Below are 71,281 nucleotides of genomic sequence, written 5' to 3' on the forward strand. Positions count from 1 at the left end.
ACAATATAGTGATAATTCAGCACTGTGAAACACATCTAAACAACAAAAATCAAGAGTGATTTGTAAAAGAAATTGACTACCAAAATTTGAATAAAGAATCGAAAAAATCCTCTAGGATTGTAAGCAATAATCAACAATGGAATTGAATTCTTGATAGTTTGCACACCTTTGTCTTGCATATTCGCTGGGCATTGGCTAAGTACGGAAATTTGGGGGGGAAAAAACTAAAGTGGAGAGAGAGAACTTACAAGCAGAATATATAAGATTTGGATTAGCTATTGAAAGTGGACGGGTGATTTGGATAGAAGACTCTTAACTCTGCATTTACGTTACAAAGAAACTATTTTGCTTCCAAATTTCAATTTTGGATGGAAGGATGTGAATTGCCGCAACTGAAGATAATAACTCATGTTGTATGGATAACAATTGAGAAGATTTAGTACTTAGTAGTAGATGAATAGTTATCTGTTTTTTTTTTTTTAGAAGGAGATGAATAGTTATCTTAATAGAGTGCATCAACATGTTTGTCCATGATTTATATTTAATTTTTTGATGAACATAATTTGTATTTAATTACTTTATAAAAAAGTAGAGAGAAATTATAAAGAAAAAAAGAATTTAAGAAAACTCTTAACTTTGCATTTACATTACAAAGAAACTATTTTGCTTCCAAAATCCAATTTTTGGATGGAAGGATGTGAATAGTCGTAACTGAAGATAATAACTCATGTTGTATGGGTAACAATTGAGAAGATTTCGTACTTAGTAGAAGATGAATAGTCATCTGTTTTTTTTTTTTTTTTAAGAAGGAGATGAATAGTTATCTTAAAAGAGTGCATCAAGTGGGTTCCAATTAGCTCAACTGGTAAAACTTCTGATGGTTATATAAGAGATCTGGAGTTCAATCTCTGCCTTCACCTGTCTTGGTGTGAGTTCGCAAAAATAATTTTTGTCAAATACACACAAAGTATGAGGTGGAGGATGAGGTAGCTCAATAGGAACGTAACAACACTAAATGTCACGCTTGATAACTCATCTTTTAGTAAATTGACCAGACTATTTCATTTATTACCCTGATAACTTGTCTTTTAAATCTATTGAAGTCATGTTTTCAAAATGAGAAAATTTAGAGACATAAATGAAACAAATAAAAATTTACCAATTTAACTATTATGAAAAGTATTATTAATTTTTTTGTGTAAAAAAACATGACTTTTTGAACTATTAAAATAAAGTAAAGTAAATTTTAATTAACTCACTTGGTAAAATCTTTTAATAATTAAATAAAAAATTTAGTGTTGAATTCCCACTAAACTAAAAAGCAATTAGTATCTAATAAGTCCCGAGGATAATTATCATAAGACCAAAATATGAGGGAAAGAGAGTTGGGACCCAGGAGAATCGTTGGAAGTAGCCCCGTAGGCCGTAGTTCAATCTTATCTAGGATAACGTTATCAACTACTAAAATCTCAGACTCTAACTGTGTCTCCGTCTCCGACTTCGAGACCCCCAAAAACAATGGCCTTTTCAGCTTCACTCTCCTCTCCACTTGGCTTCCACACCCACCACCCAAACCCACCAGCATTCTCTCCAAAAGCCCCTCCAAAGCTCACTACAACTACTACAATTAGACCCATCACCACCACCACCACCACCACATTCGCCATCCCTCCTCTTTCCTCCGCCACCTCCCCCACCTTCGACGGCACAACTCTCGCCGTCATCGGAGGCAGCTCAGTCGCGGCCCTGGCAGCCGTACTCTCCCTCACAGACCCCGAGAGACGGCGGCGCATCCAGGCAGAGGAGGTAGGCGGAGACGACAAGGAGGTGGTGAGGGAGTACTTCAACAACTCTGGGTTCCAGAGGTGGAAGAAGATTTACGGTGAGACTGACGATGTGAACAGGGTTCAGAAAGACATTAGGCTTGGCCATTCCAAAACAGTCGAGAATGCCATTACTATGTTGACTGATGACGGCTCGCTTCGTGGGGTTACTGTTTGTGACGCTGGTTGTGGAACTGGGTCTCTTTCTATTCCGCTCGCTAAGGAGGGGGCCATTGTCACTGCCACCGATATTTCTGCTGCTATGGTTGCTGAAGCTCAGAAACAGGTCAGTCAGTCAGTCAGTCAGTCACTACTGTCTGTTTAACTGTCATAACGGTTTTCCAATTTCCGTGTTCAGATTAGATAATACTGTAAATTTAAGGATAATGCTAATGCTATTACAAATTTTGCTAAAAGGGCATATGTATTAGTGACACATCAGTTTTGTAGTATGTATCCTACATGTGACTTAGTGACTGCATTGACCAATAACCCACATTGTTCAATTTAATTATCCTCGGGAAAGATAGCATCTTTTTTTTAAAAAGTTTTGTATTGGTTAATGCAACCACACAGGTGAATTTAAGGAACTGTAGTTAAGTTTTTCCCTTTGTGAACATATTTACCTGGTGCAGATTGCAAAACTAGTATGACAAGTATGTGACTTTTTAGTTTTTACTGCCAATGGACTTGGATTTCTGGTTCCCAGTGCTAGTATGCCTTAATTTAAGCCTCTTTTTGTTTTCTCTTTCCCCCTCCATTTCTTACCACGTCTAATCTGGTGAGCTATACTAATAGGATTACATACTACTCAACTTTAGTGCCCTGAGAAAGTGAATCATAATGAATTCATTATCATGTCAACTTTCTATTCTTATAGGAGCTCTACAATTTGTTCAACCCATGCAGCACTTGCAAACCTTATTTGTTTGTGTTTCAAATTTCATGCAGGCAGAGGAACAGCTTCTAGCAGGCAAGGATGACCTCTCGCCAGCACCAGTGATGCCGAAATTTGAAGTGAAGGATTTGGAGAGCTTAGATGGGAAATATCACACAGTAGTTTGCCTAGATGTTTTAATTCATTACCCACAGAGTAAGGCAGATGCAATGATTGCACACCTTGCTTCCTTGGCAGAGAATCGATTAATTCTGAGCTTTGCACCAAAAACATTTTATTATGATATATTGAAGAGAATAGGAGAGTTGTTCCCAGGGCCTTCAAAGGCAACAAGGGCATATCTCCATTCAGAGGCAGATGTGGAGAGGGCATTGCAAAAGGTAGGGTGGAAGATAAATAAGAGAGGCCTCACCACTACGCAATTTTACTTTGCAAAGCTTGTTGAGGCTGTTCCCGCATAATGATGAAGAGAGGTTAGAAATAAGTTTTGCCTTAATCTTGTTGTTCTGTTTATAAGAAGGTTAGGAAATTCCTCCAAGTTGAATGTAAAGCGTGATTTTTTCCATGTATGTTGTTCTCTGCATGTACTAATGGATTCCAAATTGTATAGCAGATGTCAATGTATAAAACATTTTATGCATTTTGACAAATTTTTGTGTTCATTGTCATTTTTTTTCCCTTTTCTGTTAAGTAATGGTAAGTAAGAGAGGAGAGGTGTCTTCCAGTTAGCTCAACTGATAAAGTTTCCTATCGTCAAATAAAAGATCTAGGGTTTGAACCCTGCTTTCGCGAAAAACTAATTAGCGTCTTAGCCTGATGATAAAGAGCAATCATCATGGAGTGGACGCTATAGGTTGAATTTCTATCCTATCTATAAAAATAAAAATAAAAAGTAGGAGTAGAGGAGAGTGAGGCCCATAGGCAAATTCCCAATTTGTGCTGTTTGTATTAACCTTCTATGAAGTTGCCCAGTAGTCCAAATACCATCAAAGCACCCAGTATATAAAGATATAAGCTTGATGCCTAATTATATGTTTGCAATACTGGTGCTTGTTTTTGTACTGGTCCATAATCCTGTTCATTTATTGCTAGGTTTTGTAGCCTTGTAGGTTAGTACCTCTCCTCCTTTAAAAGGGCAAGAAGATATCTTGGTAAACTAGATGAAATTTACCAACAGAATGATAACTAATCTTTTAATATTTTCAGAGATGTAACTCAATCCCCTTTGGTGCAATCTGGGGATAGAAGCCTGTGGAATGGTTTGAGTCAAGAAACATTGATACCAATTTGTCATGGCTCACAAGTCACTCAAGTATATTAAAATAAAATGAGTAGCTTCTTGTTGATTACTGCAATGTATTAAAAACTAAAAGCACATTAAATCTGACAACTCTAAATGCTAAGTCCTTATTCTTGACTACATTTCACAGAAATTGTAAAGGGTGTCTTATTTTCTAATGATTGCAGTTTATAACTTGTCCGCAATTCTTACAAGAGCATCAGTGACCTTGCTAAGAGCAGCAACCAAGCTGTCAGTATGCTCCTTCCTCTGGTCCCTGTCCAGTTGACAGCTTATGTTCTGAGCTTCAAGATGCGCATTTAACTTGTTGCTATTCATCTTTAAAACTTTGACTAATTGATTCCCCAAATTGGATGCATCTTCCTGTCCATCCAATGACAACCGCCTTCTCTTCCGTTCCTCTTGAGAGATAGATTCTCTCCACATACTGGCTGACCCTGGTTGTTTGCCTTTAACAGTGCCTGCAGAATAGAAACAAAACAACGTGTAACCTCTTTATGTTTTCCAGTTCTTCAGTTTGGGAGTGAAAAACAAATTATTCCATCACTAAGTTTTAGCTTTTGGACATAGAATCCGTAAGATCATGTTCCATGTGTGAAAGAAAATCTAAGGTGCATTCAAAGTGGAGAATGCATTTCATTCTTAGTCAATGAACTCTTTGTAGTAGTAGTTATAGCAATTTATTGAAGTGCCATTATACGATAACAAAAATTCAAATCTTTAAGGTGAAACGTCATCTTTATCAAAAAAGATGCTCTCCAATTGGAAATCATAGACTGATGCAGGAGCATAATGGTAACTTATGTGGCAGTCATATAGGCTACATGTGTCATTTTTTTATCAGTCTAGTTGTCTTTTATTTATCTTTATTATTCAGTCAAAATTAATCATGAGTCTTGTTGGTAGTTGTTCCAACCTAATAAATCTGATTATAGGGTGATGATGTGAAGTCAGTCTAGGGAGTTGTCATCTGTATTGGAAGTTGTCATCTTTATTATTTCGTATCTAATGTATTCACCTATAATTATCAATAAGAAATCAGAAGAAGGCAGAAAGTTTCTATTCAGAAAATTATTTGCAAGTGTCCTTGCTTTGGAGTTGAGTAATTCCTCCTAACAATCAAGTGTGTGACTTGGTTGCTTTGAGTGACATCCACGATTAGTAGAATTGAGTGACATCCACTACCTCCGGTTTAGTGGCATCCCTAAACTATTCATCCTATCATTAGGTTAAATCGTTGATTTAGCCTATCTAGCGGGTCTTGGCCAGCATCATAGACTTGGGAAACAAAGTGGCAAAAATCATGAAAATTGGATATTGATCTCACGAACCAATTGTTTAAGATTGTCTCATAATAGGTGTCCTTGTTGATAATCCAATATGCTTGACCAGGTGCAATACTGATTGGTTGAGTTTACAATGTGGAATTAAAACGTGCAAAAACAACAAAACAAACAAAATGGTTCCATTTTGGTGATCTAAATGTAATTCATTATTCTGTGTGAGTGATATGAAAAGCATTGGCAACCAGCTAGTCTGAGGAAAAAAGCAGGTCTATCGAGTGCCAACCAACTTGTCACATGTTTTGTATGGCAATTCAATAGATTGAACCATATGCAACTAATAAAAAGAGCATGATTGTATGAACATATTGGTTTTACCTTGATGAGAGAACCTCTGGCAGAAATACTGTTTCTCTGCTTATCAAAAGCAAAAACAGCATGGTAATACTATTAGGAACGTTTATGATTATTTCACAAGTGACTTAGATTTAAAAATTTAAACAGAGTGTTGACATGTTACTATATAAAATCGATTGATGTTAATCTACTTCGTAGTAGCTGGTTTAAATCAAAATAAAACACAGACAGTGATGTGAAATTAACCCATGTTAACAAACACATTGTCCTGCACTAAAAGTTTAAAACATGATGCAAAACCATAACCCCACAAATAAATATTACAAAAACCTATGACTTTCATATGTCAGGCAGAAATCATTCTGTATCTAAGCCAGAAGCTATGCTGGGTTAAAAAGTTTAATAAGAGTGGACACTTCAACATAACATTTGGTACCTGAAACAGTTTCATACTCAGGGCTACAGCCTGATTCTTCTTGCTCTGAATGTTCAAAATCTGAAAACAAACCATCTTCTGCTGTAGCATGTCGATGACTATCAAAAACTGCTACAGGCGTCTCCTCTTCATCCCCGTCCTCTTCTTCAACCTCTGCCTTCACTCCATCAGAGTCATTTTCATTTGCTCGTACTGCAACCAGTGGCAGTGGAAATGTGGCAGCAGAAAACGCCATTCCATCCAATGCATTGTAGATTTCCTTATCAAAGAAACTTGCCAGTTTCTTTTCTCTCCGTATATCATTCCTCATCATCCAAAATGATTCAGCCTCTTCCTTTATCTGTGACTCCCATCTTTTAATTTTCTTGTAATCAGTAAGAAGATTACCCCATCTTTTCCTGCACTGGACTGGTCCTCTCTTCACGCCACGCTGTTTACAATATGATGAGACTGAATCCCACTTGGGTTCTACTTGGCATGAACCAAAGGTTGACGTAGATCTACGACCCCCTCGAACCCCATCCTCAATAACCTTCTTGCCTTGTATTAGGATGAGTGTTTCATCTCTGGTCCATCGAGGATGCCTTGTTATCTTATTCCCATCGTCTGTGCTGTCAATAAGAGCTTCTTGTTTGACAAGTCCAACATGTGGACAATCAGCATTTTCATTTAAGCTGTTTGACTCTGGTGCCATCAAGAACAAATATGTTTAGGTAGCATATGATAACTTGAGAGTCGGATTAACCTGAAGGCTTTTTAGATGGAGGTTTGGTTAGATGTGAGGGTTATTTGTTTCATTTGTTTGGAAATGAGAGAAAAAGTTGGATTTATTGTGAGTGTTTTTGGTTCTAGTTGGGCATGGAATAGAACTTATTCTCTAATGTTCTTTCCAAAGGTCAGTGGGATCTCAAATCCTATGCCATCTAATGTAATTTCCCATGAAAAAATCCAAGTTCTCCCTGGAAGATTTTAAGGTGTCCCAATATGGGAGTCATTTCCAGCCTTTTTAAGTACCATATTTGCCAAATCTGTAACGTTCTTTTGGAAGGTCAATGGTTCTAATATTCAGTGCCATATATTAAGTTTCTACCATAATTGGGAAACCACCCTCCTTAAAAGTTATTGAGCTTCCAAACATTGGCATCAGTGCATCACTCTTTTCTTGTTTAGGCAGAAAATCTGGCAGACATGCTCACCCCTTCTTAGGCAGTGTGACTCAGGTAACTTTCCCTCAACCATATCTAAAGTTACCTGATTCTGTCTTAAAGGTGGGTTGAGATATGGTTGAGAGTAAGTTTTTAAGTATCAAAAGATTCAAAACTAACATAAAGTTTATCTCAAAAATAAAATTATCAGAAAGTATCTCATGAATTGGATATATGTATCATTTTTTTTATAACATATGGTAACTATACGGCTATGAAGTCCACACACTATTAGAGAAATGATGCATATATCTAATGAATTAAATAATTTATATCTTCTAAGATTGAGACCTCATCCTAATTTCAAAAATAATACTTAACCTTCTTTTTAAAAAAATATTGATATTTTTAACATAATTTTATTGATTTTTCTTATCATATAAGAATAACCTAGTTTCCTTTTTTTTCAAAATAAAAGTATATAACCTCTTTTTTTTCGTTTAAAAAAAAGGCATATAACCTAGTTAGAAAATATTATTTGAAACTATTTTGAATGATATTTAGGTTGAAAAATATGTTTTTTTGACTTAATTTGTAGTAGCACGTAAATGGTCATATATGTTTTTAAAAAAAATCAAAGATCAGGGCATTATTTATGAATATAGGAGATAGTTTCTAATAATTCACCAAATCTCAAGAGATATTAGAGTAATACACTAAAAGATATAATCAATCTTATAAGATATAATAAATTAATTACCATATTTATATGCAAATATCAAGGGACAATAGCTGTTAAATCTATAATTTAATTTTTCAAATACAATAGCTGTCAAATATGATTTATATATATATATATATATATATATATATATATTCTAGACCATACTCATGTATGGTGTGTGTGTGTGTGTATATATATACTGGTTGAGAAAATCAAGTGTTTATCTTTGATTACATGGTAACTGGCTAAATTTAATATAGTAGGTTGTCGAATGGCTTCTGTATTTTTATTGTAACTATGTATTTACTATTTACCATTTACCATTTTTTGTTTAGCCCAAAAAGATATATACAAAACAAAAAACCTATGTATTAGAATCTTTTATAACAACAACGCTTTTTGTTGACTCATTCCTTTTTTTGTTGGCTCATTCCTTGTAAACAAATGGTGCCCGAAAATTGTAAATTTGTAATACATAGTTTTTTTTTTTTTATAAACTACTGTAATACATAGTTAGAAACTTGGAATATGTTAGCTTACCATGTCATGAATTATATTTTTTTCCTCTTAGTTCGTTAATAAAGCTTCTGTTCACCAAAAAAGAATTATATCAGAAGACTTTGATGTAGCAAGGTTTAGATGATGGGTTACTACTTGATAGATTGGATTCATTATTGTTATCCGATTAGATGTTTAACATTAACGGATACTGTTTTTTTTATATGGTCACATTTTGATAACTGATAAGGGTATCCTAAAAAAATGCAAACGGTAGCATGCCAAGGAATACTAACAAGTTCTCCAACTTTAATATTAAAAGAGTAATGTTACCGTCACAAACTATTTTATAACATTTTTACAAACGGTTAATGTGTCCAACTTTTTATTGATTTTCATCTAAGAGACTAGAACTTTCATTAACATCACTTTTTCATTTACCAATAACTATTGGCAACTCCAGGATTTTTTTTAAGGGGGTCAATGAGAAAATAAATCTTAGATAAAAAATAAATCGTGTGATCTACGATGTTTCTTTATTACAAATTGGTACATAGTATTAGCAAGAAAATAAAATATAAACTATTAATTCATTTGACATATAGTTCATAATACAATGAACATACTAATTATTAATGCTAAGATGAAATCTTAGAAATCATCCATTGTTTTCAAATACAATAAACATATTAATTATTATCGCTAAGTAAACTTTAATTATTATTGCTCAAAATTATTTTTCAATTAATTTTTTTTTTTTGGGTAAAGTTATTAGTTTAGTTTGTTTTAACTCTTTACAATTTTTGTATTTAACCATTCATCTCAACTTTGGGCATATTATTGAAGATGCCATCAACTTGACTTCACTCCTCTGTTACTGCTCCTTTTCACATGTACAACGGAAAGGCAATACCGTGGCTGACAAGTTAGCTAAATTAGCTAAGTTCTGTTTTGTACCCAAAATTCGGAAGGAGGGCAACCCTAATGATGTCAACTCTCTTGTATTACTTGATAGCAGCTTTGCTTTGGCTTGAATAAAATGGTTGACTGGTTTCTCAAAAAAAAAAACTTTGACAACTATTGTTCTTTGTAATTGTGTTAAGTGTGTTTGGCTTTTGATTATAAATCAATTTATTACTTCATCTTTTTTCCTACTATTTGCAAGTCTCATGTGAGTTCCTTACTTATTTTATATTTTTAGTAAAAAATTAGATAAATTATTCCCAAATAGATACTACGAAAATTTTTGTTGTGTTAACATTTGTTTTTGTCTTCTCTCAATCACTCTTGGCCTGTCCCACACGCCCGGTCCTCACTCAACAAATAACAAATTATCTTTTTTTAAAAAAAACAAAAAACAAATTAAAAGCACCTCAGATTCAACAACTAATTGTTATTTTCAATGTTTTAGATTAAATTGGCTTGTTATTGGGCTTTTTTTTTTGTCTAAAAAATGCCAAGCTATTGGTAAGGGGGTTATATTTAAGGTTATTTTAGTTGTGCTTAGGAAAAAAAAAAAATAGGATCAAAGTGTTCAAATTTTTATTGTAGAGGGTCAAAACAAATAAAAATATTATATTATATATATATATATTTATATATATTTGGCCAAGTCAAAAGGTTCTTTGAACCTCTGGGCTATGGCTAGTGCCCATGCCAATAACCACTCACCACATCAACAGTTTGTAAAAATTTTTGTAAAAAAATTTGTACCTCTACTGTTATTCATATCAAAATCAATAACAGGCTTTAACTAAATGTCTAATCACAGAAAAGGTTCACAAAAAGTAATTTTATATAATAAGTATTAATAAATTAAATCATTTCTTTTTAAAAAAATGAACATAATACAATCTAAATGTGTTTAATTTTGAATTATTTAAACAAATATAATTATTTTTTGATAAACTTGACAGTGCAATGAGAGATAGAGGATTTGAATCGTGGACTTCTCCATTAAAAATATTAGAAAATATCAGTTAAATTACAAAATTCTTAACAATTGAATAGAATTCTTAGACATTAAATGATTTATATAAACTATAAAGAAACTATTGGCATACTATCAAGCCCGGGGCTTTAGTTGGATTTAGAGAGAGAAAAAAATTGATTTCAGAAAATAAAAAGCTAATATGATACCACATCAAAAAGATTTAAGAAAATCTAATATTAATTAACACAATTACTAAAACCTCTTATATGAGGTGCATAGGATTGAATTATGCCTATGCCAAATAAAAATTTATTAGTCTTTTGACCCAATAATAAAGATAAGATAAGAGTAGTCAAATCCATCTCTAAAATAAATAAATAAAAATTGATGTTTCTCACTTAATTGGGCCTCTCAAAAAACACAAAAAGAAGCGGGCTTTGGGCCGTGATGGAAAAGAGAACGGTGCGGTGCGTTTTAAAGCTGAAAGCGCGCGCATTTTCTGAGTAAAGCCCTAAGCCCCAAAAACAGCAAAAATGGAGAAGGCAATGGACGTGGAAATGGAAAGAGAAGGAGGAGGAGAAGAAGAAGAAGAAGAAACAGAGTCAGTAAGCGATGTGTTGAGAGATCGATTTCGCCTCTCCACCATTTCTATTGCTGAAGCCGAAGGTACCTTCTTTCATATTTTCTTTTCTTTTTTTTCTGTTTGGAAACTGAAATTAAAAAAAAATGTTTCGTTTTGTTGTTTTTCAGCGAAAAGAAATGGAATGGAAATATCCGAACCCATTGTCGCTTGCATTTCCGATTTGGCCTTCAAATATGCAGGTTCATTTATAATCCATTTTATTCTCGCTCTTATGTAATTATTGCTATTTACTGTTTACAATAAAGAAATTTTGGATTTTGGGTGTTTTGGGTGTGGTATGAATCTATTGGAAGATTAATTGATTGACTTGTGAAAGGTAAAAACTTAGGTACAGTTACTTAGATACGCTTAAGTTTTCCTAATTAAATTCAATCACGTGATCTTGCAAGTTGTGTTCTAGAAAGTATGGACACTTCATTTAGGGTGTCGTACCAGCCATACTTGTGTTACTGTGTCATACCCATTTCTATATCCGTACCCGTGGCTGTGTCCGGGCATTCTAGGTTGTAACTATACGCAAACAAGTGTGTTGCCAACAAGCCACATGGTTTTGCTTCATTGGCCAATTAGTTATTATGGTTGTATTTAATTAGGAACTGTAGCTAAGTTCTGTACATTGCAAAATTGTAGATCAACTCAGAACCAGTCCTCTTTGGAATGCTAGGTAGTTGCTTGTTGGGCTATGATTTTTCCTTCGTAAGCGTGTATGGGGTCGAAATGCTAGTTTCATTTGGTTTGCTGATGATTACAATTGTGTCATTAAGCATCTGTGTACTTGATATTTGTTGGAGTTATATGGAATGGATTAGGCAATTTTATGTGGTTATTGAATTTTGTCCTACAGCTGTATCAATCTTAAGTACTGAGTCAAGGGTGCTAGCTTACAAAGTGACATTAGCAGAATTTGTTACAAAAAGATATAGTGAAATGGACCTCAGAATTTGCTTTTTCAACTCTTGAGGTAGTGAGCAAAAGTCAATTTTTTCGACTAGTAATTAATAAGTTTCTTTTTTCTGCATAGCAGAGCAGCTGGCAAAGGACCTTGAGCTATTTGCACAGCATGCCAGTCGCAAAATTGTAAAGATGGAAGATGTCGTACTTTCTGGTGAGTTTTCCAAGTATTGTTGATCAGTTTCTTTTATAGGTTAACGACTATCTATATAACCTCTCTATTTACCTGTACTTGGTTATAAATGCCTTTGTAATTTGCCACAAATGATCCCCTCCCCCTTCTCTTTTTATTAATATGTTACATACCTTCATATGGAGAATGTGTCTCATGCTCATGCATTCTACCACTCACAATGTGTAGGTCCCACATTATTGTTGGGTCCAGACACTGCGAGAGGGAGGATGCATGTATCAGTTGTGTCATGTGGACCTTAAGGTACTGTTTGAGCTAAAGGCCAAAAGGTTTTTTGCTTTTTGTATTAACCAAGCTCTTTTTTCTTTATTGGTGGGGTGCGGAAGGGAAAGAAGGGGAAAGAGAGAGGGAAACAGAGAGATCACGTTTTTGTTTCCTTTGAATGTGCTATTAATTTCTCTATTTGGTTTCAGCACACAGAAACGAACATCTAGCTGCCTCTTTGAGGTCCTTATGCGATGATCTGAAAGCTAAAGAACCCCAATCCGAGAGGAAGCGGAAGAAGACGCCAAGAAAGGAGAACAAAGCAACTACAAGTGTAGTGCATATTCCTGATAACTAAAGCACTCCTCAATATTGGATCCGAGCCTTTACCTAGATGTTGCAAACACCTCCCTTTTGTAAGAATGACCAAGTTTCTGCATCATGTAATTTGCTGATCACTGATCAGTTTCTGATTAAATGCATATGATATGATACCTTAGCTTGAAGTTGAAAGGCAATTAGTTTAAAACTAATAATACTATGACCATTCCGTGTAGAATGCAGCTTGATATATTAATCAGACTATCCATTGCAGTAGGCACACATGGTGTGGTTGGTGAAAGTTGCACTGGACCTACACCAATATTAAAAAAACTGATGGGAAATCTAATAGGCTTTTCGGTAACTGGTACATCAAATGACTACGTTTTTTTTGTTCAGGTTCTGTAGTTGATAGAAGACAGTTCTAAAAATTGATGATGTGGGGTAACCACCTAGGAGTAGGACCAATGGAAAGTGATGGGCCAGTACAATAATAGTTCTACTATCTTTTTGGACCCATATGAATCTGGCCCAATGTTGTATTTTATTTGACTGTTTCCAAACACTTTTATGAGGTTTTTTTTTTTTTCACTTGCCCAGTTACGACCTTGGTTGCCCGATTAAATGGCTCACACCTACATGGTGAGCTTTTTGTCTTCCTACATAATAATGATATAAAATTCTTGACACTTATTGATGTATAAATTAATATGATTAAAAATAGATATGTTAATCATATGAATGAGATGGCTGGACCCCAAATATTGACTTGGTTCCAGACACTGGATGTATAACCAAACCAGTTGTACTCTTTTATTAGAGAGAGAGAGAGAGAGAGAGAGAGACGGAGACAGAGAGACCAGTTGTAAAGTAGTGGTTTCACATTTGCTATTAAATCGTCACTTTTCCATAAATGTCTCATTATTTTGGAGAGCTTTTCACCATCATTAAAGTTGCAACTGTATATGATTATGGGGTATGTGAGAGAGAGATAGAACACAGTTTTTAACTTGGGGACGGAAGGTGTGGGAGAAAATTGGCAACAGCTGCAACTGAGTTTGACAATTTTAGCCATTCATTTATTGATTTTTTATTCACTGTATTAAAAACCATTAGCTGGTATTTTTTAATTCACATGGTATCGCGAAAGGATATTCTTAATTGTATAAATCATAAAGAAATGAGTGCCAGTGGATAGGGTTGAATGTAGTACATTGTTTGGGTAATGAAATTGGTCTGAAATATTTGAAAAAGGATTTGATTAAATTCTATTGGTTGTTAGAACATGGTTCAGGCTGGCTACTAATAAAATACTAGTGTATATCTTCTCCTTGCTGGTTACTACTAATAAAAATGAAAAAAGTCCGGCGTCACGAATTATGACACAATTTGTGTTACAACTCGCCTATATAGCAACTTCTTCTACTACAAATTGTTATATAAGCGAGTTATGACATAAGTTGTGTATAATAAAAAGATGATAGTGAGTTCATACAGGAACACTCTTCTACAACACAAACAGTGCCACAACTTGTGGCACTACAAATGCTCATAAAAATGGTTATTAAAATAAAAACAAAAAAGAGGGCTCAGGTGCAAAGTATAATATATAGATTATAGAGCAACAGGTAATGTTGCTTAATAAAAACTCACGGTTACATGTTAACCACAACCTGAGGCGAAAATGGTTAAGTTAAACTTAAGACTGACATGAATGGGTCCCATTCCCATCTGATTAAAACTTAAAAGTCTGTGAGGCATTGACATCAGCTTAATAGCCTTCTTATCTTACTGACCAACCCCAATGTCTTGATCGGATCATCACAATTACGTCCAAACTCAATTATTATTATTAAGGGTTGTAAATATTGGTGATGTTGGGGTTTTTTTTTTTTGAATGAAAAAATAGTCTTTTTGGCGTAAACCCATCAACTCTAAGTTACATTACAACAATAAATAATACTATATATACTATTGAGACTTTATTGAAACTATCGCTCAAACTGTTCATCAAATAATGCAATTCAAAAACTCTTAGCATCAAATAACTCACCACCGCACTGGTGATATTTTGGTTTTGCTGTTGCTTTTTCAGCCCATTAATTATAATAATAATAAAGTTTGTTGTAAATATTATGGGAAAGGGCGGGAAGAGTTTCAATTTTGTGTTGGGGTTGGGTCCGTATGTGTAGGTGTAAATGTTTGGGTTAAAACTTAAAACTTACAAAAGTTAAAAAAGTGAAGATAGAGAGAGAATATGTTGAAAATTTGAAACACATTGAGAGTGACATCATATGATACGTAAGCTGGTTGTCGTTGGTTGGATTTGGTGAGGGGATGATGAAACTCAGTTTGTAAAACTAAACCATTGACAGTGTCTGTGTGTCATATGCCAGAAAGTTAAACTTAAAGGGCAGACCCAGTCAGTCTCTTGTCTTGTCCTTACTCCTTACTTAGGTTCGGATCAGTACCACCCACTACACAGTACACACTATGACACTACAGAGTTCAGTTTCCGTAGCCTCTTCAAGTTCCTAAAAATATTACTACAGTGGGTGATTATGTTTGCATCTCTCTTTTATTTATTAGATTTTTTTATTTAATATAAAAATTTTATTCTAAACAAATCCAAAAAAAAAAATTTTTATTCTAAACTAATTTAAGTAGGTATATGTGTAAAGCTTTTTTGTAAGAGATTTCTAGTAATGTTATTTAAGTATTATAGAAATACATGTAAGTGAAAAAATATTGTAAAAATACGTGTTGTGGTATTTAAACAACAATACTTAACGGGCTTTAAATTTTTTTTCTGAAAACTTGAATTTTAATCCTTACCTTCCGCTTCACAAGAATTTGTACCTATGAAATAACGATCATAATATCATTAGATTTTAATACAGTTAGTTTTTCTTTTTCTTTTTCCTTTGAAGGGTGCCACAAGCTTGTGTTTATTATTATCATTTTTTTCAGAATTAATTTATTACGGTATAGTGGAATAAAGATTCTTTTGTCAAATAAATTTAAAAAATGATATTTTTTTTGTTTAAAAGATAAAGAATAAATAGAAGATATAAAGTTTCAACTATCAAGCTTCAGTATCTTTAATTATTTTATAGGTGGGAATTTATATTTTACCCATCAACATGATAATAAGATAAATTTTTTGTCTTTTTCTATTTTTATATACTATTTATTTTTATTACATGATATTCTTATATAAGAGCATTAAATAAGATTTTATCAACTATTCAAAGTACCAGTTTTTGAGATTGAGATTGTATCAAAGAAAGTTTGTCTTTTTTCTTCTTTTTTTTTGGAGAAGAACTTTTTAAAGACAATAAGGGTAGAGATTTAATAAAATAAAAAAAATTACACCTATCATGATAAGTTATTAGTGGTAAATAAAAAAAAAATGATATAGTGATTGTATCATATGAAAACTAATAAAAATTTGTCAACTCAAATATTGTGAAAATTATTCTAAAAATAAATAAATAAATTGTGTGGCATTAATTTAAAAAAAAAAAATCAAATGCCTGATACATGATAGAAATATTTTTAAAATAAATCAAATGCGCAAAATATGATAAAAAATAACTTTTAACAAAAAAATACTCAAGTTATTAATGTTTCTGTGCTCCTTTTTTGTAGAATTAATTGTCATTAATTTATTGGATTTAAAATTTTAAGTGGGTAAAAGCATGACAGTATCTAAAGGAGTAATTTAATAAAAATTGTATATAAGCTGTACAAGTTGAATAAATAGTATAATTCTAATCTTCCATATATCCAAACAAACATGAATAATTTTACTTTTAACCACTCATAAACAAATGAGATTTGAATCCATTCCTATCATGTAATGATATAAAATTTTACTAATTAAATTAATTAAAATTAAAGTGATAGGTTGAAATATAAATAATCTTGTAACAAAATATAAGACAATAAAACACAATTAAGCCATCTAGAACCCACAAAATAGTAAAAGCTCAATAACATACATTTGAAAAAGAAAATAGTAATACATTTACCAGCTGTGTGGATGTGTTTTTTTTTTTTAATGTATCGCCAAGACAGAGAGTTGATTCTCTTTTTGAGTTTTTACCTCTTCAACGAAACTTTTATTCAGTTTCTTAGCCTCAAAAATATTTCTCACAAAGTATGATTATGATACTTGAATTCTTGTCCTGTATTGTGTATATCACGGGTCCCACCGACGACAGGGAATTGATCAACAGTCACATGGTCTTGTACACGACTCTACAGTATTGGTTGTGGATTTTGGGGTTGGCCACGTTTGGGATAAGAGAAAGAGATGTTTTCAGTCTGAGGAGTCGCCTGTCCAGGTTGGTGACATAACTGCTTCATAGGTATTGAGCCTGATCAACCAGCAACTTCTTCAGTATCAGATCCATTCCTTGCCTTATGGGACTTCGGGTTGATGTCTACCCGTAACAAATTAATTGTTCTAACTAAAAATTAAGTTCCAAAAGTTTAAAAGTTTGATCTCGGTTTGAGCTTAACTTGACAAACTATTCAAGTGAAGCCAAACAAAATATTAAGCTCATGAACTTAAGCCCATTTAGTTTAAATGAGTGGTTGTATCTCCAATTATGGATAAAATTTAACTATAAAATTGGTTGTAACTTAAAATTACAATCTTATTCAATATTTTTTTATTGAAGGTGAATTTTGACAAATCCGTTATTGGATTACATTTTCTTTTTATACCCTTTATGTTTGCAAAATTTCTAAAAAATTAAAAATCAATAGCTATGTCATCAATAAATTATTTAAATTACAAGTTTTTGTAATTTAAAATTATGTATAAGATATAAACTTATATATCATATAGTAAATAGTATCTAATTGGTACACAATTTAACATGTGTATTTAGAGAGTAAAAACATGAAATTTAACGGTTAGATTTTTAAAATATGTGTTAATGTTAAGCTTTTTAAAGGAAGTTGTAACCTTAGGATACAACCAATTACATAACTAAATTTTATCCCCAAAATATTTAAGGATTAGTATAATATGAGTTTATTTGTCAAACTTATTACTAAGTGTATATTTGGGAACAACTTATCTAATTTATTGCTGAAAATGTTTTACTGAAAGTGTGCTGAAATATACTTATATCTTGAGAAAATTTGAAAAAGTAAGAAAAAACGAAAAATAGAGAGGTTTTAAAAGCTAGACTTTATAAGTTGATGTTAAATAGACATTAAGGGTATGTTTAGATACCGTTTATTACTAAAGATTAAAAATATTGTAACAAAATAATTTTTAAATGTATAAATAATGTCGTAGAACCCAATTCTAAAGTTGTTTTTTGAGGAAAAAAAAGTAATTTATGAGTCCCGTAAACAGTGCATCGGACCCAAACATAAACGCGAACGGTAATCGTAGATGACGCAAACGCTATCCAACCAAAGGCTAAGTTTATAAATAAGTCTATCACCCAGCTTATTTATTATATATTAATGAGCCTACTTTTTAAGCCTTGATTGTTTATTAGTCTATTCATGATGAATAGTGTTTTTTTCTTGGGCTCAGGTCTAAAACTAAGGTTGAAGATTGACTTGCTTATAAACAAATAAATATAATAAAAAAAACTTTTTATTAGTAAGTTAATTGTTATCTCACACCTATAAATAACTAAATATAGTATTTATTAATAATTTCACATGTAATATTTATATTTAAAACATAAAATTAGACGATATGTACATTAAAGAGTGTGTGAGAATTATTATCATGTGCATGTATGTATCGGTTTATACATGTATTGCAAGTAATAGTAAGATACAAATATTTTTCACAACTTTACTAGTGTGATAATTACTCATGTTAATTTAAATAATATCACATTCACCTCAATCTATTATTTGTCATATCATTTTATTACACAGCAATCAAAATGTGAAAAAGGTAGTGAAACATTTTTGTGTCCTAGCTTTATTGCTAAATTCTCATTATATAGGTCTTTATCATATATACAAAATCCAGTTTGTTAGGTTGAATGGTATTCTCTGGAGGCCCTCTGCATCCTGCAGTCCTACTCAATTCTGGTCATGAGTATGAAAGCATGAAACTGATGTCATTGCAGACACCAGTGCTCAGTCATGAGTCATAACTCATATGTGATAGGTTTACTTTATTTATTTTTCTATAGGTTTTAGTTTCTACTTTCTAGCTTTCTTTGTATTTTCATTATCCTTTCACCAAATCATCAGTGCCCAGACACTCAAATAATTAAAAAAACAAAAATAAAATCTCCTATAATTTGTATATAAATCTTGCAGTAAACGAATAAAGTAATGAATAAGTTAAATGATCCACTTTCTAGAAATTAAATTCATTATTTATTACTGTACATCAGACTCAACCGTAAAAATGACCGAACACTATTTTTTTTCTAAAATTTGTAGTAAAAAGACACTGTTTCGAAACTAAATAGGAAAATACCACTTTTATAGTACTTGAGTTTAGTAAATTCGAAAATCATTTGGAACTCGAGTTTAAGACACTCGAGTTCCTAGAAGTTTTGCCACCGTGGCACTGCTGAGGTGAAAATTGGGCGATTAAAAAAAATAATGTGGTACTCGAGCTTGGTATACTCGAGTACCATGCTACACAATACTCGAGTATAACATGCTCGAGTACCTTTTATAAATAAAATTATGTTTATTTTATTTCTACGATACTCGAGCTCACCAAGCTCGAGTACCTTGTAACTTTTTTTTTTTTTGGATTATCAACAAATAAACATAAACATAAAATGCTGTTTATTTTATTTCTACAGTACTCGAGCTCACTAAGCTCGAGTACCTTGTAACTTTTTCTTTTTTTTTTTGATTATCGACAAATAAAAATAAACATAAAAATAAGTAGCTTTTTTATGTTTCTATTTATTTAAATAGAAGTATTGTAAAATATAAAGATTTTAATTTCAAAATATGAATTAATTTCGACATTAATTAAAATTGTTCATTGTTTTCTCATAAACATTGTTCACTATTTTCTGCAAAAACTATTTTTACGATTTTGCATAAAATTATTTTCTGTTCAGCATTATTTAAAAAAATTTCACTCGCTCTTCCACCTTCCCCTTTAGATGCTTCCTAGCTTTTTGGATTGCATGAAAACGGTCTAATCGCATTTGCATTTGATTGTTCTCTTGTTCAAGACAAGCAAGTATGTTGGAAGGTTCATTTCTAGGTAACTCGGCTAAGCGTGCCTTAGGAACTTGTAACCCATACCATCTACAATACACCTCCAACTCACACCTTTTCTCGTGTAGGGTTGACCATGGTGGTTTTGCTATGGTGAGCTCTATTGTAGTGGTATTTGTACTTAGCTTTGTAGGTTTTCCGACCATGATGTGCCCGACCATGGTGCTACAGTAGCGGGCTGGTGACGTGTCTTCAAAAAACTACTCATGCCACAGTTGGCGCTACATCATGTTTATTGTATATTTAAATCTGCTTACTGTATTCATAAAATCTATTTTCTGCATTAATTAAAACTGTTAACTGATTTCTCATAAAAATTGTTCACTGTTTTCTACATAAACTATTTTTATTATTCAGCATAAAATTATTTTCTGTTCAGTATTATTTGAAAAATTGTTCACTGTTTTTTCTGCATTAATTATTCACTATTCATTAGGTGTTTTATGATCCGGATGCTCTAATACCAATGACTATCCAGGAGGAGCACAGCAATAATATGGAAGCATAAACAATGATAAAATAGATAATAAAGAGAGTAAATAGTAAAATAGATATATTCAAAATAAGGTTAAAATGGAGTATGAAATATGAAAATAGAAACTAGTAAAATCTTAGTTGAATAAAAACTTCAGTCTTTGATAAACTTGAAAACAAACTGCTGTCTTTGATACAAACATGAAAATAAAACTGTCTAAAGAGAAAGGTTACAAGATTACAAGAGGGGGAGAGAGTACAAAAGTATTTCTGAGGGAGACGGAATGCTATTACAAAAGGCTTACTAAAACTTGGAACTTAAAAGTTTAGAATCTTAGAAACTTGTCTTCTGTCTTCGTAGTCCGTCTCTTTTATAGGTAAAATGAACCATGGTAAAGTAACCTGAGTAGGTAAATTTAACTCAAGTTAATCTGACAGTGGTATGGAAATTAGTACTGATGAGTAATAGTCTGTCTGCATCTGTTTGGGAATCTTTTAGATCTCGGGAATCTATCAGATTTCTTTTTGCGCATGCTAGTAAACAGTAGTAACTTTTGAACATATGTCTGTATCTGTCTGGATTGTCTTGATTTGTTTGGAAGCTATTCACGCGTGCTGGTGAATAGTGATCTGTCGCCAGTGAAACAGTGATTTGTCGCCAGTGAATAGTGATTTGCACCCTACATTTTGTTTATTGTTTTTTTTTAGTTGCAACTTACGCATATGCAAGTAAAAATAATATGCAAGTATTATAAAAGATTTAATTGCTTGAGTTAAAATCATCTCCTTCATTAATAAATAAGGAGTTATAAGAAAAAAATTAGAAAGGTTTTTATTGATAATCTTAATTACAGATATTATATATAAGGACAAATATACAAAATTACAGAGAGAAAATTTTATTAATGTAGAAACAGATTTTATCAATGCAGTAAAATGGATTTGATTATTGTGAAATTCAAACATGAAAAAGCATTCAGATTTGGCTTTTAAATTTAGAAAACACGATTTCACTTGGTGTTTTATGAGAAAATAGTGATTTTTTTTTTAAATAGTGAATAGAAAATAATTTACGCAGAAAAGAGAGAACAATTTTTTAAATAATGCTAAACATAAAATAATTTTATGGTAATGCTAAAAACAGTTTATGCAGAAAACAATGAACAACTTTTATGAGAAAACAGTGCATAGTTTTAATTAATGCAAAAAACTGATTTTATGAATGCAATAAGCAGATTCGAATATACAGTAAACATGATGTGTGGAGGGCAAATTTTATTAATGTAGAAACATATTTTATCAATGCTGAAAAATAGATTCGATTAATGTGAAATTCAAACATGAAAAATCATTCAAATTTGACGTTTAAATTTAGAAAACACGATTTCACTAGGTGTTTTATGAAAAAACAGTGAAATTTTTTTTAAATAGTGAACATAAAATAATTTACGTAGAAAAGAGAGTGAATTTTTTTTTAAATAATGCTGAACATAAAATAATTTTATGCAGAATGCTAGAAATAGTTTATGCAGAAAATAGTGAACAATTTTTATGAGAAAACAGTGAACAATTTTACTTAATGTAGAAATTAAATTCATATTTTGAAATTAAAATCTCTATATTTTACAATGCTTCTATTTAAATAAATAAAAACATAAAAAAGCTACTTATTTTTATATTTATGTTTATTTGTCGATAATACTCGAGCATAGTGAGCTGGAGTACGGTAGAAATAAAATAAACAACATTTTATGTTTATGTTTATTTGTTGATATTCAAAAAATAAAAAATAAAAAGTTACAAGGTACTCGAGCTTGGTGAGCTCGAGTACTGTAGAAATAAGATAAACAACATTTTTATGTTTGTGTTTATTTGTTGATAATCCAAAAAAAAAAAAGTTACAAGGTACTCGAGCTTGGTGAGCTCGAGTGCCGTAGAAATAAAATAAACAGAATTTTATTTATAAAAGGTACTTGAGCATGTTATATTCGAGTATTGTGTTGCATGGTACTCGAGTATACCAAGCTCGAGTACCACATTATTTTTTTTAATCGCCCAATTTCCACCTCAGCAGTGCCACGGTGGCAAAACTTCTAGAAACTCGAGTGTCTTAAACTCGAGTTTCAAATGGTATTCGAGTTTGCCAAACTCGAGTACCATAAAAGTGATATTTTCTTATTTAGTTCTGAAACAGTATTTTTTTGCTACAAATTTAAAAAAAAAATGGTATTTGACCATTTTCGCCCAGACTCAACTCAATAACAATTTTGCCAAGGTGTGAGGTCTGCTAGAAAATAAAAGCAACGAAATTAATAGAAGCCCTTTTTTTTTTTTTGGAGAAACAAGTCCTTTATTTCTCCATCATCAAACTTCTGCATCAGTACTGCAGTGGTCCAAGAATCATTTTTTCTCTTTCTTTAATTATGCTTCATCTTCTACTTCTTCTTCTTCACAAGTGAATAGCTAGCTAGCTAGCTTTGACCATGAACATTTATATATGAAGACCATACTTGGAATCATAAAGCTCACACTACAAGCTGACACGTGGCCAAACTTTTTTGGTGTCCAACCAGTAAACGGCTAAATGCCCATTCGCCTGTCACTGTCATCGCCATGCATGCAATAGCTGTGGGTATTAAAATATATCTAAGTAACGGCCCTAGCTAGCTAGATCACCCATTTCACGTGAAATCCCTTTTTATTTTTCAATTGACTAACTTGAGCTATTAAGCACACAATAGTATACTATTTTTTTTTAAAAAAATTATCAAAAATTAAAAATATTTAACATATTTTTTTATTTTTCATAAAATGTAAAAAAATTAATATGTGCTCTTAAGTTACACACTAATCAGATCCTTTTATTTTTGTGAGAGTGAAAGTAACCTTGAAACGTATCTAATATTTTTCTGTCAAATTTTTGGCTAATTGCGGGAAATTTGTTAGAAGCTGCATGCAATGCAAACACAATCTCCATTCATATCTTATATGTAACCGATAAATTACAAAAAATCCTTTCATTTCTTTGCTTCCAAGTGTACGTAAAGTCTTGCCCATGCCACACCCTTATATATATTTATGTACTATTCATGTGGTGCCGCTTTCAACTTTGAACTTATAACATCTGTGCTGCCGACAAACTTTTATTCATACGGAAAAAGAAAAGTTCCTTTAATTCATGAACAATCATTTACTTAAAGGGTCTTTAAATAAATGAGTTTTTTGCTTTTTTATTTACTTGTTTTATTTGTTGAAAAATTTCATCCAGATGTTTCGGTCCAGTGCACTGCATGAAGAACTACTAAAGCAATATATATGTGACTTTAACGCCTATAGTTTGTCGCCTACAATATAATAGAGAAATGGAAACAAGCCAAAAAAACATTAAATGTGACTTTAAAATATCAGAAATAAACAAATAAACTATTGAGAAAAAAAAAGTATTTAAGTGCACATTAAATTGCATTTTGTCGCCTACGATATAATAGAGAAATGGAAATAAGCCAAAAAATAAATAAATGTGACTTTAAAAAATCATAATTAAACAAATAAACTATCGTGGAAAAAAACTAATTAAGTGCACATTAAATTGCATTAATGGGCTTCAAGGATATTCTTAAAATTTTAATTTAGAAGTAAATTTTGTCTCACTTATTATTATTGTAAGGACGTGAATTGGTTCAGAGCCCAATGGGTTTGGGTAATGACACAATAGACCCACAACAATGAATTTGTTAGAGAATGGGTTTAATGTTGAACGTTCAGTGAGTCTAGTAAGAATCACTACGGGTTAGTTTAACTTAGGAATGAACGTAAAAAACAAGTTAAAAAGAAAAACACTCTTCAGTTAAGTCCAAGAATGGTATGTTCTTGTATATATTTCTTAGACTTATACAAATACTCAAGTTCTTGGTTACAAAGAGGTTTTCTTTGTTCTTCTTCTTCTTCTTCTGATCTCTCTTATGTAATGGACTCCTTTCTTTTTTATACTCCTCCCCTCCTCTCATCCTAGCCGTCCACCTGTTGATCAAGTAATTCATCTTCTTGATACTTGTCCTATCGAAACCTTCTTGAAGTTCTTGGTGGGTAGTTGTAAGGCTAGCTAGAAGTCATTGTTCAAGAATCATCTCCACATTAATGTGGCCAGTTGTTTGGGTGCAGATCATTCAATGCAGTGGTAGCAGTTTTATCCCCAGATATTTCTCAATTCCCTGTTGACTCTCCTCTCTCCAAAGCTTATCCTCCTTCCAAGCATAGTTGTCTCATTCCTAGTACTTGTTGGGTGATCGGACTTTAGGTTTTCACTTTGTTTACTGAGGAGGTTTGTCTCCTCAGACAATATCTTCTGCTTGTCTTGACCAGCTCTTGTCCTTGGCTTAACAACCTACCTGCCTTTACTAATACTTGTTTGTCCTCAGGCTCATTGACGTCCTCAAGTGCGGCCCACGGTCTAATACCCTTATCCAAGCTGTTGATCCCCACAATTATTATTATTATTTGCTTTGCTCTCGGGGGGAATTGTGCGTTATTTAGAAGAGAAATTTGGTTATGATTATTGAATTTTTTATATTCATGGAAAATTTTATTTAGACTCGCTCATGTTGCAATTTGTTTGACAAAAATTACTAAAAGAACCATGTAGAACATAATTTGCCTAAGCATATGCCAATTAGCAAAGCTTCATATTTTCAAAATTGACAATAATGCGAATTTTAAATTTTTAATAGTAAAATTTTGGTCCAGTGAGCCGAAAGAAGAATTGATAAGATTACTCTTTTATCTCGAGTTACGTGTGTTGTTCTCTCATTTTGATATGGTCATTCATATATATGATTAGATTAGATTTGATTTGTCGTGTGCACCATTGTCACATGGATTATTAAGCATATGCTCAACGTGTGGGACCAATCCAGCTACCTCTAGATTATGCAGCTTCTAAATAAATTGAAATCACCACGTGGCTCCCATAGACTCATGACAGAGATATATATTCCTTATTTTTATGTTACTACAATTTATTAAATTATCCTCTCCTTAGTGGGGCTTAAAAATATTCGTTAAGATTAATAATGAAATAAAAATTGGATAAATATGGGATTCTTTTAGCAAAAACAAAGGTGAGGTTTGAATAATTAAACCCTAAATACTTCTCACTTACCAATTCATATTATACTTTGGGTTAATTTCATTAATGTACTATCATTTTCATCTTAGTTTCATTTGTTTTGTTAAAAAATATTTTTTTGAAAAACAATTTCTCGTATTTTCGAGTGTTTTTTTCATTGTAAAACATTGGTAAAATGTGAAAATGTTTTCTGTTGATCGAAAAACATAGTAATAAAACTTGTAGAATGTGTTTATGACTTTTTTTGTAAAATATTTTCCAAACCCATGCGTGAGTCCTCCCTGCCTTGAGCCGCTTCTCTCTTTCTTGCACACCCCTACCCCTCACTTCTAAGACAAGTCTTTGGTTCGGTGGCACGAAAAGAGTGATAGGCAACATTGGGGTTCGTGGGACAAAAGCAAGCGGCAATTGATAGTAGTTTTGGGGCTTTGCTAATATGTAATGGGGGTGTTATAATTTCTTTTTCTTTTTATGGATTTTTTTTTTTTTTTTTTTTTTGTAATGGGTTGTGGCTTTTTTTCCCTAGTTTTTTGTTGTTGTTATGGGTGTTTTGGTTTTCATTGTAATGAGTTTTGATCTTTAGGGTTTTATTTATTTATTTTTAATAATGGGTGTTGGTTGTGGATATATAGGTTCTATAATGAAGGAAATTTTAACATTTTACATCACGTGAAACATAATATATATATATATATATATATATATATATATATATATATATATATATATATATATATATATGATTTATGGAGCATTTTCAAAGAATGCAACAAAAATACTATAAGAAAAAATCTTTTCAATTGAAAACATTTTACAATGAAATAAACCAAGCCTTAAATATGGCACTATATAAGATAAGATAAGTGTGTGAAGGGAGGGGGTGGGGGGACTAATCTACCAAAATAGCAATTTTTTATTCACATAAGGATGAAAAACATAATTGAAGTATGGATGCAAGTATTCACAAAATACAAAAAATAAATGTGATATTGAAGTGTTCTAAATTTCTAATAATATTAATGATTAAAATCCTATTTTGACTTTTTTTTACTAGTATATGTTGGAAAGATACAATCATATCACTACAAATAATATTTAATATACACCTGCAGTGAGGAATCTAGGATTGGACTCAGAGAAAAAAAAAATCATATAAACAAGCTGTGGAATATTTTGAGAGTTTAAGAGCAATACTCAAAAATCATTGTCTTCTATGGCTAATGTGTCGTTTTGGTGGATGTCTCCACACTTGGGTTACACTTAACACAATATGACAACCCATGTTGGATGGGAGCCAGCTTCGGTGGCAATCTTGGATTTTGCCGCGAGAGGTCATCATGAGGGACAAACCCTTTGCAGTTATGTATACATAGACATCATGAGCTAGATGTAGTCATGTAGATATGCTACGAAGTGCAAGAAAGCTTGAAAAGGACCTTGGACTTCATAACATAATTATGTTTGAAGGTTGTGCTCACTGTTCAATGGCATGCTAATGAGCCTCATAACCTGGAACCTTTGGGGCCACATTGTAGAGCTCCTTAGGGTCCTGTTGAACAATTTTAGAGAGTGGCGGCAAGTTTGCTAGGGTGGATACCTTGTACTAATAAGTATTCGTTTGGAAATTGATTATATTTGGTAGTTTGTATACATAATGTGAGGCAGAAAGTTTAAAGTTTGTTTCCAAAAAGTTGAATGTTAAATTATTTTAAATAGAGCTTAAATAAAAAGTGACGTAGAATCCACAAACAACATATAAAATAAGCAAAAAATCAATTTATAATTCAACGTCAAACACACATTAAAAGTTTGTTTGTGAATAACTTATATAACTTTTTGTTAAAAGTACTATAGATGAAAGATAAAAAAAAAAAAAAAAATGCTAATTGATGTTTTGCTGAAAGTACTGTAGTAACAAAACAAACAAACAAAAAAAAAAAAAATCTTAAACTAGCTTATAATTAATCTAATCCCAAATGGACCAAAGGTGTTTGTTTCTTTTGTAGTTTTGCAATATTTAACAATACTACAAACACAACCATTTTTACACTCAAATTAATAACTTGTTAATTTGTGTAATTGTGAGTGATTGAAAAAAAATAGCGAATTCACACGTGTTAGTATTTAGTAGTAGACAAAAAATATTGACCATTTCATTTGATTATTGTGTAATTATAGGTTGAAAATCAATATATTTAATTGCCATATTTAAAAAACACAGATACATGTCCAATGTTCGATTCTATAATTTCCTATGCTATACGTATCGTTTATATATCTTCTACGTGGCTTCGCCTTGGTTGGTATTGATCTCATGCAATCCATTCAAACACTTGACTTGAGAGGTACACCGTAGAACTAGATATAGCAAAAATAGAACGCAATCTCTAATCATTGGATTGATAATGATGTGAACACAAATACCAAAGATGAGAGTGTGTGATATTAAGTAATAATTTTTAATTTTTAAATAATATTATATATATTTTTACACAATTTTTTATTTATAAATATTTTTTAAAAATATAAATAAAATCACAATTGGACGGAATTTACTGTAGCAAAAGGAAAAAAAACACGAGGGAGCTCCAAAATTAGTTTACTAGTATAAACTATAAAGTGTGTGTGATTGGTTGCATAAGTTCACGAATCCCGGTGAAAATAGAAAAAGAAAAAGAAAGTCACAGGACACAGACACAACAGTAATAATAATAAAATAAGAGAAAGTGAAAGCGGTTTGTAAAATCTTTTTTCCTTAAAAACTAGAAAAAAAGTTTTAGTATTTAGTATGTCGGGTCACATAATAGATAAAATCATAGCTCTGAAGTTTCTGCAACTGGCTTTGAAAGTTTAGCTAATAACTTTGAGACACGTGGAGGAATGCTTTGAGTGGTTTCGAATAAATTAATGCCAGCTTTTCCAATTTACACCGTACGATCGATGCAGCCGCTCGCATTCAAAAATCCTTGTCAAAACTTAAACTCAACTCAACTCTCTGTCTTTGCTCGGCTGGGCTCTACCTTTCAGCTCAGTTTTTGTTTATATATATATATATATATATATATTTTTTTTTTTTTTGATTACTTGCTATAGAGGTTATTAAATTCCATCCCAATTCTCTCTTGGACCACATGAAAGGACTTTATTTTATTGCCTTTATTTTACTACTTTTTTTTCTTTTTTTGGGTTTCAAGTTTTCCTCCGTCACAAAGAGGCAAGGTTTGTCATAATTTAATATTGCCCACTTTATTACTTTGCCTTATTTTAGGTATTAAATTTAAAACTTATAGCAACTCTAATAACATAGAATACATTTTACTTAGAGGTATCTGTTTGGATATGATGATAAGTCCAGCGTTTTGCGTTTTGACTTTTTTTTTTAGAAGTATGTTTCAACTTTTCAATGGGTCCTGTGTAATGTTTAGAGGATCTATAAATCTCTTTTTTTTTAACAAAATTTTTATAAAAAATTGGCTCTACGGCACTATTTACACATTTAAAATTTATTTTGCTACAGTGTTTCAATTTTCAGTTTTAAGCAAAATAAACGGTATTCAAACAGATCCTAAACCATTAAAGTTATGAGATAATTGAATCACCAATGAGATTTTGGTCTCAATGTAAAGACAAACCGAACTTGTTTGGAAAAACTCAAGGGAGTAGTTAATTACCTAATGTTCAAAATTAGAGATAACCTTGAAAAACGCATACATTATTGTGTTCATGACTTTTGTATTTTGCTTTTTATTGAACCACAGTTGGGAAAGAGAGAGAGAGATGGAAATGGGTTTTTGAAACTTTGATAAAGTTTGAAATGCAAAGCTTCTTTTCTTTGAAGGTATGATTAAACATAGACGAAGTTATTCCATACATGAGAAAAGAAAGAAAGCATAAGATGCTAGAAAATTATTGGTTGTTTAAGTGCCCAATAAGCTGCTATTGATAATTGATTGGCCAAAGGTTGCACTTTATTTATTTATTATTTATTTAATTTTGTACCCATGAGAAGCGGCATTGTTAAGTTAATTAAACTATACATCAACTATATTATTCTTGGAGTGGACAAGAGGAAGGATCGTAACTTGTACTTAATAATAATATTGGGTTGATATGATCCCAAAATTCAAATCATTTCGTACACGACACTGACTTTGAAGTATCTAAAACCAATAGGAACCATGGATTATGCATTTTACATGTAAACGTGTAATATCAAATTTGCCTAAATCTTGTAAAGTCTTAACTCTTAACTAATAATACCAAACGCATGCAATTTGTTTGCGCATACCTTAACTACCCTTTGGCAAACTATGTCGAAAAAGGCATGGTAATTACTAATTATAACTACACATCTGAAAATTGTTACTTTAATGGATAATTTTGTTAATCTAGATTGTATTCATGTGGGCAAGACTTGCACTTGTCCTATTACCTTCCCACGTTTTATGGCTTAATCGAAAGGATAATGTTAGGCAAGAGTCTTGCAACTCAGTGGCATTATTTGAGTCTCTCTCTCTTACTTGTAACAACTAAATTATAAAATAATTAGCTTCTAAGTATGCGCGTTATACATGCTTAAAGGCTCTTCTATTTTTTAAGTAAAAATTAATAATTTTCATATATTATAATTTGAATTTTTTTCTCAAACAAATATAAGGGATAAACTTTAAAGATAAGGAAAAATAAAATGAACGTGATGGAAAAGAATGTTAAATTTTAGGAGTTCTCTTAGTTTTATTTATTTATTTTTAAATTGGTGGTGTTTTACTTTTATTCAGATGAAAAATGATTAATAATAAAAAAGCTAATCTTTATGAAATAAAAAGATGAACGAGAAGGGAAAAAAAAAACCTAAATTTTAAGAGTTCTCTTTTTGCATTCAAAATAAAATTTGTTATTTGACATTTATAACCTTATTTCTAAGAGAAGATACCCTTCATTAATAAGAGTATTTTTTTTTCTTCTGAGAAACACACACACGCACACATATAAGAGGAAGGGGATGAGATAAGAGAATACTAATAATGGTATATATGGTATATATAATAATAAAAAAGAATAAATAATGGTGTAATACTAATACTATGTTTCGGAGTTGAATAAAAACATATAAAGAATTAGATTGATCATAACAAATAAATAAAATAGAATATCATATATTTAATATTTTCTATAATGTATTGGAGAGTTTATGACATCATGGTTTAAATTTTGTTTTTGTCCCTAAAATATGCATAATTTTCAATTTTATTTTCTAAACTCAAAATGTTTTTTTTTCCGCACTAAACTATTGAGAATGCTATACTTTTGTTCTTGAACTTTTTTTCCCCTTCATTCCTAACTACTTAAAAATTTGTTCTTTTTCTTTTGTTGTTGAAAGTCTAAGATTTTAAAGCCTTTAAGATTAACATTGTTGTGCAACAGGTACCGTGGTCATCCCTATTTGACTTCGTCGTTCTTCTTCTATCATAATTCATAACTCCTATTCCTTCTACCTTTGTCAAGGATAATTGTTTTTCACTCGCCTTCCAAACTTTCCTCCATCCTTTCTCCGTTTAGAGCCCTAGACCCCAAAAAAAAAAAAAATTTTACCTTCGTGGGGGATTGAGACTTGCAGGATGACAAGATGCAACTTTTACAAAACTTTAAACCTAAAAGAATGTCTCTGTTTGACAGAAAATCATATATAGTATTATGGTAACACATTATCAACCTTCAATTTTGGGGGAAAGGAAGACTAATGTAAATGTCTCTTATTAAGTGTTATTATTATTATTATTATTATCATTATTTGCTTCTTCTTTTTGTTTGACCTATTTATTTAATGAAGGGTTATGGTGTTGTTTGTTTTGAAGAAACTAGTTTTTTAATGTAATTATTTGTTTTGAAGAAAATAGTTTTTTAATGTAAGATTTAAGTTTTATGTTTAGCAAATCTTTAAATCTCAAAAATTGAAAGGCAACGATAAATCGATGCATTAATATAACACTTTAGTAAAGCAATCCTTATCTTCAATTTTTTTTTTTCAGAGAGAGTTTCAACCTATGGCGTTTGATAATAGCTCTCTATCTTCAGCAAATCAAGACACCAATCACTTTTTGGTGTTAGCGAAAATTGAACCCCACATTTCTTATTCAACCCTTAGAGACTTTACCAGTTGGGCTAATGTGTGCAAAATATGTGAGAACCACACCATAATTATCCACTTAAATTTGTGCCATGTGTCCACTAAAGTTTTTTAATCTTTGTGCAAAGTGAGTTAATGAATGCAAAATATTGAAAATCTAGTATTAGTGAACTATAAAATTAATAAAAAAAGCCCAATCACATATACTCAATAAGAATCACCACACAACAAAAATCACCGCATGTTCTATTTTATTAAAAATTAGGAAAAAAATGATCATAAATAGTATTAAATTTAGATAAGAATTTTAATGTGTGACTAATTATGTTTACTTAAAAATAATAATTTGACTAATTATTTATATTTTGATGATAAAAATTGTGTTTAATTCTAAATGTATCTATACGTATGCATAAATGCATGTGTTACATGCTATTTTTTTTTAATAATTTGACTAATTATTTATATTTTTATAATAAAAATTGTGTTTTATTTTACCAATGTGATTCTTATAGGGTTTTATTTACCTTTTGATTTTCGTACAAAACATTGGTCGTAAGTAGATGAAATCTTAAGCATAGATCAAAATGAGAGTTTTGCTTATTAGAAAGTCCTAAAGTTAATACTAATTTGTTAGTGTGGTAAATAAATGTTGACAAATCGATGTGGTAGTAGATGTAATTAATGAATAATTATAAACTATTCCTAAAGTACAATATATGCAAACTTTCTTATCTAACACGATAGTAGGTTTCATTAATTAAATTTACAGTTGGTTCATTAATCATAAAACATAACATGTAGTTTATTTTACCAATGAGCTTCGTATAGGGTTTTATTTACCTTACGATTTTCGTACAAAGCATTTGTTGTAATTAGATGAAATCTTAAGCACAAATCAAAATGAGAGTTTTGCTTATTAGAAATTCCTAAAGTTAATACTAATTTATTAGTGCACTAAATAAATGTTGACAAATAGATGTGGTAGTAGATGTGATTAATGAATAATTATAAACTACTTCTATGCGGTAGTAGACGTGATTAATGAATAATTATAAACTATTTATAAAATAAAATATATGCAAACTTTCTTATCTAACACCATAGTAGCTTTCATCAATTAAATTCACTGTTGGTTCTATTATCTAAAGAATATACACTTATTGTATTTCGGAATATTCTATAATTTCAATGTGACAAACAACACATCAACACCATAATAGATAGAGTTTTAATTACATTTCAAATTTATACTTGGAAGTTTTCTTATAAAAGTGTAAGATTTATCTAACTCATACATTTGTATACCACCAAAAAAACAGTTAAAGATAAAAGTATACAAAGAAATTCGGCAAAATCACGGGGATAAAAAAACTTTAGTACAGGATAAAGATGGTTTGTTGGAATAAGGTTGTAACGCTCATCTGTTAAAGAAAAATTAAAATCCTAATGGTGATGCTGTAAAGCCTAATGATGATGATTGATGGAGTAGGATAAAGAAACTTTGGTAGCACATAGGCTATCAAAATTTTAAAACTATAAAAAGCAGAGCTGAGCCGTGAAGATTTTTATATTATAGTAGAAAATTTAAGAAGGAGCATTTAATGTTAAGCCGCGAAAGCCAAAGCTTAAACTGAAGGAAGCAAAGACAACAAAGTACAACCAAAGCAAAGTAAAAAAAAGAACACAACAGCAACAACAACAACAACAAACGAAAGACAAACACGCAAAACAGGCTTTTGTAGTTCTCTGCCGAATCAAAGGGGTCAGATTGATTTTGATTTTTCTTTCGTTTGCCTTACACCGTGAGTACACTTTAACACAAACCCCCGCGCCTATTTTCTCTCTCTCTCTCTTTTTTTTTTTTAATGTTTTATGTTTTGTAGTTTTTTCAAAACTCAACTAACACAGCCTTTTCTCTCTCTAGAATTTAGAATTGAGTGACCGGCGGGAGAGAAATCTCGCCGGGAATTGGGTTATCTCCGAGGCCGGAACCTTTAAAATTGTTGTTTGTTGGGTTTTGAAAATTTGGTTAATTTTAGGAAAACAATGATGATGATGATGATTAAGCAGAAACAAACAAAAAGTGAAATATTCGATGTCTGTTTCTTTATGTTGTTTTTGTTGTTGTTGTTGTTGTTGTGGTGGTGAATGATAGCTTGCAAGCAGAATGCAGGTTCCAAAAATATAAAAGCACAAGTTGTGGCTTCTTCAAACTTAAAAAAGAGACACAAAAACAGATCCCTTTGATTTTTGTTCCTATCTTTCTTTTTTTTTTCACATTTCTTTTGCTTCTTTCTTCTTCTTCTTCTTCTTTTTTCTCTTTCTCTTCTCAATTTTGCAATTTCTTGAGAGAGAAAAAGTGTGGGAGTGAGCGAAATTGGTCATGGAGCTCAATTTTGTTTCTTAAAGGTGGGATTTTTTTTGTTTGTTATATTAAGTTAATTTCTGTTCTCAATTAATTCCCTTTCCTTGTCAAAATACCTGTGTTTTTTTTTTTTTTGGTTGTGCTGAATTTTCAAGTTTTTTCAAAAGCTGGGACTGCTGTTCTTGATCTTTCATATTTTATATAATTGTTGAGAATTTGAGCTATGCAAAACTCAGAAAAAGAGTGAATTTTGTTGTTGGTGAACTAGAAAAATAAAAAACTGTAATTTTTTTAGTACAGTTGAGAGGTAGTTTTTGCTTGTTGTTTTAATCTGTTTTCTCCTAATTTTTCTTTGAAACCAAACTAGGCATTTGTGTTTGGTCGTTGGTAGGTAAGCCAGATGTTTTCGGTTTAAAAAAAAAAAAAAAAAAATTCAAGTTCTCCCCAATTATACTTAAATGGGTATTTTTTTTGGTGCTTTATTTCTCACACAAAAATATTAGATATGGGTTTTTGATTCTGCTTTCAAGTTTTTGATGATGTACCATAATATAACATCTGTGAATTCTTTTTTTTTTTTTTTTCAGATGAAGAGCCAGGCAGTTTAGGCATGTGGGCAAGTTAGGATCTTTGGAGGTTTTTTTATTTTATTTCAATTTTGTGCAAAAGTTTCTGCTTTGTAAGTGTCGCTATGCCATTTGAAGTAACGGATCAAAGGGGCGTGCCTGCCTCGCAACACTTCTTTGAAGATATTTCTTTTTCTTCACAGGTATTTGTGGTCTTCACAGCTCTAAATTTCTCTGTCTTTCTTCTATAAATGTTAGTTATCAAATTTTCTACTCTTTTTTTTTTTTTTTTGTTGTTGTGAAAAATCAAAATTTTGTACTTTGGATTGTAAGTTTGTAACTTGTTGTCAACTATGAGCAGAGAGAAGTTGGATATCAAAAACCCAAAAGCATTCCTTATCACCAAGGTGAGGACCATTGAATTATAGTGGGAATCTCTTCAAATTCATGATGAATGCACGTAGTTCAGATGCCCCACACTTATTTGACATATTACCGTAAATAGTTGCATGTCCTATTGTTTTTGTTTTCTCTTAATTAGAAGATTCTTGCATTGATCGGGTCGTTATACAATAACGGTCCTGAAAGTAAAATGATATTCTTTGCCATTTAAAGAAAAGTTTGAGTTTTGTCCTCAAATTTAGTATGCCTAATCATTGATTTAAGCAAGACAGATAGAGTATCAAATGAATGCAAGAAATCAATCCATCTTGTTTAAATGAATGTCTTTTGGTGCCATGCGTCATTCAATTGACCATGTGAATACTTTTGGAGCACCATGTCTGCCCCAAGCATTGACTTGGCCATTTGGCCTATGGAAATTGCTAAACGTGTAATGGCCATGAATTTAAAATGAAGTTCTTTTCCATTTAAAGAAAAGGTTGAATTTTGTCTGCTTCGAGTTTAGTATGCCTAATCATTTGATTTAAGAAATTACGGTGTTGATAGAGCATCAATCACCAACTTGATCCATCTTGTGGAAATAAATGTCTTTTGGTGCCATGCATCTGTAAATTGACCAGCTGAATATTTTTGCAGCACTCTATTTGTCCCAAGCATTGAAATGGCCATTCGGCCTCCTAATGGAAATGGTGAAAGTGTATTTCCTTTTAGGGAGATGATCTTTTCACATACACTACTGTTATGATAATTTAATTGGCAAGGGAAACTTGGACCATTTTCTGAGTGTTTATAATTGTAGCTATGACTCTTTAGAAAATATGCCTAAACCAGTTTAGTGTGTAATTTGTCTTGATGAATTCATTGTGAGAACTGTGTTTGGGTACTTTGTTGCATACTTATTATTTTCAACCCCAATATAGAAATATTTTGCTTAAAGATTAGTGACAGATAGTTATGTAGTTGACACTTTTAATTTTAGATGCCCAACAAAATTAGAGTTTATGAGAATAACTCTGTTACTGTTTGTGAGAATAACTTCTCTTTGTTAGTTCTTTTTCTTTTGTACGTGTGCTTTATCCTGCCCAGTTCATTGATTCGTGTTTTCAGTGTTGTATCCATCTGATTAGGGTTCATAGTCATGTTTCTTTAACATGGTTAAATTAATGTCTTTTTGCTATGTAGTTCACTTCTATTAAATAATTTATTGAAATTTGCTCAGTGCTTTCCCAAGCAAAGCTTTGAGCATGCTGGGGTTCCTCTGATTGTTGGTGTAATTTTGGTCAGCAGGAATGAATGGAATGATAGCTACACCTGAGAGCTTGTTGGATGCTTCACTACACGCAGGAAAACTTTCATCCATTGGGACACAGTCTGTGGATTGTTTGGAACTGCCAGAGTCAAGTCTACTTAGAGACCAAACAGAAAAGCTACGTGTTAGTGGGAATGGAGGCATTGTCAGTTTGACTAATGCTTCACGGAAATCTATGCATCATCATATGGGATTACGGCCAAATGTGTGTGTGCAGTTGCCTTCTCAAAGTTTGGAAGGAAAGACGACTGTTATGAGTGGAACCAATCGTGAGAGTAGTCTGTTTTCAAGTTCATTGTCTGAAATATTTAGTAGAAAGTGTAAGCTTTCCTTTTCATTTCTATCATATGCAAATCATATCTTGAATGTGGGTAATAGTTGCCTCTCTCTCTTAAAGTTAGGCATTAAAGTTGTCATTGCACTATGGCTTCACCAGTTGTCGGTTTTAATATGCTATCGTTTCATGGTAAACATATACATTAAAGATGTAACAAACTCTAGCTTTTATCATAATATTTACTTTTTTGATGATTTAAAAAAAAATGAATACAAGAAAATAGAGTGGGAGAATTTCAGTAAGTAGATTAGTCCGTGGAGATTGAAGAGATCTCTCAACTGGCTGGTAAATGTTTATCATGAGATTCTGCTATAAGTTATGCATTTTACTTGTTGTCTTATCCTATGAGAAAACTCACATATTTTAATAAACTGGGTTCAAAATCTCACTGAAACTTCTTTTAAACATATGATTTTGCATGTTTTTGTTTTGTTTTTTAAAATAAAATTTAAAAGCCAATGATTGCATTTGTATTAATTTAATATAATGGATACATTCCCTTTTGCATTTTCTGTAACTGTGCATACTTTGATGCAGTAGGATTGCTGGGAAATGAGGTTCCATATCATCGTCCTGCTAATGCTGTGGCTTCCTACCATGATGAAGAACCGTTTGAATCTCTTAAAGAAATTGAGGCCCAGACTATTGGAAACCTCCTTCCTGATGATGATGATCTATTTTCTGGTATGACTGACGGGCTGGCATGTAATGCTTATGCCAAAAATGGTGATGACTTCGAAGATTATGATATGTTCAGCAGTGGGGGAGGCATGGAATTAGAAGGGGATGATCGTACATGTATGGGCCAAAGAAGTTCTGATTATATCAGGGGACTTTCCAATGGCCAAGTGGGTTCTAATGGCTCAATACACCCTTATGGTGAACACCCATCTAGAACACTTTTTGTGAGAAATATTAATAGTAATGTCGAAGATTCTGAATTAAAGGCTCTTTTTGAGGTGCATATACTCCTTCCTTTTCATTGTTCATTAGGACTTCATGCAACTGATTCACAGCAAGTTAATTGACAAATTTTTTTCCCTGTCAGCAATTTGGAGATATTTGCAAGCTCTATACATCCTGTAAGCATCGTGGGTTTGTTATGATTTCTTATTATGACATAAGGGCAGCCCAAGAGGCAAAGAAAGTGCTTCAAAATAAAGCATTGAAGCGTAGGAAACTTGACATACATTATTCAATACCAAAGGTATGGTGGTTACCTTTCTGCCACTTGTGGTGCATGTGTCAATACTGTTTTGGTCATCTTACCTCATAATTTCTGTGATATCATCATTTTTCTACTTCTTTTTACTTAATAAATTAATCTGATAATCTGATGCTTGATGTTTGCTAATGTTTTAGGATAATCCTTCGGAAAGAGATGTTAACCACGGCACCCTGGTGGTATTCAACCTTGATTCTTCTGTTTCAGATGATGAGATTCGCAAAATTTTTGGCTTTTATGGAGAAATCAAAGAAGTAATTTGTTGTTGCCCTGTTCTTTCATTTCTATAAGTGACAGTACAAATTTTAATTTTAATTAATTAATTTTTGTTGATTTGCAGATCCTTGATGCTCCACATAAGTATCAATACAAATTGATAGAGTTTTATGATGTTCGAGCTGCAGAAGCTGCTCTTCGTGCACTGAATAGGAGTGAAATTTCTGGGAAACAGATCAAGATTGAACCAGGCCATTCAGAGATTGCAAGATGGTGGTACTGTCTATTTTAACTCCCTCTTATTTCTCAATAGCATCATTAAAAAAGATGTTGAATTCGAGGGGGATGGGGATCCTATTTCTGTTTTCCCCCCTTTTGTCTGCTTGATCTTGAAACAAGCTAAGTGTAGATTTTATGTTCATTATGGATATTTCCCATGTGGTGTTTCTACTATGTTGTGCTTTAAAATTTTGACTGGTGAATGATGATATTATTCTGGATCACCCTGATCTGGTTTTACCACATGTTATTGTTCTGTCTTATTTCTTTGTTTCTCTCTTTCTAAATGATAATATACACACACACACACATGTGCGAACTAAAAATTCTTTTTGCAGTTTGATGCAACAGCCTGAGCAGGAGCAAGATGGACATAATGTTTGTCAAAGCCCTTGTGACAATTTATCATCAGGACACACGGGTATGATTTCTGTTTAAAGAATTTCCGCATCAGTTGAGGTCTTCTTAAAACACAAATATTTATTCTTGCTCTCACTCAATATCTTTTACAGCAACTGTCTCTCCTGGGGTTATTGCATCTAACAGTGTGGATAATGGATCTAACCTTGGTTTACATTCTGCACACCGATCATCTCTGAGTTCATTTATTGAAAATGCATTCCCTCATATGAGTTCAAGCGTTCCGAACAACTTGCCCTCTCCGGTGGGAGTGGCATCTATTGGCAAACAATTTGGAGTTTGTGAGTCCAACCATTCTCTGAATGAAATGAAGTTTGCTAACCAACGCATTCCCAATTTACATCCTCATTCACTCCCGGAGTATCATGAAAGTTTAGCCAACAGTGTTCCATGTAACTCTTTGAGCACCAATGCTGATATGGCTGGCAATCTTGGTCCCAGGATGACAGAAGGAATCAACGGTAGGCAAATTCACAGAATGAGTTCCAATGTTCATCCAGTGGAACTTAATGGAGGAGGTGAGTTGAATATATTGTCCTGTACTCTGTTTGAAATATGTACTTCTGTTGTTGGATGTTTTAGATTTTGGTATCTGGTTGACTACTAAACTATTTTAGATTAACAAGTGAACCATTCAGATTAAGTTCAATAAATCAATTATAAATTTTTAGGTTATTCTTCTTCTTCACTTGATTTTGAATAGTTTGAAGCTGGGACTGCTAAGTCCGCATGTGTTGCAGCCACACTTGTGGTCTGCATTTTGGGTTTATGCAATTTTAATTGCAGTAATTATTTATTTTTATTATATATATTTTTAACTTGCACAAAATGGATTAGCTATTTAGATTTTTTTTTTTTTTAATAATTTTTATCAATAGTTATCATAACTTATTGGTGTCCTCTGATGTATAGCATTTAATGTTGAAGTGCTGTTGCCTGTTGGCAAACTGGGCTGCTTGACTTTGACTGTTTTTATCTTGTATGACTCCATTCCCAATTGATTTTTTTCCCCTCATTTTCTTTCCTCTCAGCAAAGCATCCAAACTATTTATGATTAGAATATTGAGATCTTTAGGGAATTAGATAAAGGGTGTGGATTTTAATGTTTTGATTCTAAACTTTTGCAAATATGCTTACTTTAACTGTGGAATAAATAAGAAATGGGTAAAATATAAACAATAAGCATGTTATAATCCGGTTTGGCATTTTGCCTCTCTGTCCACAAATGAAATGAGAATTCATTAGCAATGGATTATTTATGGGTTAGAGAATACCTAATAGAGGCTTGTGATGTCTGCTATCTGAACCAAGCCTTGTTAAGTTTTCTAGCTGTTGTTGTCATCTCATCCTAGCTTAATATTGTATTAATACTCTTTGCTGTTACCCTTGTACAAGTTACTGTCCCCATCTTAGCATAATGTGGTTTGTAGCATACACTGTTGATTCTTATTTACCGTTATTCTTGCCATCTAGAGGAAAATTACACAATTTTTGGAAGGAATTGTTCCTCTACCTGCTATGTTTTTGTTCCTTTAGGTTTATGTATTATGTAAAACAAGTTAAGGTTTTGATATTTGATAAAATGTTTCTTTTTAGTTTTTGGTTCTTCTGGAAATGGGAGCTGTCCCCTTCATGGACACCATTATGCATGGAAGAACTCCAACTCATATCAGCAACATCCTTCAAGTCCTGTGATTTGGGGGAATTCGCCTTCATTTGTTGACGGTGTTCCTGCTCATCGCCTTCCACAAATGCCTGGATTTCCTGGAGGATCACCTCAATTACTGAACATGTCACCTGTGCATCATCATGTTGGATCCGCACCAGCTGTAAATACCTCCCTCTGGGACAGGCGACGTACCTATTTAGGGGAGTCTCCTGAAGCTTCTAGCTTCCACTTGGGTTCTCTTGGGAGCATGGGCTTTCCTCGTAGTTCTCAATTGCATCATATTGACATTTCTCCTCACAGCACCTTTTCTCATATTGGAGGAAATTGCGCAGACATGTTAACAAATGCTGGGCAACACTCTCCTCAGCAAATGTGCAACATTTTTCTTGGGAGGAACCCGATGATTTCAATGCCTGCATCTTTTGACTCTGCAAGTGATCGTGTGAGAAACCTTTCTCACCGTAGAAATGATGTAAATTCTAATCTTGCTGATAAGAAACAGTATGAACTTGATACTGACCGCATATTACGTGGGGAAGATGTCCGAACAACACTGATGATAAAGAACATTCCCAACAAGTATGTGAATGATCCTAAAAACATCTTGAGCATTTTTCTGCTTCTTTCTTTTATCTTCTATCTTTCAATTATCTTACAGCGTTTTCTTCTGATGAATCTTTGCTTTGTTTGAACAGCATTGTTAATTTATATTGATATACTTGTTATGATTCATGTAATCTGTAAATGTGCTTTGTTGGGGCATCTGTATATCCTGTTTGGCATTTTATGATTCCACCCCAAACAGGCCATTAATGTTTACCTCTTTAATTTTCTGCTTGGAAAGCAAGCAATAGAGGGTTGTCATCAAATATGACACTACTAGAAATTGTCTATTTTGGTCATGGTCATCCACTATGACCATGTATAGTAGTTTTAGGAGTGGCAGTTGACTTTTTATGAAAAGGTCACAGGTTCATTTGGGTGCTTTTTTCTATTTTCCCCCTCTCCCTTCTTCTTTCTATCAGCTGATGTAATGTATATTTTTACAGATATACTTCTAAAATGCTTCTCGCTGCAATAGATGAGCACTGTCGGGGAACATATGATTTTCTTTATTTGCCAATTGACTTCAAGGCAAGTAAATTTCTTTGTGGATAAGCTTTTTTGGGTAAGAAACCATATTGATGTTCCTTATCAAATTTACCAATATCTTCTGCAGAACAAATGCAATGTGGGCTATGCGTTCATCAATATGATTGATGCTCGTCAGATTATTTCATTTCATCAGGTTCAATTTATGAACTGTGATTTTAGCGTTGTGGTTTCTTATGATACTATTAGTTATTGGCAAAAGCTCATAGGATTAAAAAGCACAACTTTTGCAGGCATTCGATGGCAAAAAATGGGAGAAGTTTAATAGTGAAAAGGTGGCCTCCCTTGCATATGCTAGGATTCAGGGAAAAGCTGCTCTTATTGCCCATTTCCAGAATTCAAGCTTGATGAATGAGGATAAACGTTGCCGCCCTATTCTCTTTCATACTGAAGGTCCAAATGCTGGTGATCCGGTAGGGGTGTTGTAATATCTACTTGTTTATCATGGCCCTTTTGGTTATTTTGCTTAAGGATCTAACTGACATGATTTGTTGTATCTGCAGGAGCCCTTCCCCATGGGTACCAATATTCGATCAAGACCAGGCAGACCTCGAACTAGCAGCAATGAGGAAAACCACAACCAGGGAAACCCTTCAATTTCTGCAAATAGAGAGGAATATTCCAATGGATCGGATTCTTCAAAGGACTCTGATTGAGCAAGCTGATCTATCACATTAACCCTGTTTCTTATATGGGGCATATTCTGACTGTTTTTGTGGCTGTAGAGAAGCGCTTTTGCAAGATTTTGGACACAGGAGCGCATAACCAGAATCAAGTGGTTTACTTCTTTTTTTTTTTTTTTTGAAATTTCACATTGAGGCCAACTATGAGTATGCAAAATGACTTAGCGGATGCTCAAAATTTTGGCTAGTTTTGAGTAAACATTTTTACAATGGACATGTTCCAGAGGGATGTAACCCCACTTTTATGTGCAGTTCGTGGGGCAATCCTGTTTTTGTTTTCATTTTTTTTTTAAAATATAAATCTTGGTACTTTTCTAAGTGATCCCCATTTTTTTTTTCCTTCAAGTTTTTGTGTCTTGTGGGATTTTCTTTTTTGGTTTAAGCTTGGGTGTGCTTACTCAAAAGGGGTGTTGCCTAAAGCATACTTGAGTATTCTCGTTGGAAATTTTGTACTGCTACCATTAACGAATTGTTCTATATTGTTCCTGATTATATGTATCTTCTTACAGCTTGGCACTTTTTATTTTTTTGAGGAAATACAGCTTGGCACTTCAGAAAATTGTAGAACTCTCGTAAATTATGTTTTATAGTTCCAATAAATATGTAGCACAAGAGCTGTACCACTACCATGTGCTAGTAAGTATTTCATCCAATGAGTGTGGCTCGCACCATTAATACTATTGCCTTAGAACATTTTCCTAACTTTCCCATTTGTTGTGTGAAATAGTTTAGCACACAATTTTTTTTTTCTATAATATGTAGATGTTTTCTGTTAACGAGCATTAGGTGAAAAAAGGCTTCCTTTTCGAAACTCAAAAGAGCTTTCATGGAAAGATTAAAAGTTTGTCAGTGTGCGAAGATTATTGAATTTATTTTCGTATTAATAAAATTACAAGCTTTTTCATAAATAAAAAAAAAAAACTGTTAAAGTGGTTATTTTTCCAAGTATTTTTTTTTAAAGAAGGATTATTTGACAATTTTTGGTAAAAAGAGGGGATGTTTTATTTAATTAAGTACTAGTTACAAAAGTTGGTCCATTAGTCATCCTTAAACAGAATATAGTGTTCAAGGATGTTAGGAACGCTATCTGGGAGTGTTTTTTCCCCCTAAAAGATCTTATATATTGTGCATATTTCATTAAGTTGCTTCTTTGCATTACTTATCTCTTGGGTAGACTATTTGGGATGCTATTAGCTTCACAAAAGATGTGACATGATAGGACGGTCTATACTCTGATTAGTAGGGCCCTACAATCACAAATTAATAAAGGCATAGTTGAAGTCATAGCTCCATTTGATGTAAACCAGCATATCACAATTTTAGAATAAATTTGCAAATCTATAAATTTGTAATCAGGTTCCCAAGCAATTAATAAACCTTATCTAACTGCCCATTATTCAGCAGCATTATTTGTCATAAAACCAATATGCATTGAAAAGCCATTATCCAGTTCCCTTGGCTATCCATAAGGACACCCCCTCCCCTATAAATCGTAGGTTACCTTGTACACTACCATCTCAGTATTCAAAGCTATAAAATCCTTCGGACAAAAATTGGTAGATTACTTTGTAAGCATCAAATTTGATAAGCCTTATCTCTCACAATATCATAGCTTTTAGTTTCAAACGTTTTCCCTTTCCTTCTTCTTTCTCATTTCATTTTATTTTATATATATATTTAATTTAAAATTTAAAAGTGGGATGAATAAAAAAAAAAAATCCTCTAAAACAAAAGCCTATTGAACAAGTGTTTTGGGCATGTTAAACTGCGTTATAGAATTATTTCAAGAAAGAAGAATTTCCCATTGCACCGTTATTCTGCTTTCCAAAGTTATAGAATTATTTCAAGCTAACCCTTTGGTTCTAAATCAATTAATCAAACTAGATATTTGTTATGATCACTCAAAGAACCCTTCAACTAAAAGGCTACACACCCAGGTCCCAATGTCCAATAAAAAAACCCTCAATAGATCAAGTCACCAACGCCCATAATTGTGGCCTATAACTATAGCTATTAGGCATGCTTAAAATAATAATAATGAGTGTACTAATAATGATTCACATTTTAATATCCAATGCCCTAGTTCAAGTTCTTCTTCCTCCAAAACCTATTTTTATCCCACGCACACTCTTCGTCCGAATCTTCGGAGGGAGGTTTTACACACATAATTTTTTTTTTTATTGAAAAAAATATACATATATACTTAAATTAATTTCGAGTAAAAATTTTATCAGGTATTAAAATAAATTCATCTTCCAAAAAAAAAAATTCAACCCTTGTTCTGTTCCGTGTCTCTTGTGCTCCCACCTAGAAACAATAAAAAACACAAAAAGAAGTTATTTAGGTGTGGGAATTAGAAAGGCACATAGAAAGAAAAGAGAGAGAGAGAGAGTAAAATAATAATAAATAGAATAGAGGTGCCCAAATTTACAATTTAGAAATGAGCGCGCCTCCTCACCTGTCTCTGAAGAAACCCAAAGTTGAGACCAACGATGAGAATGAAGTACAACAACAACAACAGCAACACCAACAACAAAAACTAGTTTCATCATCATCAACAGCAACGACAATAACAAAATCAAACAACATGGACAACGACGACAACAACAACAACAGCAACAGCAATAGCGAGAACGGTGTTAGCAGAGAAGAGCAAGAAGAGGCATTGGTGGCTCTGATCGAACATCGTACCAAAGAAGTCGTAACTAATAAACAGCGTATCGCTTATTACAAATCCCAGGTTCTGTCTTTTTTTAATAATAAAAATTCTAATACCATTCATTCTTTCAATCCCAATTTTCATTTTCGTTTCCTAATCATATTTGGGGTTTATGTGAATGTTTTCTCATTGATTTGGCTATGATACTGTACTAATAAAAGTTCTAGTTTTGATGTTCCATAAGCTTCTATTGATTAATTTGCTTCTTGGTTTTGAACTTTGAATCGTTTTTTACGAAATGGGTTTTGCTTCTTTAACATTTTTCTTCAGCTAGATTCAACATGTATTAGCAAGATCCTTTATTTATTTGTTTTTTATTTTATCATATATATATATAATTTTAAAATAATGATAAATATTTTGTCTTTCAAGTTGGAAGAACGCACAATTTTTGTACTTGAGCTTTTTAAAATAGTAAGTCTGCTGAAAAACCAGAAAGAAAGAACGACTGTGGATGTTGGATTTTGTAGATATATTGATTGAGTTCATGATTAGTGGTTGCGGAGTGATTTCAATCATCCCCATGTGTTGAATATCAATGCCATTTGAGTTTCAGCAATTATGGGAGTTTCAGTATTCCTTTGTAAATGTTGTGAAGACAAACTCTTTTATTGCTTGCAATTCTGAAACCTTCTCTATGAAGTTATTTGCTGACCATTTCTTTGAAAAAGTATGCAGCTTGAGGAATCAGAGAAGAGGTTGCATGATTCAAAATCTAAATTGGCTCGGCTTCGAACCCAGAGGAATGGTTTGTCATCTAAAGGGACCGCCGAGAATGGAAGGAAAAATTTGAAGGTGGAGCGCAGATCAAATAGTCCTATTAATATAAGTGAAGATTCATCTAGACACCAGCCTCAATCTAAACCAGAACTTCTGATTCCTTCTGTGAATCCAAAAGTTTCCCAACATATAAACTCGGCAAAGTTTGGTGCAAAACCTTCAAATGGTCCTAGTACTCAATCTAGTCCATCAGTTTCCACTCAATCTTATAGTGCTATGAAAGTTAAAGGGGACAGACCTTCTAGAGTTTCTACTGAGGCCGAAGAAGAAGTTAAAATTCAAGATAAAGGAACAAAAAGAAAGTTTGGTGAGATTCACTTGTTGCATAGCGTTACATTATTATTTTTACATTGTGTAATTGTGCGTGCCTACAATTACATGTTTGCAACTTTTTTGCATAACATATTGCCCAGTTCCTCCAATCCAAGATCCCCTTTCCTTGCAATTAGGAGTCATTAAGTTTTTCTTTTGTATTTCAGAACAGAAAGAACACAAAGATTTGATCACATCAATAAGTAGCCGTTCTTCACCATGCATAGTCCGCTGCTATGCAAGCACTCACATCTCCAGTCAACATAAGCGAAAGTTGAGAAGTCTTACTTTGTGTCCAGTGAACGATCAACTTTTCGCGACTAGGTAATTATTGAGTTAGTATATATACATGAAAATAAATATATGTCGTCATTGGCTAAAAAATTGAACTTTCATGGTATGATTGAAATTTTGCAATAATAGTAAAATATCAACACCCCCCACGTTAGCTATCCTTTATTCTATTATTACATGATATGCCTTTTTTTTTGGTATTAATGAAATTTATCTTTCTCATAAGTTTCTACAGAATCTAATTTGTGGGAGTTTTTGAAATACTTGCAGTGCTTTGGATGGATTGGTCAATTTATGGCAAGTTCAGTCTAGGGGGTAAGTCTTAAATCTTTGTCTGTATTCATTTATCTTCACTGGTATCTTATGTCAGTTGTTGATTGATAGCCTTGAAAAGTTTTACCACATAATGTTATGCAGTATCGCTTCCATTTATTCATAATGCAACCTACAGGACGTGAACATTTTTATTATGATGATTGAAATTGCTGGAGCATGTGGATGCAATAGGAAGGTGTCTTAGGTGGTCCACTCATTACCATAACTTGACATTATCTAGGACATAATTTATTTGGAACTGCAGATTTCTTTTTCATTATTAGCATCAAATGTTTAATAGCAATGAGACTGCTTGTGTAGAGGGTATGTGAAGCAGACACTCTTTGTGTCCTTGTTGAAAGTCTCTTTTGAAATCAGAGAGCTTTTGAATGAGCTTTAGGTTTGCCATTGGGAGGGAGAATTTCTGGAATTTTGTCAAGGTTAGTGGTGTGTGGAGAAAAACTTCTGCAAGTATCTCCTATTATATATTAGGTGATAGTTGATTGGAGCAGATGCATTAGCGTGTGGAGTTCTTAAAAATGTGTAGTTTAGGTTATCAAAATATTTGCGGGAACTTGGAAGTTAGGAGTTAGATTTGGTTGATGATCACTTGCTAGGTTTACTTCATTATTTTATGATTCAATTTTAGAGATAAAAGTGTATATCGCATCCAAGAGCAGGCCGTGGTGTTTCTTTTTGTGTTCCTAGTATAAGTTATGGTAATTACTGGTTAAGGTGGTGTGAAGAGTGGCCAATGAGCTTTAGCTCAAATGACGCTTCCTCCCTTTGTAAGAGCAAGGTGGGTATGAGGATGTGGGTTCAAGACCCACTGGGTCTGTGTGACTTCCCAATAGAAGAAGAGTGGTATTTCTGTTTGGAGTTTATTCTTTTCTTTGGTATGAAAATCTAGAAAGTGAACATTATGTAATTTGTGCCATATGTTGCTCTAGCCTTGATTATCAGGAGAGGAAACTAAAGACCCCTGAAAGAGTTGCTTTTACTTCCTAGCCCATTTACTCACCATTTGTTAGGATTGGAAGAGAGGGGGAGGGTCTTGGCTGGCAAAGGTTTGGACTGAAACATTCAATGAGTTTGGAGAATGTGTGCGGATGCTATTTGTGGGTTCATTAAGGAAGATAAACAATTATAAGTAGAGGTTAAGGATTATCGGCCTATTAGCTTAGTTGGTGGGATGTATAAGATTATTTCTAAGGTGTTGGCTAATCGGCTTCGTAGGGTGGCGCATGGACTTATTTCGGATTCACAAAATGCTTTTGTGAAGGGCAGACAGATTTTGGATTCCGTCTTGATTGCTTCTGAATGTATTGATAGTAGATTGAAGTCAGGAGTTCCGGGGGTGCTATGTAAGTTGGATGTGGAGAAGGCGTATGACCATGTGAGTTGGGATTTTTTAATGTATATGCTGCGGCGTTGTGGTTTCTCAGAAAAATGGAGAAAATGGATAAGGTATTGCATTTCAACTGTGAAGTTTTCCATTCTGATCAATGGTAGCCCTTCTGATTTCTTTGGAAGTTCTAGGGGGCTTCGGCAAGGGGATCCCTTATCTCCATTGTTGTTTGATATTGTGATGGAGGCGTTGAGTCGTATGTTGGATGTGGCTGTATCCACTGGGCAATTCTCAGGCTTTTTTGTGGGCAGTATGACTGGTTCTTCAGTAATGGTATCCCACCTTTTATTTGCAGATGACACGTTGATTTTTTGTGATGCTGAACCTTCTCAGATTGCTAATTTGAGGGCCATTCTTGCTAGATTCGAGGAGGTGTCGGGCTTCGTATTAACTTAGGGAAATCCGAGTTGGTACTGTGGAGGGGTACCCAATTTGGAGGATTTGGTGGGTTTGTTGGGGTGTGGATGGTCTTCTCGCCCTTGAAATATTTGGGCCTTCCTCTAGGTGCAAAATTCAAGGACTTATCTCGTTTGGAACCCTATTCTTGAGAGAATGGAGAGGAGATTAGCAAAGTTGGAAGAGTATGTATTTATCTAAAGGAGGTAAGGTGACACTCATTAAAAGCTCACTCTCGTCCTTACCTACATACTTCCTTTCCCTTCTTCCTTTACCGGGTAAGGTGGCTAAGCGGATGGAGAAGCTACAGAGAGATTTTTTGTGGGATGGGATTGGTGGTGAATCTAAATTTCATTTAGTTCATTGGGCCAAGGTTTGTAGGCCTTTGCAGGATGGGGGGTTGGGTATAAGACAGTTGAGTAATTTTAATTCTGCCTTATTAGGTAAATGGTTGTGGAGGTATGGTACCGAGACTGATGCTTTATGGAGGAGGGTTATAGAGGCAAAATATGGGAACATGTGGGGTGATTGGTGTACGAAGAAGGTGACAAGCCCTTATGGGGTCAGCTTGTGGAGATATATTAGAAGTGGTTGGTTGAACTTCTCTAAACTTCTTGTTTATGATGTGGGGGATGGTACTAGAGTAAAATTTTGGAAGCATGTGTGGTGTGGGGATTGTACTCTCCAAGAGGCCTTTCCGGAGCTATATTGTCTTAGTAGGTCCAAGGACTCCTCAGTGGTCAAGTTATGGGTTGGTCTCGTCGGGAGGTTTCACCGGAATGTGCAATTTCGTCGTCCACCACAAGATTGGGAAGAGGAAGCCTTTGACCGGTTTATGGGGCTAGTCTATTCCTCGTCGCGAGAGGGTTTGGTCCAGAGATAAAGGTTTGTTGGAAGTCCGCAAGGAATACAAGATTCGAGGTTAGAAGTTATTACGCTTCCTTCTACCCTCATAATCTTGTTTCCTTTCCTTGGAAAATGATATGGCAATCGAAGGCGCCTCCAAGGGTAGCCTTCTTTTCTTGTCCGCTTCCTTAGGTAAGATCTTAACAACAGACAACCTTCGTAAAAGACGAGTGATAGTTCTTGACCGGTGCTCTATGTGTAAGAGGTGTGGGGAGTCGGTGGATCATCTTCTACTTCATTGCACCATAGCTTGGGAGTTGTGGTCTTTGGTTTTCCGTTTGTTTGGCATTCGGGGTTATGCCTCGTACCGTTATTGAGGTGTTTGAGGCTTGGCAAGGAAAGTTTGCGCGACATCGTCACATTGATGTTTGGAGATTAGTACCTCATCTGCTTGATTTGGTGCATTTGGCGAGAAAGGAATGCTAGAAGTTTTGAGGGCTGTGAACGATCTTTGCTGGAGATTAAGTCTTTTTTCTTACACACACTCTTTGAATGGAGTGTGGTTTTTTCTCATTTTTCTTGTTCTTCATTTTCTATTTTTCTTGACCGTTGTTCTTTTGTTTCTTGATTTTTGTTCCCTTAGTACATCCCCAATGTACTCGCCTTGGCATTTTCTTTTTTATTATTAATAATATTCTTACGTTATTTATCAAAAAATATTTGTGGTCACTAAACATTGAGCATTATGCCTCCTTAGACACATTCTCTTTTTGAAAGTTAACCTTTTTACTATCATGTTCTTAATATTCATCTTTTTAGTTTGTCGTTACTTGTGATTGTGAGTTTCAGTTAAGAATATCTCGTGTTACTTGTGTGGAACAGATTATAGATAATTAAAATTTTCACACTTTCTTCCTGTTGGCAGCAGGTTATGTAATATGTAAAGTATAAAGATATGCTGATATGATATATTTTTAATCCTCTCTAGTTGCCTTGCAACAAAGAAAAAGTTATCAACACTTCTAAAACTTTCTTCTCTTTTGGTTACTTCATCACGTTCCAACTATTTCTTAAATTGGTGCATAATATTTGAGATTATATGTGGGGAAGAAGCCAGTTTGTAGAGTATGCTGAGATTCAGACAAAGCAGCAACTACTTTTAACCAAATTTAATACAAGGTTGTCTCCCACCATTCAGTATGCTGTAAGATAGAAAAGGTGATACATGATGCTAAAGGTATCTTGTTAGATGGATTATACTTATAGGTTTTCTTATCTTTCTGATGATAGAATATTGAGCTGTACTCCTATTAATGGCACAAGGCAAAAATACCCTGGTTATTTCATATATGTTTAGTCTCCCACCATGACCAGAATGAGAAGAGCTTTGTAAGGACAAAGTAGGAAATTGGATATTTAGTCCACAAAAAAGAAATGCTCATCAAATATATTGGATGTCCACGAGAAAGGTCCCCCATTCTGTATGCCTTTAAGAAATGTTAGGATTATAAAAAATTTTCCTTTTGTATCAATTATATCCAGTTTCAGTTTCTAGTGTCTAAATTTTATGATGTGAAGTTTCTCAGCTGGTGTCTTGGCCCTTATATTCTTTGTCTTGAATTGCAGTTCCAATGCTTCTCTACTTAGCTCATCTGAATGTTTGTCCCCTAAGCAGAGGAGATGGCCTGAAGACATAGCCTGGCACCCACATGGAAACAGCCTATTTTCTGTATACAGTGCTGATGGTGGAGATTCTCAGATATCAGTTCTTAATCTCAATAAGACACAAGGGGTAAGAGTTGCGCTTGAAATTTATAATTGCAATAAATATACCGGTGCTTACAATTAACTAACATTTAAATACAGACACTTGTGGAACTGGCATACTCTATGTCCACAACCATTTGTAAATAAGCATTCAACTTTCATTGCAAAGTCTGTTTCTTTTCTCACTTGATTTTGCATATTTGTGTATTGACAGAGAGCTCGTGTAAATTTCTTAGAGGAAAAGCCTCATGTTAAGGGTATTATTAATGGCATCACATTCATGCCTTGGGAAGATGTCTGTTTTGTCACTGGAGGCAGTGACCATGCTGTTATGCTTTGGAGTGAGAAAGATGGGGAGAACTCATGGAAACCAAAGGCATTGCACAGGAATTTGCATTCGTCTGCTGTTATGGGAGTTGCTGGAATGCAGAAAAAGCCGATTGTATTGTCTGCTGGGGCAGACAAGCGAATTATTGGGTTTGATACACTGGTAGGAAGAGCAGATTACAGGCATCAAATTGAATGTAAATGCATGAGTGTACTACCAAATCCATGTGATTTCAATTTGTTCATGGTTCAAACAGCGTAAGAAACATTTCTTGACCAGTATTTTCTTGATGCTGTCATTGTTTTAATACGCTGCTTCATTAGTGCTCCGAGAAATCTACAAGATCTAATACTTATTATTTTATAGTTGAAAGAAAGTTGGAAAATGCTATGTTGATCAACAACTTTTTATCTAGGAAAATTTGAGGTCTTAAGTTAAAAGAGTATCAATTTTCTTTAGTTGCATACCAGAAATACAAACTAACAGAAGAGATGAAATAATGGTATTGAACTTCTAATATTAGTTTGATCTTCAAACCTCTATTGAATTGCATCTAGTGGTAATTCTGGTTTGCTGCTGAGGTGTGCAACTTGGACTCATTTGGGTTCGGATGTATAATGTGAATCAGTTCCCTAGAAATTTGTGTATAGTCTTATGATTATAAATATTAAGGAGTTATATGATATGATGGTTTGAAACAGAAAATATTGACTATAGTGGCAATTGCCTGTCCTATTGCTCATGGTATGTGACCATAAACACTTCTTGGTGATTATACCTGGGCTTTTATAATGGAGTTTTAGCTTTGAAATAGAAAGCACACCAAATCTCAGGAAGCGCTAAAATTACATTCAGATTCTTAACTTTTTCTTGTCATTTGTTTTAGTCAGACATGTAGTTTTGCTTGTTAAAAGTTTAACGTTAACATGTCTTATATGCAGAGCTCCTGAGAGGCAGCTGCGATTGTTTGATATCAGATTGAGACAGACAGAAATCCATGCTTTTGGGTGGAGGCAAGAAAGCAGTGAATCTCAGTCGGCGCTGATAAATCAGGCCTGGTCTCCTGATGGTTTCTACATAACATCTGGTTCAGCAGACCCCATGATTCACGTCTTTGATATCAGGTATAATTCTAGAAAGCCTTCCCAATCAATAAAAGCCCATCAGAAACGTGTCTTCAAAGCTGTATGGCTCCACTCTGCGCCGCTTCTCATTTCCATATCTTCTGATCTCAACATTGAATTGCACAAGATGAGTTAAATCTTCCATCATGTTGTTGTATAGAAGAAACCCACCATTTTGCTTGTGCACTGAATTTTTGTAACGATCTTCTTAAGTGGAAGAACTTTTTGGTGGTCCGTTTTGGCACAGCTTAGCAAAACATTGCTTCAGGGATGGTTTGGGGAAATGGAATGGTTCTAAAGGGGAATGAGTTTGGCTGTGGGCTTGATATTTTGATCTTCTGGTAACCACATTAGATACTATGTCACACCTGTCTCTGAGTCAAGCATTACTGTATGACGCATATTGGTTACAATTTTTTGGAGATAATGAAGTGCAACTTTCTTTTTGTGTTCAAGCATGTGTTTTTGTGTACAATCTAGCCCTCGGTTGGTTTGAAAAATGGCTTAAGAACTTAGTGATAAATTATCACTAATTCCAAAAGCTTAATTTGATAGAAAATGATGGATTTAGTTACTTAATTAATACTTTGAAATAGCTCACATGTCATAAGGAAAGTAGAAAAAGCTGAGCATCCCAACTAAAATTGAAATGCCGATTGTAGTCATATATATATAGTTGGTAAAAAGGGTGATTTGAACTCTGGATGTCTCCATTAGAAATATTAAAAGGTATCAGTTGAATTATAAAACTCTTAACAATTATATTTATGTATATTATATAAGGGCATTAAGATTAATGAATATTATTTCTACAAGGACATAGGTAAAAACATATGCAAGGACAAGGTCTAATTAATCAGATTTGATGTTTACTAAATAACAGACAGTTATGCTGCGTAATATTTTAATAAAAATACATTCGAGAAAAAGCAATATTTAAAAGTTATTTTGCCGCTAGGCAACTAAATATATTACGGGTTGGAATGGATCCATGATAGTTAGAGTACGAGTTATTGACCTTCTCTTTCCAGGTCTCTTCTTGTAAGAATGCCATTGTATCAACCATTTGTTAGGCCCAATCAGTTGTAGCCTGATTCCTTTTCTGAACTTTATTAACATCAGCTATATACAGTTCCTGCTTCTGAGGCTTAGAGGACTCACCTACTAGATCTTGTGTAGTAGCAGTGACCAGCTGCTTTTCCTGATGCTCGTCACTTGAGTTGGATGCTGTGTGAGGCAATGCAGAAGGCATGAGGTGCAAGGTTGTCAAAATCAGGATCCATTTAAGATTGACCTAGATGGCATGTTGTGTGCAACTACGGCACACCTTGATGTGAGTTGGAGACTCGGGCTTTAGAAATTCAAATTTTATTACATTTCTCTCCTACTCTCGTCTCCCTTGTTCCATCCAAAAAAAATTCACTCTTATTTTTCATTTCTATTCAAATCATTTTAGGGTTTGAAAAAATAGTCTCAAGATCTTCATTTTGAACCAATATGGCTGATGCGTTGAGATGGGCGAGCTACCTTTAGAAGGGGAAGGCATAGTTTTAAAAACCGAACCAGATTGACTTGTGAACTGGGAACCATTTTGGTCTGATAAAAACCCCTAAAATGGCCAAAATTAGTAAAAATAAAAAACCGGAGCGAAAGGCTCATCCAAAAAAAAAATCCCTAGCCAAACACCACAAACCTGAACTCTTAAACACAGTACAGTGAAGAACAATTAAAAAAAAAAATGGAAGTAAAGAAGCAGTAAAGGAAAAGAATGAGTGAAGCAATTAATAGCATGCAAGGTTTAGAGCAATCAACGACAAGACAGAGGGTAATGTCTATATTATAATTCTTCTCATATAGCTGTTAATGTTAGCTTCTACATTATATTCACAAGCTGTACGCATATTACACATTCACACACACAATTTACAAACGCGTGATAAATCTCGCACAACAAGGAACACATATTTGCTTCCATAAAAAATTCACATAGCGCAAACTCTCAAAGCCCACTCTCCGAATTACACAAGTAGACCTCATCTCACCGTCTTGATTTGCGAACCTTGTAGCCTTCTCTTTACAAATCCGCTACCCATGCACCGCCTTGAGCCCCCATAGGGTACCAAATATAAACACACTAGTCCAATTTCATGCAAAGTATCCTATAAATTAATATTTGGAAGTGTATAAAAAATGGACAATAAAGATGTTCTTTATGATTATTCAATAGTTACATAGTAGTTGGAGATTTTTACCCATGGCATCTCCATTTGGAAACCCTTAACACGTTAGTTGACCAATTATATAAATATAGATATAATTAAATAAATAATTCCTTACCGGATAAATAAAACAAATTTTTAGTTTTAGTTTTTTTTTATTTTTTGTGTTGAATCCCAATTAATATTATTAACAATATTAACAATTCGAAATAACAACCACACACAAGAACACAAAATTTACGTGAAAAGCCCTTTCTCTTTGAAGAGAAAAACCACAGGACAAACTCCGAATAATTTCACTATTATCAAATCAATTACAATAATTTTTTTGTATGTTTCACAGTTAAAGAAAAAATCTTTCTTGTTTTTCTTTACTCTCACACACACTAATTATTTCTCTCAAAGGCGGTAACACTTTGCTCTCTCCTTTCTATTTTCTTCTCTATGTACAACTCTCTCTTGGCTGTCTTCTTTTTCTCTAAGCGGCTCCCTTTTGGCTGCTCTCTCAATTCTCTTGTGTGGAACCTTTTTCTTCTTATGAGACACACTCTTGTTGTTGCCATCTCGCTTGTGCGGCACACTAATCCTTGCTTTTATAAGCAAGTCTGCTGCCCCACATGAATCCTAGAAACACATGGAGTCCTAACACTACTTTATCTAGAATTCTTGTCATGCATGTTGTCATGCACGTGGCTAGTTGTTGGCTAACTTTGGACAAGCTCATTAAGAAGCTCTCCTCTTATGTGGGAAGGACCATGATGCTTGATGCACCCAACAAGCTCCCCCTCCAGCCTACTAATAAGGGGAGATTTTCAATCCAACTTTTCAATACAAATCCATGCTAGTCAAGCAGACACCAGACTTGACCTTCTTCATTATCTTCACCAACACTGAGAACACTTCATCAATATAAATACCTTTAATTCCCAAAGAATTAATCTCATCTTGGATTTCCTTAATCCAATCCCTTGGCTCCCCCTCATCAGAAGCCTAATTGTTCTTAAAGCTAATAATTCGATGTTTTCCAGTAGTTCTCTTCTCACGAGGTTCAACAATTTCTAGTGGAGGATATTGCTCCCTCTGCTTAAGACCTCCAAGATCTTTCACTTCACTATCGTCTCATGTAGCCGTAGCATCTTCATATTCTTTATCACATATCACTTCCTCTTCTGAAGCACTTTTAGGTAATGAGAATTTCACTCTCTTGACATCATCACCATCAATCCTGACTCTCATCTTTGGAGTCTTCTCAAAATTTTTAATCTCATTGAACTGCTTCTTACAAGTCTTCACTTGAGTCCTATACATACTGCAACAACCATGTCTTCTTGCAACTACCAATGACCCTTTAGTAAGTTACCATCTTCCATTACCAAGGTAGTTACAATAACCCACTCGGTCCATAGCCAATGTAGAAAACATATTCATCCTTAAATTTGGAATATGTCGCATATCCTTCAACCTTATGGTGCTACCAACGTGGATTTTGATGTACACATCACCAATTTCCACAATTTTTGAGTAACTAGAATCACTCATCTTCACTGTACCAACGTCTCTTACTTTGTATGTGGTAAACAACCTTTTCGTAGGGATAACTTAGTGGGAGGCTGCAGAATCAACAACCCATTTAGCATCATTATTAGAAACATGCTCACACTTTTGCTCTTTAACAGAGAGCACCACAACATCCTCAACAATTACAACAGTTGTAGTATTTTTCTTACTATCATTTTTTTCATCTTTTCCTTTAGTTTGTTCTTTATTCCAATGCTAACGATCTCTTCTTATGTGGCCATTTTTCTCACAATAGAAGCATTCTCTAGTTTTCGTGAACTAAGATCTATCTCTTAATTGTGACCTACTATTGAATTTTCGATTATTATGTCCTTTGCTTCTACCTTTGCTTTTATTTTCAGTGACAAAAGCTTGGTTTTGTGTATTATTTATATTCGCATCTCTCCTACGAACCTCTTTACCTAAAATCAAATCTCGAATATCATCATATTTGAGTTTGCCTTTTCTTATAGAATTACTCACTGCCATTCTCATGGCTTACCAACTATTTGGTAAAGAAGTCAAAAGAATCAATGCATGAACCTCATCATCAAATTCAATTTCTACTGAGGATAATTGATTTGTGACCGTACTGAATTCATTTAGATGTTGTGCTACAAGAGTGTCTTCTGCCTTATTCAGATTGAACAACTTCTTCATCACATACATCTTATTGTTAGCCAATGACTTTTCATACATGCTAGACAAAACCTTCATCAGATCCATTGCGATCTTTTTCTTCACAACATTTTATGCAACTGATCTTGACAGAGTTAATCAAATAACTCCTAGTACCTATCTATCAAGAAGATTTCATTTTTCATCTTTTATAGTATTAGGTTTTGTTCCCAAAAAAGGCAGATGCAACTTCTTCCCATAGAAATAATCTTCTATCTGCATCCTCCAATACCCGAAGTCTGTTCCATCTAACTTCTCAATTCTTGAAGCCTTGCCTTCTTCTCCGACCATCGCTTCGACTCTAACCTTAGCTCTGATACCACTTATTGGTATCCAAATAATATTGTCAACAATATTAACAATCCAAAATAACAATCACACACAAGAACACAAAATTTATGTGGAAAACCCTTTCTCTTTGAAGGGAAAAATCACGAGAGAAACTCCGAATAATTTCAATATTATCAAATCAATTACAATAATTCTTGTGTATGTCTCATAGCTAAAGAAAAAATCTCTCTTGTTTCTCTTTGCACTCACACACACTAATTATTTCTTCCAAAGGCGACAACATATACTTTGCTCTCTCCTTTCTATTTTCTTCTCCACGGGCAACTCTCTCTTAGTTGTCTTCATTTTCTCTAAGCGGCTCCCTCTTGGCTGCTCTCTCAATTCTCCTGTGCGGCACCTTTTTCTTCTTATGCGACACACCCTTGCTGTTGCTATCTCGTTTATGTCACACACTAACCCTTACTTTTATAAACAAGTCTACCGCTCCACATGAATTCTAGGAACACATGGATTCCTAACACTACTTTAACTAGAATTCTTGTCATGCACGTTGTCAAGCACGTGGCTAGTTGTTCGCTAACTTTGGACAAGCCCATTGAGAAGCTCTAGTCTGATGTGGGCTGGACCATGGTGCTGGATGCACCCAACATTTTGACCCTTTGGTTAATAAAGAAAATTTTAAAATAATTTATGTTTCAGTAAGTTGTTATAGTGCTACTGTTATAGGCAACCTTTATATATATAGTTATAGGCAACCTTTATATATATATATATATATATATATATATATATATGTATGTATGTATGTATGTATGTATGTATGTATATAATATATTTTGGTAAACATAAAACCCATCCCTTAACAAAGGCTTCAAAAATTACATTGCCAAAAACACTTACCCGAAAATACCTTTTTTTTTCAAGAATTTATTACAAAGATTCTACTTGAAATAATAAATAGAAATGCCACTAGACAATCAATTCAATCATATCACGTAATATTATATCTCTAAAATAAAGATTCAAAAATAAAAAATTATCCAAAATTTTAATTTTATTTTGTTCATGCATGCATATGGAATTATTTTAAAAATAAATAGACATCAACAATATCTAAGAGTGAAAACAAGCATAAGGTTATAACTAGGGGTGGCAATTTGTGTTCGTGGGTCAGGTTGTGTTATGTCAAGTCATGAGAATTTGGCTATATGGATGACCCAAACCCGACCTGTTTAGTAAACATGTCAGAAATCTTCAACCCGAACATGACCTATTTATTAAATAGGTTGATCCGACCAGACATGTTTAAGTTGTTTAATTAACAAGTCATGTAAAGGTCAATACAAATGACCAATTTAATAATCTATTTGATTAATAGGTCATACAAAACCTATATAATTTTTAGCAATTCCCATATATCTAAAATTAAAATACAATTATAACTATAAATATGGTAATAAACATATAAAAACAACTATTAATTAAGCAATAATAATAAAATAACTAATAATTTTATAAGCTAAACGGGTCAAATGGGTTCGCATGTTGAACAAGAACACAACTTATTTATTAAATTGGTTAACTGTGTCAACTCGAATATGGCCCGAATCTGTTTAGCCTCAACCCATAACTTGTTTATAAACAGGTTAGTTGTGTTAGGTTCGTAGTTCATGTCATATTTGCCACCCTAGTTATGATATTAACGTTAAATAAAATGGGCTATATATTCACTTACCTCATTGGAACCGAACATACGTACCCACACTCAGATCTTTCTTAACTTGCTTTGCGAACTCTTTCACAAGATTTCTACCATCCTTGGAACACCTTCTTGTCTCTGTAAAAGCTACCAGAGTCACTTGGTGGAACTCACTGGCGTACTCTATGTCCATACTCCACAACCATTGTAGTAATAAAATTGTATACAGCTTTCATTGCAAAGTCGTATATAAAAAACCTCGAATAAAAAAAAAAAACAAATCAAACATTGTTGTTGTCATACACAGATACACTTATCCTGTATTCAAAGTTTTCGGCCCTTTGTCTTTCGGCCTCTTATTGGCACACCACCAGTCACTCAAAGACAATTATATGTATATCTTTCTGCAATATTTTTATATATTTTTGGCTGAGATCTTTCAGCAATATGAAAGAGCGGATGACCACTTGAAATATATATATTAGATAGGCACACCACCAGTTTCATATCTATTATTGTTTGTCTCTAATTTCATTTATATTAGTGTATATATATATTTTATATATTTTTTGCTGAGATCTTTCAGCAATATGAAAGAGTGGATGACCACTTGAAATATATATATTAGATAGGCACACCACCAGTTTCATATCTATTATTGTTTGTCTCTAATTTCATTTATATTAGTGTGTGTGTATATATATATATATTAACAAACATATAGTAGCCATATATGATGCTTGACAGAGAATCTAAAACCAAAGCTGTGATGTTTCACTTCTCACCAATGACAGATATAAATCTCTGCTGTCAGCTCCACCTTATTATGTGGCTGTGACGATGAATCATGAATGGGGTCACATTTTGCAATAATCGATCGATCATTCACCCTGACCCAGACACATCCACTGGCTGAATTATCACTCTCAGTAGTAGAAAAATATCTTTTTGCACATTGAAGTTACTAGTCGGGGTGCTGTTGTTAGAGACAGTGACGTACGGCACAACCTAAATATAATAAGCTTTATTTTAACTGTTTTTGCTAGCGGCTATAGCTGTTTAAATAATTAGGAGATTAATTTCAATACATGGGTCCATTTGTTGAATCAATGTATGGCTAAGAATTATTCACAATCGGATGTGATTTTATATACTCCTATTTATATAGCCGGTGGAATATATATACGCGTGGTATGACCGTTACCGTATATGAGAATTCAAAAAAGAGATCTAGTCTTTGGCTCATCGGTCTTACTTTTTTGTCAACCTGTAGTTAAAAGCAGATTTTTTTTTGTTGTTAAGAATTTCAATGTATGATATCCGCTCCTGATAATAGTTTTTTATCATCAGACCAAGATACCAATAAATTTTTGGTGTAAGCGAAGATTGAATCTCAGATCTCTTATACAATCATTAGAGATTTTACCAATTGAGCTAATTGAAACCCACAGTTAAAAGCAGATTTGGTTGCAATGAAAAACCAAAAAATAAGAGAGGTATGAATAGGGCCGGCCCAAACGTTTCAGAAGCCTAAGGCGAAATCTTCAAATGAGACATTTATGTTATCACTTAAATAATATTTAACTAGCATTTTATATAATAATTTTTTAAAATTCATTCTTTTTTTACTTTTTAATATGTTTTTTTGTTGAGAAAATGCTAAAGTTATAACAAATTTTATTACAAATTGGTGTTGTAATGAATGTGATCAATGACATGAAGCTTACAAAAATACTAGAAATATTATAAAATTTACAACATGAAAACTACAAAGATATATCACCAATCACAAATACTCATTCAAAAATGCATTCAATAGTTTGTTGAAATCCACCTATCATATTCATTGTCATATCAAATTATAAAAGTTATGAAGACCATCACGCACCATTGGTGCAGTGATCACTCTACAAGTATAAGTTCTTGTGAGGTGTGAGAGGCAATAACCGAGATTTAAATCTCTAGAAGAGAGTTTCACATACATATACACTTAGATTAAGTTAGAGTAGAGTTTTTATTTTGTATAAAAATAATTAAATAAATAAAAGTCATGTAGTACAATTTATAGTATTTTTAACATTTTTCTATTTGAATTACTAGTAATTAGTAATACGTCTATTTGTAAGACCTATTTATTTAAATTTGTCTTATCTCTATCTCTAACATTACTTAATTCTTTACACTTTCTTAATAGTGAGAAAAAAATGTAAACTAAAATATTTTAATAGCTTTCAAAAATATTTATATATATATATAAAAATAAAAAATTTATCCCCAACTTTGGAGCATTTTTCTAGTGAGAGCCTAGGCAATGGCCTAATTGGCCTAAGCCTAGGCCGGCCCTGGTATGAATATTGTTGAGAGATTTTATTATGAGTTGATGGGACTTAGTTGCATCCATGCAGTGCACGTCTTCGTCTTCGTCTCCGTCTCCACCATCCTCTAGTGGTTGACCTTTTGACCTTTGTGCCCGTTGACTCCATGTCGTTTTGTGGGACATGAAATCCCTCTTTATTTTGGCCTACGCTTGGACTTAATTTTCAGTCTTTCACCGATATAGGACTGCAATATTATTAGTGGCTCCATCATTCTTTCTTAACATTTTTCCTTTGAACAGACAGACCAATATTAATCTCTACTTGAGAAACATATATATGGTGTGAAACTTAGGTACATTTTTCTCTTTTACTTACAGGGTTTTTTGGGAGTGGGGTAACTGGGTAAGGTGAGGTTTGAATTTGGCAACCAAGCCTACCATGGAGGATGCTAGATTATTAGGTCATTAGTTAAACTCCAAACTTAAGTATTGTACCTAAGTGCTCTTTGAGTGTTACAGCTTAGATTTCTAATTCTTAATTAAGGGTAATTATAGGTTTACATTGTACTAGCAATGTAAATTAAAAATTTCCCTTACTAAAATTCAACTATTTGATTAATTGAATTGACCAATAAATCCAATAATTGAGTAATATAACAACATAGTTGAATTCAATTTGAAATTATAAGAAATTAACATTAATTTAAAGTACTGTACCATAAGGTTTTGGGTAAGAGCAAAACTACATATTATAAAGTGATGATGCGAAGAAAATCAGTAGGCTGGATGCTTCAGACTTGAAAGAACTGCTTGCTCTTTCGATGACCTGGAAAAGAAAGAAAAACGATCAAAGGTGACCGAGGTTACCAGCCAAGAACCCTCCGATGGCAAAGTTAGTTTTCTCTCTATATTTTCAGAGTTCCAACTTTTTGGGAAATATAAAGCGTACCTTCTTTTGGTCTGAAAGGGCGTTTATATACTGTCCTAAAGACAGTTATCAAACTTGTAACCTCCTTTGGATTTGAGGAGGTGTGAGGGTTCATGAATCACCCTTTCAACTGTTTAGGAGTTACATTTTTTCTCACAAAACGGTCATTGGAAGTTATGCGTATGATTCAGAGTTGTTATATTCACTTTGGAAATTTTCTCAAGTGTCAAGGCTCGTCCAGGGAACCTCATCTAGGGAACCTACGGTCAGGTGCATCTTGCTCCCAACATAAGGCCGTTCCTTTCTAGACGATCTTTCAGGACGAGGCTGATGGTTCACTTGGATGACATGGCATGGAGTTATAGAATCGTCCACGCAAAGCCCCGTCTACGCACTTTACTGCATGGACAGGCTTATTCAGGACGAGGTTCTTGCAACCTTTGTCTACTTGGTTTTTCCACGGACGACTTCTATGGACGAACCTGGAGTTGTATTTTTATACCCCATCATAAAGAAAATAGTATATATGAAAAATTGCAATAAGGTTTCTAGTTATTTAGATTGAAGGTGAAGTGGGCCACAAGGAATCCTTTATGGCATGGGTAATGCGTATGATTGTAGACTGTGATTAAATTAATACCAACTTTCCAAAGCTAATTGGTGCAGATAACAGTTACATATATATAGTAGATAGTAGAGTGGGTGAATTATTATGCTATCCTTTTAAGAGGTATGTACTAAACAAGTCGCCCTATGGACCCAGTCATTGCCACTCAGCAGCAGACATTTATGCCTTTCGCTTTAGTTTGCATGCTTCTTGGTGTCCCAGTTTCTTTTTTTTTCCATCACCTAAGTTAAGTGAGTTCCAGCACGAAATCCTTGAAATTAATGGTTTGCAAATCAACAAATTACACTAGCTACATGCGTCCCCTAAAAAGGGAAACCATGCACCCCATCATTACCGCCCATATTTTTCAATCCAGATCAACAACAATAACCACCACCACCACGCCTTAATATTCAAAAATTTCCAGTGAAGTTGTCATTTTATGAGGCAAACATATTTTTATGTTTAAGTTTGACTTGTTTAATGGTATAGCCTACTTAGTCCAATAAATAATAAATCCTCTCTAAACTTGGGCACTTTAACTTGTTTGCTAAATAAAAAAATTTGAACAAACTTTTTGTCAAGTTGAGCCCAAGTGCTTCATAAACAACAATATTTTATGCATTCTATTAGTACGCATTGGCATATATATATATATATATATATATATATATATATATATATATATATATATATATCGGATTTATGAGATATTTTCTCATTTATAAATAGTTTGATTTGTTTTTTTTGAATAAAAAAGGGGTAGGATTGTGGAAGTAAATCATGATATACTATAGAATTCTCTCATTTTAAAAAAATTGTTTTGATTCATTTACAACCTATAATCTAGGCATATATATTGTGTAGAAAACATGATCTCATCATTAGGATAATCCAATTGAAATACTACAAAAATGCCTTAATTTTTTTTTTTTTGTGGATACATTCTAGGTGGAAGAAGGGAATTTGCCTTGAAAACCTTTTTATTTTATTTTATTTATTTATTTTATATCGCCTTGAAAACATTAATAGAGTCATTTGACTTAAAAATTTATTGACTGGAAACACCGCACTTACTTGAAATGATTTTTTTAGAAGAATTCGCAATGAAATTGAGTTTCCATTTCTTAACGTTGATGGGAGACCTTATTATTAATTTAGTAGCAAACATCAATTGGTGGAGGACATAATTTGTTGATAGTATTAACTAAAAAAATCACCTAAATAGGAAAACGGTGTTCCTTTCATTAAAAATCTTAATTTTTTGTTATAAAACATATGGTAACTTTATTTTATGAAGAAGAGAAATACAAAGCATCTTGAATCAAAACTGATTCAATAACCCATCAAAAAAAAAAAAAAAAAACTGATTCAATAGTGGGTGGATTTTTTTCTATCCCAAGTTACAAAATTTGCAATTCTTTTGGCGTGTTTTACCAAAAAAAAGAGCTGGTTTATTCATTTGTTGCTTGATACGTTATATATGAGTAATTTTGAAGCCCTACATTCGGTGTTGAGTATCAACTATGAGGTTGGCCATAGTAATCAGTGGGGTGGTGGAGCCGTTAAGTGCCTTAGAGAGTTTGTTTCAAAAACTACATCCCTCATGCCGATGTCCCAAGCAAAAGATACTACTTCGTCCATGGCCATAGCTTCAGCTTCCAGGGGACATAAGGGTAGTTGGAGATGCTTACTTAGAGCTGCAATCACAGCTCCTTAATTAGTTGTGAACATGTTGTTTTTGATAATTTAAATACATCTCTTGTTATTGAATAAGGTTCAGTCCAACTCAACTCCCCTCTTTCTCCCTCTATCCAAACTGGAAATTTGATATTAATCTTGCCTATATAAAAACAAAAATCTTGGTGTCTTGACCAAATCATAAACAACAATTATCATAAAATTTACGTAATAATTGATTCAAATAATTTTGTACCTTAAAAATAAGAATAAAAAATCTTTGTAAGTTATTATATAGGTATTGTTCTGATAGAAATAGATTATTGTACTTATGATTTCTTACGACGAAAGCTTGAATTAAAAGTTTTATATTATAGTAGCCAACTATTCGGGGCCACCATTTCTTGATAATCATTGACCATATGTAAGACCGGAGAAAGGGCAGTCATTAGTCAAGTATTATAAAGAAATGAAGCCGTTTGTAAAGAAAGGATCAAAGAAAACAACTGGTTAATCAAAATAAAGAAAAGAAAACCACTGTCTAATATGTTTATACTTTATACATATAAAAATAAAAAAGAAGTCTGAACATTGAACAAGGCCAAGTCCAACTGGCCTTTCACGGATTTGGACCTTTGACGGTCTTGTGTTGTTGCTGTTGAGTCTTGAGTCTGACTATCAAAAGTGTGGGAGACTTGATGGTCCTTATCTCAGCGTTCAGATAGGAGCAGTTTGAATGATAGCCACGATACATGGTATTACACATTATCGTCGTATAGTGTGGGTTGATGACTCTTTACTAGAAAATCTCTTGTTTGGTTTGTGTTTTCAAACAATTATTTTTAGTTTTTAAATAATATTATACGTATTTTTATTCATTTTTTCACCCACACGTATTTTCATAAATATTTTTAAACAAAAATTTTCAGTTTTTAAACACATGTATCAAACGGAACAAAAGTGAATGATTTTGGTATATCCTTTACAATTCCAATTCCAATTCCTGGTCAGTAGTCAGTCCACGACAAGATTAGAAAGTATGGGTGTAATTTCCTCGCATACACAGGGTCTAACTAAACTTCAAACTATTATTTTGTTCTTACTTACAGCGGATATATATATATATATATATATATATTTATATATTTACAGTTATATCAATATTCTTGCTGAATTCAAGTCTTCCTGGTCAAAGTAGCTCAAAAAAAGTAATAAATCAGTACTTTCAGAGCATATACTATAGGATTTACAATTGGAATTCACATAATTACTATTATTTTGATGAATAGATACTCTATGACTATTATTGAGATGACCTTTCGAACGGGGTAAACGACTAAACATACATCAAAAAAGGCCACAGTAAAATAATCTTGTTTGATGGACAATACATGTGAAGAAAGTAATAAAGAAGTAAGAAATTATCACGGGTCAATTAAAAGACTCATTATTTCTTATATTAATAGAAATAAAATCTCCCTCTCTCCTATATTCTAGATTTGAAACGATGTCATTCTTATGGGATTCTCAAGGTATAAAATAATATGGCCAAGGACTATAACATCACTTCCTTATATATATTATACAACAACAAGCCTTTAGCATTTATACCAACTCATATAAAATAACATAAAACTCAAAATATAGCCAATAAAACCTCAAAATTACCAACATTAGATCATGAACTGGTTATGCAAAATGAGATTTTGTTATAATGTTTGTGCAAATATACAAATCATTGTATCTTATGCAAAACAATTTTTTATTAGTTTTAATGTTTCCTAATGGTAAAAGAAGAGAATAGATGATGATATTGTGTGTAAAAAGAGAAAAATAATTTTTTTTTTAAATCAAATAAAATACAGAATAAATAATAAAGTTGCAATGTCTTAAAAAATACTAGTTAGTTAAATGTCTTTTTTTTTTCTTTTGAAAAACTAGTGAGTTAAATGTCTAAAATAGAAAAAAAAAAAAGGTTCTTATTTTTAATGTTGATGGATTCTCAATCTCTTTATTTATTTTTATATAAAATAAAATAATAACGTACTTAACAACGGCCAAAATAGCCAAATACCACTATTTGGGAAAATATGTATAGATTTACCACTGTTTGCGAAATAATTAGGAATCTACCACTTTTTTAAAACTTGAGATTGTGAAACTTTGGTTTGCCGTGTAACTCGAGATTCACATGGAAAATTTTCACAAATTTTTTATATAACTCGAGTTTCAGGAACTTGATTTTCATAAAAAATAGCGTGACAAATTTGAAGGTTATTTTTTCAAAGAACTTGAATTTTTAGAGCTCAAGTTACATGGCAAACTTAAATTTCATAAATTCGAATTTTCAAAAAGTAATAAATTGCTAAATATTTCATAAATAATGATATATTGTTAAATATTTTAGCCAGCATTGTTAGAACATTCCCATTAAAGTTTTTAAAAATTTTAGTATTTAGCATCTCAAAAAGCCACTTTATCAATTTTAACAACTCATTTTACAATACACCCAACATCAAACCACCTTTTTCACTACAAACATTAAAATAATAATATTTCACTGTAGCTCAGATTGTATTTTTTTAAAAAAAGTTTAGCATGTTTATTATAGCTTGCTTTTTTATACTTTTTACAAATTTGATGTTAAAATTTAGCATTTATAGCATTTAGCATTTTTAGAGCATTCTCATCAGATGTTTAAAAAAAATGCCATTTTGACACACCAAACACCTACTTTATCATTTTACTACATCATTTTACAATATCTCATTTATTAGATGTTTTATCTTTCAATTTTATACATTAAAATAATATTTACTACACATCAAAATAATATATTAACTTCATCCTATCATCATCATCAACAACCACAACAACGTCATAACACCACTGCCGCAACAACGACCACCAACAACCACTGCCGCATCAACGGCCACAGCCACCACCGGCACAAACCCACATCCACCAACGTCACCTCAAAAAAAAAAAAAAAACACAACTAGAGAGATCGACACAAACCCACATCCACCAAACCAAACAAACCCACGTCCACATCCACCACCGACACAAACCCACATCCACCAAATCAAACAAACTCACATCCCAAATCCACCAAATCAATTATAAAATTAATTACAATTTACACTAAAATCATAAATTGAATCGGACATACATCGAGACATTTTGAATCGGACGCTTCCGTCGCTGAGGGAAGTTTTCACTTCCGACCACCGTGTCCTTCACACTGGAGTTTCTCTTCATCGCAAAGTGAGTCAGTGATTAGTGGCGAGTCTGGGTGGTCTCTATCTCTCCGCGTGGCGAGATTGACGATGGAGATAGGCGTAGCAAGATAGTGATGACAAAAAACGAGATCGGAGTGGCGAGACGGCGATGAGAAAAAAGAGATTGGTGTGGCGAGAGAGAGAGAGAGAGAGAGAGAGAGAGAGAGAGAGAGATCTCTGATAGGAGGAGAGAGAAAAAAAGAATTAAATAAGCCAAACAGTGTTTGACATTGATGTCTGTACTGTTTCATATTTGAGACAGTATTGTAGCATATCTCACAAATTTGACACATTTAATATCTTTTATAATGCTCTATTTTTAGTGTTTTGATATACCAAATGTTAAATATTTAACATTTGACATATTTAGCCGAGATTGTTCTCAATGAGAATGCTATTATGTGGCCTTAACAACCCAAAAAAACAAAAAAAGAACGCGGTTTTCTAATCTTTTTCTTTCTTCTAGACAACTAGAGTTAGAGTGGGGGCCCTAGCAAGAACAAAGCGGTAATCTTCTTTTTAGACTACTAGAGTGGGGGCCATAGTGACTCACTATCCTCAATTTTTTTCAATATATATTATAAAGATGCAATTGTCTGTGAAGGAGTCAGTCCGCCAGTCCTGGGTTAAACTTCAAAATTGTTCTCCATAGGTTGCGATTTATTATTTGCTTTTCTTTCATTTTATATCATAAGCTGAAGCAGAAGCTGCTAGTGAGCTGAGGAATTTGGTGGTGGTGGTGGTGGTTGAGTTATGGGCAACTGCTGCTCCGACCAAGCCGGCGGAAGGGCAGCCGTGGGCGGCGCCTCATCTTACAACCCAAATGTTCCAAACGAAGCCATCGATCAATTCCTCAAGTCTCGCGGCTACAACGGCCTCTTCTCTCAGATCGAGGTCTCCTTCTTTTTCAACTTTTTACTCTACTATTTACTCTCTCTCTTTTTTCTTTTATTCCCAGATTCATTTCCACTACTTATATTATATTAGCCGTTTTGGATTTTATTTTGAATTTGATTTTACACTGTTTCTTAGCTACCTATTTCAATTTTACTACATTTACTGCTCTTTTCTTTTTAGCTTTACTAAAATTGAATTGCCTGCTTTGATTGAACATAAATGGTGGCATCTTAGTGGAATTGGAACAATTATTCCAATTGTTCGGCTTCAATTGTTAATCGAGATAAATGATGGTATTGAATCATTTCCTTCTCAAGTTATTAACATGATTTGATTTCAAATGTGTAGGCTAAACATGAATTTTGTTGAATTTAGTAAACTCTATTGCCCAAAGAGGATGAATCTTTCCTAGTATATTGAATTTTAGAAATTTTCGTTATTTTTGAGAAGTAGCAGTTGCTACTATGCTGATTGAAATTGGGCTTAGTTATCATACATGTTGTCACTTATTTATGCATGGAAAATAAAACCAGCTCAAGCAAAGCTAGTACCCACATGTTTCCCCCAAACTTTCTCAGCATCCAAAAAAAACTTTTTATTGTCAAACACAGTTTAGCAACTGTCCTTGGAGGAAAAAAAATGTTAAGCCAATCTGGTTCCAATTTCAATTTAAAAAAAATCCAAAATTCAATTCCAAATTCCCTATATTTGCTACAAAACCAGCTCAAGCAAGCTAATCCAAACAAGTACTTTTATAATCATTAAAACGCCAAATGAAAAAAAGGAGAAAAGTAGAAGAAGAAAAAAGAGAAACTACGAATTAGGGAAAGTCTGCAAAAGAGAAACTACAAATTGGTGGCCCCACATGAAATACACCTTTGTTGCCTGTTTGTGAAAGTCTGCAAATCAAAGTTCTTGTTGATCAAGTAAGGGAAAGTAAAGGAGAAGAAGGAAATTTTGAAGCTGAATATCATGCCGCTTTCACGCTAGTGGCAGTAACAGCACTGTTTTCCCATTGTCATTTAGGGTGCAACTCAGGGCTTCGAACTGCTTGTTATGATTTGGGGGTTTGTTGGGTTACCACTCGGCCATGACCTCTTGGCAAATAAGAGGGAGAATAGTCGGTAAAAAGAAAATTAAAAGAAAGAAGATATGAGAATAATGAAGTGAGCTACCTAAATAGCTGTTGTGGCTTTGTGTGCTTGATTTTAGGCCCTTATTTTTTGTTGCAAAATGAGAATAATGATTTCTAGAAGTTCTCATTCTAACTAATTTGTAGAGGTTATGGAGAATGTATTTAAGAGTACTGTAAATTTGAGTTAACAAACAAGCCGAGAAAATGTAAAATGCATTCTTAAGCCTCAAAAACTATAAAGTGCATTTTTTTTTTTTTTTTGGGTAGAGTTACCAAACACAGGCTTAGCATCAACAAAACCTTTATCCAAACAAAGTGAGCCTACCTAAATTTTGAGTGTAATTGGCTAGTGTTTGGCCAATTTGGCTAGTATATGTTCACATTTGGATGAATAAATTATGCTCATATTTTCATTGTTGGTCTTTTTTTTTTTTTTTTTTTTTAGGGGGTGGGGGGAGGCTTACTCTTCACATCCGTCATTGACTTTTCTTTGTGAATACAATTCCAATGCAGTTATCGTATTCTGCTGCAGACTTGCGTGATCGAGATGTGCTCTCCAAGGTTTGTTGCTGTACTTTTTAATGTAGATATATTTATGTTAACAAGTAGTGTTGCTTTATTTGTTAATGTACTCTTGAAGGTTAGTTCTCTTCTTCGAGATGAAGTTAGATGCATTTATTTGTTTAATTACACCACCATGGGTCAAAATTCTAATTGTGGACAAGTTTCTTAGCGATAAGCTAATCAACTTAGCAACATACTATGTCAACTATGGCATTACCCTGAGAAAGCACTATAAACAAAAAGTCAAATGTTTTTTGACAAAAGAAATTTTCATATTAGAGAATCAGAACGCATTTAGTGTGGGTTTTGACAGATTAAGTAGTACCTTTAATTTTTAAAAGATTTTTCTGTGCACTCTCTCTCTCTCTCTCTCTCTCTTAATGACAATGTTTTCATGATCAATTTTTTCTCACAACGTTGTCAAAAACTGTGGTTCTTCTGATGATTAATAAGTCTTCTCTTTACTGTGCTATCATGCTCTATTTTTCTGTTGTGGAAATCTTACTGTTGTTGCTGAAGATTTATCCTGTTATTTATAAAGTTTGTGCTCTACAGAGTGACCCCATGTTGGTTGTTTATACAAAAGGAAGAGATGGAGTACTTGAAGAGCTTGGCCGCACTGAAGTAATTTTAAATTCATTAAATCCCACATGGATCACAAAACACACAATCACATATCATTTTGAGATTGTGCAGACTTTAGTGTAAGTTTAATGCTAACATCTCCATTTATTTATCTACGAGATGTGCATGTTACTCTTTTCACCATAAAATATTCTTTGAAATTGCTGTTTGTGACAGGTTTCACGCGTATGATGTTGACACCCAGTTTCACA

The 71,281-nt window shown here is 33.2% G+C and overlaps 6 protein-coding genes across 13 annotated transcripts in view; 5 read left to right on the top strand and 1 right to left on the bottom strand.

The window, feature by feature from the left end:
* The first annotated feature begins 1,354 nt into the window (after nucleotides 1-1,354).
* Nucleotides 1,355-3,383, top strand: LOC142630208 (magnesium protoporphyrin IX methyltransferase, chloroplastic). The gene is made up of 2 exons (XM_075804175.1): nucleotides 1,355-2,109; nucleotides 2,775-3,383. Exons 1-2 carry the CDS (start codon nucleotides 1,519-1,521, stop codon nucleotides 3,180-3,182), a joined length of 999 nt encoding a protein of 332 aa, XP_075660290.1. The 5' UTR covers nucleotides 1,355-1,518; the 3' UTR covers nucleotides 3,183-3,383.
* Nucleotides 3,384-4,062: 679 nt separating this feature from the next.
* LOC142630371 (trihelix transcription factor ASR3-like) lies at nucleotides 4,063-6,791 on the bottom strand. Its single transcript, XM_075804361.1, has 2 exons — nucleotides 6,098-6,791; nucleotides 4,063-4,482 (listed from the first exon to the last, which is right to left on the bottom strand). Exons 1-2 carry the CDS (start codon nucleotides 6,789-6,791, stop codon nucleotides 4,190-4,192), a joined length of 987 nt encoding a protein of 328 aa, XP_075660476.1. The 3' UTR covers nucleotides 4,063-4,189.
* A 4,107-nt stretch (nucleotides 6,792-10,898) lies between these two features.
* Nucleotides 10,899-13,073, top strand: LOC142631987 (protein MHF1 homolog). 4 transcript variants are annotated; one of them, XM_075806398.1, is made up of 5 exons: nucleotides 10,909-11,063; nucleotides 11,148-11,219; nucleotides 12,062-12,145; nucleotides 12,353-12,427; nucleotides 12,598-12,735. In XM_075806398.1, exons 1-4 carry the CDS (start codon nucleotides 10,931-10,933, stop codon nucleotides 12,424-12,426), a joined length of 363 nt encoding a protein of 120 aa, XP_075662513.1. In that variant the 5' UTR covers nucleotides 10,909-10,930; the 3' UTR covers nucleotide 12,427; nucleotides 12,598-12,735. The 4 variants fall into 4 exon arrangements, with proteins under 4 accessions (XP_075662511.1, XP_075662513.1, XP_075662514.1 ...); XM_075806399.1 differs by having other exon boundaries at nucleotides 12,065-12,145; XM_075806396.1 differs by lacking the exon at nucleotides 12,353-12,427 and having other exon boundaries at nucleotides 10,899-11,063; nucleotides 12,598-13,073.
* A 20,198-nt stretch (nucleotides 13,074-33,271) lies between these two features.
* On the top strand, nucleotides 33,272-42,591 carry LOC142631251 (protein MEI2-like 1). 5 transcript variants are annotated; one of them, XM_075805374.1, is made up of 15 exons: nucleotides 33,272-33,482; nucleotides 34,633-34,814; nucleotides 34,973-35,018; nucleotides 36,298-36,642; nucleotides 37,197-37,618; nucleotides 37,708-37,866; nucleotides 38,022-38,138; nucleotides 38,225-38,376; nucleotides 38,718-38,800; nucleotides 38,892-39,317; nucleotides 40,396-41,047; nucleotides 41,518-41,602; nucleotides 41,688-41,756; nucleotides 41,854-42,033; nucleotides 42,124-42,591. In XM_075805374.1, the coding sequence occupies exons 2-15, from the start codon at nucleotides 34,737-34,739 to the stop codon at nucleotides 42,274-42,276; spliced, it is 2,967 nt and encodes a 988-aa protein (XP_075661489.1). In that variant the 5' UTR covers nucleotides 33,272-33,482; nucleotides 34,633-34,736; the 3' UTR covers nucleotides 42,277-42,591. The 5 variants fall into 5 exon arrangements, with proteins under 5 accessions (XP_075661489.1, XP_075661491.1, XP_075661492.1 ...); XM_075805376.1 differs by having other exon boundaries at nucleotides 36,301-36,642; XM_075805377.1 differs by having other exon boundaries at nucleotides 33,446-34,089; nucleotides 36,301-36,642.
* A 2,097-nt stretch (nucleotides 42,592-44,688) lies between these two features.
* On the top strand, nucleotides 44,689-53,050 carry LOC142630305 (uncharacterized). Its single transcript, XM_075804285.1, has 7 exons — nucleotides 44,689-45,043; nucleotides 45,701-46,109; nucleotides 46,282-46,438; nucleotides 46,679-46,723; nucleotides 51,000-51,165; nucleotides 51,355-51,725; nucleotides 52,410-53,050. Exons 1-7 carry the CDS (start codon nucleotides 44,744-44,746, stop codon nucleotides 52,726-52,728), a joined length of 1,767 nt encoding a protein of 588 aa, XP_075660400.1. The 5' UTR covers nucleotides 44,689-44,743; the 3' UTR covers nucleotides 52,729-53,050.
* Nucleotides 53,051-68,400: 15,350 nt separating this feature from the next.
* LOC142631529 (protein BONZAI 1-like) overlaps nucleotides 68,401-71,281 on the top strand; it is a 9,311-nt gene continuing 6,430 nt past the window's right edge. Inside the window, exons 1-4 of the mRNA XM_075805696.1 lie at nucleotides 68,401-68,743; nucleotides 70,395-70,442; nucleotides 71,001-71,149; nucleotides 71,247-71,281. The exon at nucleotides 71,247-71,281 is cut by the window's right edge and continues 14 nt beyond it. Coding sequence (XP_075661811.1) covers nucleotides 68,603-68,743; nucleotides 70,395-70,442; nucleotides 71,001-71,149; nucleotides 71,247-71,281 — 373 coding nt within the window. The 5' untranslated portion in view covers nucleotides 68,401-68,602. The remainder of the gene's footprint in view (nucleotides 68,744-70,394; nucleotides 70,443-71,000; nucleotides 71,150-71,246) is intronic.

Source organism: Castanea sativa, chromosome 4, assembly GCF_040712315.1.
Source record: "Castanea sativa cultivar Marrone di Chiusa Pesio chromosome 4, ASM4071231v1".
NCBI classification, from domain to species: Eukaryota; Viridiplantae; Streptophyta; class Magnoliopsida; order Fagales; family Fagaceae; genus Castanea; species Castanea sativa.

What these genes read in the sequence shown, in the direction of transcription:
- LOC142630208 (XM_075804175.1), top strand. Translation starts at nt 1,519, where the DNA reads ATGGCCTTTTCAGCTTCACTCTCCTCTCCACTTGGCTTCCACACCCAC. An exon ending in TTGCTGAAGCTCAGAAACAG is followed by an intron (nt 2,110 to 2,774) that starts GTCAGTCAGTCA and finishes AATTTCATGCAG; the next exon opens with GCAGAGGAACAGCTTCTAGC.
- LOC142630371 (XM_075804361.1), bottom strand. Translation starts at nt 6,791, where the DNA reads ATGGCACCAGAGTCAAACAGCTTAAATGAAAATGCTGATTGTCCACAT. An exon ending in TGAGTATGAAACTGTTTCAG is followed by an intron (nt 4,483 to 6,097) that starts GTACCAAATGTT and finishes TCTATTCTGCAG; the next exon opens with GCACTGTTAAAGGCAAACAA.
- LOC142631987 (XM_075806396.1), top strand. Translation starts at nt 10,931, where the DNA reads ATGGAGAAGGCAATGGACGTGGAAATGGAAAGAGAAGGAGGAGGAGAA. An exon ending in TTTGGCCTTCAAATATGCAG is followed by an intron (nt 11,220 to 12,061) that starts GTTCATTTATAA and finishes TTTTCTGCATAG; the next exon opens with CAGAGCAGCTGGCAAAGGAC. An exon ending in GGAAGATGTCGTACTTTCTG is followed by an intron (nt 12,146 to 12,597) that starts GTGAGTTTTCCA and finishes ATTTGGTTTCAG; the next exon opens with CACACAGAAACGAACATCTA.
- LOC142631251 (XM_075805374.1), top strand. Translation starts at nt 34,737, where the DNA reads ATGCCATTTGAAGTAACGGATCAAAGGGGCGTGCCTGCCTCGCAACAC. An exon ending in AATTAAAGGCTCTTTTTGAG is followed by an intron (nt 37,619 to 37,707) that starts GTGCATATACTC and finishes TTTCCCTGTCAG; the next exon opens with CAATTTGGAGATATTTGCAA. An exon ending in TTTATGGAGAAATCAAAGAA is followed by an intron (nt 38,139 to 38,224) that starts GTAATTTGTTGT and finishes GTTGATTTGCAG; the next exon opens with ATCCTTGATGCTCCACATAA.
- LOC142630305 (XM_075804285.1), top strand. Translation starts at nt 44,744, where the DNA reads ATGAGCGCGCCTCCTCACCTGTCTCTGAAGAAACCCAAAGTTGAGACC. An exon ending in TCGCTTATTACAAATCCCAG is followed by an intron (nt 45,044 to 45,700) that starts GTTCTGTCTTTT and finishes AAAAGTATGCAG; the next exon opens with CTTGAGGAATCAGAGAAGAG. An exon ending in GATCAACTTTTCGCGACTAG is followed by an intron (nt 46,439 to 46,678) that starts GTAATTATTGAG and finishes AAATACTTGCAG; the next exon opens with TGCTTTGGATGGATTGGTCA.